This window comes from Engraulis encrasicolus, chromosome 16, assembly GCF_034702125.1.
Source record: "Engraulis encrasicolus isolate BLACKSEA-1 chromosome 16, IST_EnEncr_1.0, whole genome shotgun sequence".
In the NCBI taxonomy this organism is placed as follows: Eukaryota; Metazoa; Chordata; class Actinopteri; order Clupeiformes; family Engraulidae; genus Engraulis; species Engraulis encrasicolus.
The window spans coordinates 40,935,276-41,000,423 of record NC_085872.1 but is presented as its reverse complement, the minus strand read 5'-3'; the positions used below and the strand labels follow the sequence as shown (position 1 = coordinate 41,000,423).

The following is a 65,148-nucleotide window of genomic DNA, read 5'->3' as shown; positions in this document are numbered from 1 at the left end:
TGAAGGCTATGCACAGCACAAATTGCCTGTAGTGTGATGACGATGTTTAAATGAAATAAAGGATTGTGATGTTGATCAAATCCATATCATGATAGGGTAATCCGATGGTCAATTGTTAATTCTAGGCCTTTACTGTATGTAGTATGTATCCATGCACTTCTGCAGTTTTGCAATTTCCCCAACAGAATGCATGCTAGAAAAGTGCTTCCCATTCAGAAATGTGGCGCCGTAATGATGTGTTTACCAGCCTTCATTGCTTCATGATGCTCACTACTGTGCATCAATGGGTTTTAAGTGGTTCATTTATGGAGCATTACAAAGTGCAGATCAACCCAATGACTAGCCAGAAAACCCTTTCTAATGAACACCCCACAGCTTGTTTTCATGTGGCGCTTCTGTCAACCTGCCTATACCTTAGTCAGTCATAGCTGAAGTCCAAGAAGAAATGAACACCACTGCTCCAGTGAGCAGTGTGGAAATTATATGACCGCACTGAGTAGGCCTATTCACTTAATTAAAATATTGCATGTTGCCCTCAACGCTATGGAGCCCTATACCACATTCACAGTCATGTTTGCCTTCTTTATTATCATGATCCATTAAATCAGATTATTAAGAAGGGAAGTCCGTCAGAATACTATCCCCGAGTGGGTCCCTGGGCTCTGCCGAGTGCAGAGATGTGGGCAGAAATGGGAGGCATAATTAGCTGCTCGATGATCTGTTGCAGGGTCGGCACTCCGCCTCAGAGACCACATGTGATGGCCATCAGGGCTAGCACAAAGCTGGAAGGATAGTCCTCTCTATTATGAGAAATGGGTTGGCTTGCATATAGAAATTCAGATTCTTTTAAGCATGGTCAAAGCAAAAGCAAAATGTATTTCAATCTCTAAGGATTTACCAGAAATCTACTGAATTCCTTTCTGAAATATTACATAAGGGGTCCTTAGTTGTTTGTGCCGGACAGCTGCTTGTGGAATGTGTCTCATTTAAGTGTTAACAGGTGGGCCATGCAAATGGCAGCCTGTGAAAATGAAATGAAGTTTCTCCGTGAGTTTTAGGAGTTTTATAACTATGCTGTAGTGGTACAGAGCGTGGTCTGGCTTGGCAGTAGCTTTCAGAGGGCCTGCGAGTGCTCTTTTCTGAAATGGCACCACATCAAAACAGGCTCATTTCATGTCAACACGCGGGTGGAGAGAGAGCCATAACAAGCAAGGTGCCCCCGGATGGCCTCGTGCTACGGCCAGTAAACACACAAAATGACGCCACCAAACACTGCCCTCTGTATACACTTAGTTCAGGTAATGCTGATGTGGAGCAGTCCATTGCACTGTTCTGCTACAATTACCTCGCAATTTTGTTGCTCTTAGCTTTGCGAAAGCTATGATTAAGACCATTACGTGGGAGTCACTAAAACCGAGGTTTTGTTTTGCTTTGTTTTTTGGTCTAAAAGATGCCGCAGTCCACTCTCCGATAACAGATGTTTGTTGCATTTCCACGCCCCCACCATCCTGTTGAATAGAAGCCTACATCTGTTCCCAAAGATGGAACTGTACCGCCATCTTAGAATGCTCCTCACATTTTTGCCCTTTGTGAAGGCAAAGTTTTTCATCCCTCCTCTCCCGGCACCGTTCTTTTTTGTTCATCTCTGCTGTCTTTAAACAGTAAAATTAGCAGTGTTAATTCAAAGGGACAGTTTGGTCAATTTCAACATGCAGTTGTAATGCTCACACTACCCTGGACTTGTCAGTGCCTGAGATTTTTTTTTCTTCTTCTTCAGCCGTTTCCGAGATCCTGGTCATTGTAATGGGGGCAGCTCTTTGTTTACATTTCAAAAAAACATTTTTATTTATTCCCAAAAACATCCAAAAGGTTATAAAACATCAGCAGACAACTAGCAAACAGCAGTACCTTTTGGGAAAATATTTGGAGTTGGCCTATGTTTCATTTTTTAAAAATGTAAACAAACGCTGCCCCCATTAGAATTGCTCATATCTCGGAAAGGGCTGAGCCGAAAAATGTGGCATCACCAGATACTGACAAGTCAAGGGTAGCGTGAGCAATACAACTGCATGTTGAAATTGACCAAACTGTCCCTTTAATTCAACACTTAGAGAGTCGATTTAACATCTTCTAGAGTGTATTTGGTCCCAGAGTACTCTCTAAGTGTTGAATTAACACTGCATTTTTTACTGTGTACGAAATCCTTTTTTTGGTGTATGTATTTCTGTGCACCTACAGTAGGCCTACACTCCCAGATATGTTGCATGAATGAAATATGAATGATCCACCTTTAAGATTCATGGACATTTTTCACAGTAGGGAAAAGACCCTACCCTACCCCAGTCCCCCTCGGCCACCTGGGGCCAAGCCTGCAGTTCGGTGGCTGACCTGAGAGACTGTACTCACATCAGTGTCTCCAGATGGATGTGTGTAGCTTTGCCTTGGCTCCTTGGTTAACGATGGCAAGTCATTCATCATCTTCTGATGATCTTTTTGATTAAGAAATTCACCCCCCAGTGCTTCATGGCAGGGGCGGAGCACTAGAATTGTGACAGGGGGGACAAGGGGCCCTCTGACACATGTCGTGCTGGAGTCTGCCACCGTCATGGGCTATAAATAACATCTGGTCATGAAGTATATTAGTTGATAAATACTGAGTTTGCTGTTCAGCATAGAAATGTGCACGTTAATGGCGTTGGGCCAATAAAATATCGTAGAAGATGTTTGGCAATCGAAAGCCATTGGCAGGGAGCCCTTCCAAGTGGTGAGACCTGAGGTTCCTGGCCCCCACCAACCCCCCCACACCTGCTCCTTCACTGGTTCATTGGAATGTCCTTCCAATGCAGAGATGAACTATGCAGTAGATGCTATGCAGACAAGCAGTTCGCTTACAGATTACTCTGAGATTTAGAGTAAAAGGCTGCACAACTGAGCTCATAAAGTTCAAAAAGGTACCTTGTAGTGTGTCAAGGGATGTGTTCATATGTATGAATCAGGGCATGGCACTGGCACCTGCCAACCGGCCAAATGCTGGTTAAACTTGGCTGTGGCTAATAATACTTTCAGTGTCACTAGCCAGTTTGGCTGGCAGCTTATTCCTTGGTATGACATACGCATCATAGTAGCCTATATTCTATTGTTTGCCCCTTGTGTATCAACTGTTTGTATTTAAGTTCAAGAAAAAGCTCAGTAACTCAGTTTCTATTTGCTTGATATACGTCCATGTAGAAAGCTATACTCTAATCTTGCTTTATCACCTCATCTTCTGAGGTTAGGCGTACACCATCATGATAAAGAAAGAAAAAACAATATAAAATCTGTGGCTAGTGGAATACCTGAATGGCTAGTGACTCGGGGAAACTACTAGCCACAGTGGCCAGTGGGTGAAAAAGTTAATGTCAAGCCCTGAGATGAATGTGTTTATATGACGTGGTAGCTACAGCATCCCGTATCCCACTCCCACCTCCTTCACCCAATCAGAGGTTGAGGTTAGAGTTTAGGCCAATGCAGGGCTGATCTGCGCCACAAACACCACACAGTCTGTTACTGTCTGTGCATGGAAAAGGGGCAATCTGCATTGCTTTGGCAAAGAGAACTTTTTACTGTCTGACCTTCGTTTTTGCACTAGAAAGTGAGGACTCGGTTGGAGGAGAGAGGGTGTGTGGAGTTCCCATCTGTGGTTCACCCCCTAAGCATTCATGCTGACATCCCATATGGCTCTTTAGAATAACAGAGTTGCACTGAGGAGTTGGTGAATATGCCTCCGCAAGCAACAGGTTGGCCGCTTGGTAAAAGATGTGTTTAATATTCATAGAAAATCTTCCACGTCCTCCAAGTGTCAGTGTGAGCATCACACTGTGGAGTAAAAACTGTTTACTGTTTTTTGTCCAGCACTTCAGTCTCCTCTCGTAGTAGGCTATGCCAAATGGGAAACGGGTCAGTTTTTGACTCTACAAAGCCCCTTCCATCGTTCTCCTCACAACTATGAAAGCCACTATGCCGGATACACATTTGTGCTCCGCATTCACAACTTCCACAATTCATTTGCTGGGTGAGAGATTAGTATACTAGAAACAGCCATTAAACACACACGATTATGCCCCATTAAGATGCCCCTATATGAAATCTCCAATATAATTTTATTCATATATTCAGAAAAGAGGACCTAGTTCCAGTCAAAGTGACTATTGCATTTTCGGGGTCACACTACACTTAAAACTCCTCAAGCAGAAATGCGAGGTAGCTTTTTAGGTGGCATCTTTTTTTTTCTTCTTGTGCAGTATTAGCATTTTCTATCTACTCCATTTAGATCAGTAACTGCCAGCTCAGCATCGTAAGTGTCACAATTTCTCACAAGTAACAGCACTGGATATCAAAAAAACAGGCTGCAAATGATGAGAAAAGAGACCACGATCCAATGTAGTAGTGCATTATAATATCATATGGGCTAATCATTAAAGATTTTTTTTCTTATTTACCATGAAACACTGTATGATTTTTTCCATTTACTGAATTGTCAGAGAAAGGAATAAGGGCCATAACGGTATGCAGACCCCATGAAAACCAATTGTGAGAATTTTATATTTTCTCCAAGCCGAGAGGAAAGGCAATTTATTCAAGACACACTATTCCGCACAGGCATGTGTGTGCATGTGCACGCACATACGAAACAGGCCAACATATGCGTGCACAGTGCACAGTGCACAGTGCACACAGATACACTTTCTCATATTCTCTCTCTCTCTCTCTCTCTCTCTCTCTCTCTCTCTCTCTCTCTCTCTCTCTCTCTCTCTCTCTCAAACACAAACACACACACACACACACACACACACACACACACACACACACACACACACACACACACACACACACACACACACACACACACACACACACACACACACACACACACACACACACACGCAGACAGAGAGAGCTGAACCTCCTCCAGAATAGTGACTGGCAAAGATAGTTCCCACTGGGAGACAGGTCCATATATTACACTTTGCATACGCGGAAAGAGAGTCCATTATGGCAATGCAGAAAAATAAAGATATTGCCTGCTGTGAAGAAATGAGCTATCAAATTGAAATTCAACCCACTGTAGTGAACGTTATACAGTGCAAAAACCCCAAGTGTCTAGACAGAGGTATTCCTTTTATTTATCGCAGTTGACGAGTGCCACGATGAGCTATGGCCACATTCACCTCCTCAATAAATAGAACTGTAGACACAATTGAGCTTGGCAAAGTTATCAATGTAATACCGAGAAAAACAAACAAAAAAATCAACCAACCAACCAACCAACCAAACCAAAAATGCCATTCATTTCTGGCTCAGGAGGTCTATCACACTGCTCAACACTGACAGGGTGACCACAATTCATCAATTATATCACTAATGTCACAGTCATACACAGGAGCCTGGCTATAGGCAGAGAGTGGTGTAATGTTGAAATAGGTTCTGGTGGAGAGCTGTCGCTCTTTTTTTGGTTCGTATGATGTAATTTGTGGTGAGTAAATGGCAAAGGAATAAACAGGTTCACAATTTTATGAAGTTGTTCATCTTTACTAGCTATGCCTCGCCCTTCTAGTGATGCAACACGTTGCTTCTAGTCAGGCCAAGAGCAAACAGCGTTTCTGATCTCCAGAAGAACTCCACCCACTTTGTTGGAAACCAGTCAACCAGTAGCAAACATAGGGAGGCTGGTCAACCATGGCGTTTGGGCAGTGGTGTAGTCTACTTTTTTAAGGTGGGTATACTGTATATTTGAGATTTTTTGAAGTGGGTATACTGTATATATTTGTGCTATTCAAAATAATGGATCAATCAATTTTAAGTGGGTATACTGAAATCCCTGAAATTTAGAAGTGGGTATACTCCGTATACCCGCGTTCTACGTAGACTACACCACTGCGTTTGGGAAACGTTGTTATGCTCTTGGTCAGACCAAGTCTCTAAGAGATTTGAAAGTCGATGATAATCAGGCTACATCTTCACATAATTTAAATCAAGGATGTTACTGTTGTATTGCTATTCCAGTAGCACAGCTGACCAATTAATTCTTATCATAATAATAAAACATGTACTAGTATAATATATTCATTCAATCCCCCTTGCTATAGCCTAATTACAGTTTTGTTCCCCCCCCCCCCCCCCTTCAAGACTGCGGTGTTTATTCATTTAGTATTTCGAGTTATGTGTCCCAAGCCCAAGCCTGTTGTATTTGAGCATTTTCACTTTCCCCACAACACTTTAAACCTTAAAAACATTATGTTATGGGCTATTCATTCAAATAGATGCCATGTTATTCCCACCATATTATTAGAGTGTTTGCCTGGAAAACCCAATAACACGTCAAGGATGGCAATTTTTAGCAGTTTTGCAATTACAGGATAGACTGCAGCAATAAAGACAAAACAAGATTGCGTCGCAACCGTTCCCCTTGTAAGTAACGCCTCGAGGGCCTCCGCAGCCAAGCACCCAGCCCTTCACCGAAAATTAGATGCTCTTATCAAATCACACGCAGAGCAAAGGGGCATCAGATCAAAAGAAGGCAGGTGGAGAGAGCCCACGATACAAAAGGTCGCTGAAGACTTCCGAGTGGAAATTGAATAAAACTTCCCCCTCTGTTGTCCTCCATGGCTTCTGTCAACCATATGAAACAGCAAATTAACATCAATGGGACATACATCTGCGGCGGAAAGCTGAAGCAGAGAAAGTAGAGAGAGAGAGGTTCCATTGGCCCATTGTTTCCTGGTTCTATTATGGCCCCCCTTAGGCAGACTTAGGCAGACCTAAGGACTGTTCTATTCATTGTAGGAGCATTATGACACGGCCCTTTAGGCAGACCGGAACCTGGTCGCGTTAGGTGCCCATAGAAACCTATTATGTTGGTATATCTCTAAACTTAAAGAATCTCTGCTGAAAGGGCACACTGTATCCGTGGGCTGGATATGTGTGCCTTCGAGTGTCAACTGGAGCCAGAAAGTGCAGTGTCATTGCAGCGCTTCTCTTCTCTCCGATTAATCAGTCACACGATGAAGAAACAAAACAGTCATGAAACAAACCAACTTGAATCAAATGCAAATCCTGAAACCATTTAGGACTTCTAGAAATGAGACAGATTTTGCACTTCGAAGCAATACATTATAAATTACATGCTGGGATGATCCACCCAGGTTGCCCATTGATTTGTAATGTGATAACAGACAGTATCTAACAGTGGCGCATGTACTGGGAAGGCATATGATGCCTGAAGATCAAAGGTACACAGCAGGGTGCACGGCTCTTAGTTCTCCATCTCCATCTCTCGTCACTCACCAAATGCTTATTGGACATCTCAGAGCTCAGTATTTTCTGAGGCAGCTGGAGACGTGCCTTGCTCGCTTTCCCTGGTGCAGGGCTCCCACTGCCAGTAAATCCTTACTATGTATGAGGTAAGTGTCTTGGAGCCAGTGGAGATGGCCATTAACCCTGGACCAAGGTTTTGAGGGGCAAGTGGAAAGTGTCCGCTCTCTCAGACAGACGGAATCGACTTTATTACTTAAATCGACTTTATTTATTACTTTATTACTAAGGTCAGTGACCTCTCACTGGCACCTCATTTGTCTATTGGCTGTCTGTTTTTATTCTTTGTCCTCTCACTCTTCGTACCTCACCCGCCACCACCCCCAGCCTCACCACCACCACTTCCCTCCCTCAGTATTCCCTCTCTCTCCCATCTCCTTTTCCATCTCTCCCTCAGGGCTCTCTAGTGGCCTCTACTGGTTAGCTGAGACATGGAGGTTGCAGATTAGCAATGGGAGACAGCAACACTCCACCCAAGTAACACCATGGTTTTCAAGTGAATGGCAATGTACAATAAGGTGAGTATTTTGTACAGACTTTTGTTGAGTTGAGTGTTGGGCTTATTCCTCACTCACTCTCATGGTCTTTAGTGCTATGCAATGGCAGTTGGTAGGCCTAAGATCAAATAAGCACACAATTTATAGTAGAAAATAATCATTTATGGTAAATGAGGTTTGAATTTCATTTCACTACTGGGGCCTCTTGGTATACATTTAACGGTAGAATTCAAAATCCAAAGCTGATGACTCGGACTCTGGCATCGGTTGCCAGGGACCGCGATACTCTGGTATCTCGGCAGCAGCGTTTTCCCAGTATTCCATGGGTTTGGTCTGGGAGGTGCTCTGGAAACGAGGCTTGTCAGACAGCATGTCTTCCAGGAACTCATCCTCAGGGGCTGGCCGCTTCCCGTCAGGCTGACCGAATCTCCCCTCTCCTGTCCACACGTTGCCTTTGGCACTTTGTCTTCTGTGGGTTCTGGTGGCAAGGATGTCAGATTTTTGTCTTCTTCTTCTTTTGGTTGGCCTCGGCCGCCTAGTCTGCTGAGAGAGAGAGAGAGAGAGAGAGAGAGAGAGAGAGAGAGGGAGAGAGAGAGAGAGAGAGAGAGAGAGAGAGAGAGAGAGAAATCCATCAATATTGTAAATATGGGTACTGCCACAAGAAACTGCACAGCACAGAGAATTATACTTTAAGTAGAATTACTTCCCAAATAAAATTCCATTTGAGCTGCCAAAAACATTTCCTCTGCGCTATCTTCGATGTAAATGGCCAAATGAGACCGTAAGCCACTGAAGAGCTCTTTAGTGTGATATTTGTGCCCTTAATGGCTCCTGAGTTTCCTGATTGAATGTATTCATTTAGCCCATGTTGCCTCAGGAAGAGGCCGGAGCCAGCTTGGCCACATACTGCTCTTAATGGCTCACAGTGATACAAGGTCAGCGCTTGCATCCATTCAATAAAATCAGTGCAAACGCAATGGCATAGAACTTGCACATAAATGTGCCTTTGCTTTATTGTATACATATATACAAAATATGCAGAAAAATATATGGGCCATATATTTGCAATAACCTATTGTGAGATTATAGGTGTATGAGAAGAATAAACCTATGAAACGTCAAGATATTCTGTGAATGTGAGAATTAGGCTACATGATGAGCTATTTTGTTTTGCCCTGTGTGCCACACTTCATCCACAAAAAAAGCTTGCTACCTTTTGTGCATGATGTGTTGTGTGGCATGCATTGACCATTACATTACATTGCACTTAGCTGACGCTTTCATTTTATTCAAAGCGACTTAGGCCTACAGTTATTATTTTTCAGGGTATTGGTTACAGTCCCTGGAGCAATGTGGGGTTAGGTCCCTTGCTCAAGGGCTTCAGCCATGGATGGAGATGTAGGGAGAGGTCAGTCAGTGGGGATTCAAACCTGCAACCCCTAGATTGTAAGACCAACTCTCTAACCACTAGGCCACAACCATGGGCTTAATTTGTGAACGCATAGATTGTCACCTACAAATTTGCTCCACATCACCTCAAACAAGTCACATGACCAATTAGTCATTCAATGAGGTAAGCATCTTTCCAGTTTGTGTCAGAAAGCAAAATGTGGTGAGCAACCATGTTCTTTCCACAGACAAGCTAGGTCTACCTCCTTTTTTAAGGCCTTCTTAAATTTTGGAGACTTGATAGGCCTGATTATTCATTACTCGGTTGTGGCCTAGCCTATTTTTTGTCACTCAGCTGATGAATTCCTCTGTAGGTCACACAATCTAGGCCTATAGGCTACAGCGTAGGCTATAAAAACATGCATTCATATTCATTCATACATAGTAGGGCCTCGGGGTGGGCCCAGGGGTGGGCAAATATTTTATATTCCTATGTCGGCCCTTGAGGCAATTATCCGGTCCCCAATATACAGTTGCCTGGTTACATCTGGAACTAATCACAAGTGAGAAACGATTGTGTAGAACTAAAGGCAGTATGGGTGTTCCCAGGCTAAATATAGGCCTACAGTAGGCCTAATTTCAATATTATGCATCTTCACATGAAATATGACCTAGGCCTATTTTGTAAAGGAATCTTAGAAATTACATTTACATTACCAAGAGAAGGCAGGGTCTGTTTTAAGGTGATTGCCTTTACTACCTCGGCATAGAGTGCAGGGATAAATCCTGGTTTGTGTTATTAGTATGGCCCTCGGAGGTCTTTTACGGCCCTTGGAGGAATTTGAAGTGGCCCCCCCGAATGAAAAAGCTTCCCCACCTGGTCTAGCTCACTGACTTCTATCCATCATTTGCATGTGACGTCAAACGTTCTAGTGGACGGCCACTGGACGGCAAGAGGACGGCAGAGTGCAGCATTAATGAATGGATTCCTATGGGACTCGCAACCAGGGTTGCCAACTTTTCCAAAAAACCTTGGAGTGAGATTTCAGCGGGTCGGCAAATATTTTTGGGCGGGGGGTCTGGGGGTCAAAAATTGTATTTCTTAGATGCAATTTCATGCATTTTAATCAATTAGGCGTCCGGCTTGATGCTGTGCCAGGCGCCGGACAAGGCATTGAAAAGACGGACGGACATAATTATGTTATAGTATAGAAGTCAGTGGTCTAGCTACAGAGCCATGTGTTTACGAGTGACTGACCCTCTTTGAAGAGTTGACCTTCTCTGCAGCGAGCTGGTCTCTCTGATTGGTTTTGCGGAGAGCGCGTCCTCCTACTTGACATAAAGGCTCGGGTTGCTGATCGTTCTCAATTGACAACTTTCCTATGTCGTTGCTGACACTTGAGGTACTATTCTTGCTTGATTCCGAGGTGTTTGTCAGAGGAATTAACTCGTCCATGGCTGTCTAACGGTGTGTTATCTTGTCTGGTGGCCAGTGCGCTTTTTATTTTGACAACTTGTTGTCAAAACCATTTTATCTTACAATTCTAGAACGGAAATATGAACTTCAAAGAAATACAACCTTCACAGAATTTTGAAATATAAATATTAAAAATGGAAAATAATAGAATAATACACATATTGTTAAGAGATTGTTATTTTTTTTTATTTTTTTTATTATTATCATTATTATTATTTTCATTATTATTATTTTACGGAGTCCCCCATGCAGTCCCGTTACATCGATGCGTGGATGATTTTTATTTGCTCGTACCGCACTGGATGTGCTACGTCGTGGGACAAGATGAACAGCAATATGGGACTTGAAGTATGTTTCAGATCCACGCCGCTTTCGTGTCATCAAACACTCGGCGCAAATGAACATCATGTCCCATAATGCACTTCCGGTGACAAAGTTAAAGTCCTGCAACACACGTGATGTTTCGCTCCAGCTCAGTTTCCTGGATGCTGATGCATAAACAGGAGTGAAAACATTTGAGGTTGTTTAAAAGATTTAGTCTACATTTCAGTGGCTATTAAAGATGACTAAGATACGCATCTTTGGGTTAATGGTGTGCCTGTGTGTCGGTGCATTTGGAGGAAAATATTCACGTGAAATGAATGAACACGAGACTGTTGAAGGAAAGAATACGGTGGAATTTAGAATAGCAAAACTGAATCAGGTCTGGGAGAAAGCGATAAGGGTGAGTATAATGATGAAAAACAATGTAGCCAGAAAATCTGCTGGTTTATTTTTTTCACTTTGGGTGGGATGGTAAAGATGAGCAGGATGCGAAGAAGGTGTTCTGTTCGGTAGCACTGCTTTCATAGGCCTACGCAGGGACGCACTGCACATTCAGACTCACCTGATAATTAAAAAAGTCTGTCTCTGCATCATGTTAATGCCGTTTGTGATGTTCGTTTGCCTGGTCACTTCAGATGCAGATGTCGCCCGTCCGTCAAGCGGAGCTGCACAGTGATCTGAAGATCCAAGAGAAGGACGAACTTCAGTGGAAGAAGCTGAAAGCTGAAGGAATGGATGAGAATGGAGAGAGGGAGGCAAAGATACGGCGAAATTTCAACGGTATGGTTTATTGTAAATCTCAATTGATGAACACACGCAGGAATGTTTCCGAAATATGATATAGGCTACTTGTGTCATGTGTTGATGCCAATGAAATGTCTTGATCAGAGCTAAATTCCTTAAAGTTCTTGAATCAGTTCACAACTTAACAAAACTAAAGTGAGTAGGCCTACAGAAGAAGTCTGTGAAATTTAACACAAATCATCATAATATTCATATATCAAATTCACAAAGCTAAATTGAGTACAGAAGATATCTGTGCAGTTAATCTCAAAATACACCCATCAAAGATTACTGTTTGGAATTGATTTTTTCTCTTGCAACAGTAATTCTTGCGAAATATGGCATGGATGGCAAAAAAGACACAAGGACGATGGACAACAACTTGAAGGACCATGATGTGAGAGAAGGGGATATATTTGATGACCCAAGGCTGGACAAACTGTGGAACAAAGTAATGGCATTTGATTTGTCTATGATTTTATTCTTTCGGTATTAAGCTTTGTACGTTTAAGTACGGAGGTTAGTTGTTCATCGTACTAATGGCAGACAATAGTCGTGCAGCATTTGGTTACTTCTATGGCAGCAGTCTGACATCTGCTATTGCTCATTCTTTAGGCAAAATCATCTGGAAAGTTCTCAGAAGATGAGCTGCAGAGTTTGCACAGAGAATTCCAGCATCACAAGGACAAGATTCATGAGTACAATATTCTAATGGATACTGTCACCAGGACTGAAGGTAATCGAGAGCTTTCTTCACACACCAGTCACTTGTCTATCAGTCACTTGTCTGTTCGGCACTAGTTGGCTGACAAAAAAAACAACAACCTGTAAACAGTTGAGAGCCATCAGACTTTTCTGTTTTTTTTCTTTTGGCAGATGTTTTGCCATCTAACCTCATGGACTACTCTGTGAAGTCTGCAGTTAATTATCAATTTAAATACCTGTTTTGTATTACTTGTGGGGGTTTACAGGTCATGGGAGTTTAAGGTGTTCCGTCTTTATTTGTTGTCTTGCCTGCGGATTGACATTTCCCTCCTGCTGAATGATGCGGTTAGACCAGTCTCATGTCCTGGATATGGATATGTGAAAGCCCATTGGGAAACTCCAACTCCCAACTCCCTTGTGACACAGCACTCCACAGCACACAAGTGTACACTGCACACAACGATATTGCATTTATGCCTCACCCGTACAAGGGGGCAGCCCTCAGTGGCGCCCCATGGGGAGCAGTGCGGTGGGACGGCACCATGCTCAGGGTACCTCAGTCATGGAGGAGGATGGGGGAGAGCACTGGTTCATTACTCCCCCCACCAACCTAGGGACGCCCTAACCGCTCACCCATGACTGCCCATCATTCATCAGTCACAGTGGTCCATCTGGTTCAGACACCACTTGTTCTCGAGGCACCAGGCATTTCTGTCAGTCAAATAAGACTCACTGTGACATTTCGTTCACATTCTGCCTCAGGAAAAAAAAATGTGGAAGTGAAAAAGAGGCCTGGAAACATTCTTGCTGGCAAAACTGTGATTCATTCTTATCTATCTACCTCAGCAGCTTGCATTGCTGCGCAGTAAGCAAGGCGTTGTCTGTTTTTTTTTCATCCTTTTTTTTCACTGGTACACAGTGCTGGTAATGGGTGTGAATACAGGAACCTTGTCCGCTAGTTTATTATTAGTCTTATGTTGTGTCCCCAGAAATCCATAAGAATGTGATCTCGCCCCTGGAGGGCGACGTGAAGGAGCACGTGGTCCATCAGAAGCACACCGAGCTGAAGCAGAAGATGAAGGACCTGAATCATGGCTTCGAGCGCCTGCGCAAGATCAGTCATGAAGGCTTCAGTGACGATAGCGGTGAGACAACTACGGTGTTATGTATTGGTGTTATTTATTCCCCGTAAACCAGTAAACCTTTTATTTATCATGTACATAAATGATGTGGGTCGGAATGTGTCTGATGCGAACATGCATTTTTATGCTGATGACACAATAATTTATTGCTTCGGGCCATCCGCCGTTAATGCTATTGAATCACTGCAGAAGGCTTTTGATGTAATCCAACAGACATTTTTACAGTTAAAATTGCTTCTTAATGCTGATAAGACTAAGCAAATGTTGTTCTCAAAGCCAAGGAAAGTACCATCAATCATCCCCTCAGTACTCACCCTTGAGGGAACTGAAATTGAGGTGGTACGTTTGTATAAATATCTTGGTATTTTGCTTGATGATACTTTGACGTTCAAAGCCCACATTGAAAATCTTGTGAGGAAACTTAAACTAAAGTTAGGTTTTTTATTTAGAAATAAAATTTGTTTTTCCTTTCATGTTAAGAAGCGCCTTGTCTCTGCAACATTTGTATCCATTTTAGACTATGCAGACCTGCTGTACATGAATGCTTCATCCCAATGTCTGAGTAAGATTGACTCTGTGTATCATGGTGCCCTGAGGTTTATCACTAACTGTAGGGCCCAAACTCATCACTGTGAACTCTATGCCAGAGTTAAATAGTCTTCACTGACTACCAGGAGACTTACTCACTGGTACACATTTGGGTCATTTCACGTGAAATCAGACACTTTGGGACCCGACCGACCCGGATTTCAATCATACTTGGTGTGCCTTTTCAGTAGCAAGGTAGCACCCCAGAACTGCATTGGTTTGAATCTGACACTAATATTAAGGGAGAAACAGACTGGGAAAGGTTCACATGTGAGGGTAGGACACTATACATTCAGCCTTGAATATATCAGTCAGTGTTAGTCACAAAAAGATGCCTGTGGTGTTGTTTGAAAGCTCTTTTCTGGCTCTACATATTACACAATCACCTTGGAATACAACTACTCTCAGAATATGAATTATGATAAATTGAAAAATAAAAAATTGAATATCTAAAAAACTCATATTTTAAAATGGCCAGTTCCTTGTCCAAACGTAGCCGGCAATGTCATGAGCAGCACCTAAAATGCTGGTGTTCGGTTTGTTATTCATTTCAGAGAGAATTTGACTCACAAATATGGCATCATACAGACCACTTACTAATAATATGGTAATACCATAGTAGCATCACATGACAAAACAAAAACAAAACAAAAATGGTCAGTGTCCATGGTCCCAGGTTTCAGAAACTAAGGCAGATGTCAATTTATACACACCAAATGATGATATGTGAATGTTTGAACATTCCTTCTCTGTGTACCTGTGCCATCTTCCCTTTACCATACTTTAAAGAGATAATCAATGGCTACACTCTCATTTTGTACTCTACCAGTGCATTTGAAGCAGCAGCTGTGTCTTTTATAGATAATGTATACGTACGTCCCGTTGCAGTTACAGGTTCCACTACCAGAAGCACATCCTGATGATCCATGACAAGTCTATCTGGTCTGAAGGGAAAAGTGAAGGATGGAGATGGATGCAGTTTCACCTCTCCAGTGCTCGGCATACATTCCTCAGCACATGCTAGCCACCAGTTGCCATCATGTACAGCTACAACATACCCTTTGATGCTTGAAAATGTAACACATTCCTTTACTGAGCTCACTCTTTCAACTCTGCCTTCTCTGAATGCTGAAAATGGCCTAACTTCCACTGTGTCCATTGACAATGGGCAGAAGCTGTGTAGTTTTTGAGTACCTGGAATAGTTCTTGCAGATTCAAACCTTTTCAACAGGTTCTCAGCTTCATGATGGTACATCTCTGTTGTGGCAAACTGGCAATGGATGTTCTTGACATTATCCTTGACTGACTCCCTTGAACCAGGAACGTTTTAAATCTATAGTTTTGTAATTCAAGATGCTATTCAATCATTTCACTGGAACAACCAGTGCAGGCCACAATCCATCCATTTGTATGCTACTACTACCAAGATCAGTTGAAACTGGGAAAAAAATCTGTTTTGTTGTTATTTCAGACTGCAACATTCATGATACAATTGCTGTACATCTGTTTCAGAAGCTCCTAATTCAGTTCCTCAGTGACACTTCATCAATGACAGAACGTCCAAAGAAGATCCTATATTTTTTTCTGATGGCTGTGCTGTACAATATAAGAACCTTAAAAACACAACAAATTTGTGCCACCACGAGGCAGATTTTCACATACCTGCAGAGTGGCACTTTTTTGCCACATCACATGGCAAAGGTCCATGTGATGGCGTTGGAGGGACAGTTAAACGGCTTGCTGCACGAGCAAGTCTGCAACGTCCTATTGACAATTAAATTGTAACGCCATACCAACTGTTTGAATTTGTCAAGGATAATGTCAAGAACATCCATTGCCAGTTTGCCACAACAGAGATGTACCATCATGAAGCTGAGAACCTGTTGAAAGGGTTTGAATCTGCAAGAACTATTCCAGGTACTCAAAAACTACACAGCTTCTGCCCATTGTCAATGGACACAGTGGAAGTTAGGCCATTTTCAGCATTCAGAGAAGGCAGAGTTGAAAGAGTGAGCCCAGTAAAGGAATGTGTTACATTTTCAAGCATCAAAGGGTATGTTGTAGCTGTACATGATGGCAACTGGTGGCTAGCATGTGCTGAGGAATGTATGCCGAGCACTGGAGAGGTGAAACTGAAACTTCCTGCATCCTCATGGGCCATCTCCATCCTTCACTTTTCCCTTCAGACCAGATAGACTTGTCCATGGATCATCAGGATGGTGNTTCTGGTAGTGGAACCTGTAACTGCAACGGGACGTACTTATACATTATCTATAAAAGACACAGCTGCTGCTTCAAATGCACTGGTAGAGTACAAAATGAGAGTGTAGCCATTGATTATCTCTTTAAAGTATGGTAAAGGGAAGATGGCACAGGTACACAGAGAAGGAATATTCAAACATTCACATATCATCATTTGGTGTGTATAAATTGACATCTGCCTTAGTTTCTGAAACCTGGGACCATGGACACTGACCATTTTTGTTTTGTTTTTGTTTTGTCATGTGATGCTACTATGGTATTACCATATTATTAGTAAGTGGTCTGTATGATGCCATATTTGTGAGTCAAATTCTCTCTGAAATGAATAACAAACCGAACACCAGCATTTTAGGTGCTGCTCATGACATTGCCGGCTACGTTTGGACAAGGAACTGGCCATTTTAAAATATGAGTTTTTTTGATATTCAATTTTTTATTTTTCAATTTATCATAATTCATATTCTGAGAGTAGTTGTATTCCAAGGTGATTGTGTAATATGTAGAGCCAGAAAAGAGCTTTCAAACAACACCACAGGCATCTTTTTGTGACTAACACTGACTGATATATTCAAGGCTGAATGTATAGTGTCCTACCCTCACATGTGAACCTTTCCTAGTCTGTTTCTCCCTTAATATTAGTGTCAGATTCAAACCAATGCAGTTCTGGGGTGCTACCTTGCTACTGAAAAGGCACACCAAGTATGATTGAAATCCGGGTCGGTCGGGTCCCAAAGTGTCTGATTTCACGTGAAATGACCCATTTATTTACAAGGCAATACTCGGACTACTGCCACCTTACATCTGCAGCCTTATCACAGTGAGGAATATTGAGTCTTATGGTCTGCGCTCTAAAGGCCATTTGTTACTCTCTGTCCCTTGCTTCCGCACAGAACTGGGGAAGAGGGCATTTGTGTTTTCAGCCCCTACCTCATGGAACAATCTGCAAAAGGACTTGAAACTAACAGATCTAATTCCATTGAACGATTTTAATTCCAAGATGAGATCACTTGAGACAGAGTCTATTGTCTGTAACTGTTTCAATTGACGTTTTATTTTACTTGATTTGTTATTTTAATGCAACTGTGTAATTTTAATTTTGTAACTTGAGCCGCCACTTGGCCAGGACACCCTTGTAAAAGAGGTTCTTAATCTCAACGGGTTTATTTTTCCTGGTTAAATAAAGGTTAAATAAAAAAAAAAAAAAAAAATGTGTATGTGTGACGTTTTAGCAAATCTATTCACAGGTTAAATTCATTTTGAAACACTAAAAATACTTAGTATGAGACCAATGGCAGATGTTGCTTGAATTTTAATAGTTTTCTACCCGACCGAAGAGAAGATGGTGTGTATATAGGTTTTGTGTCCCAGTTTAACCCCTTCAGTACTGAATAATGGTAATGTTCTTGTGTTCCCCAGAGTTCCGTGAACCCAGAGTGATAGAACTGTGGGACATGGCAAGAAGAGCCAATCTCAGCGAGGATGAGCTCGACTCATTGAAGGTGTGTTTATTATGTTGTAACTAACGGTTGTAACTAACGGTTGTAACCATTTTCGCCTGATGCTGCAGCTACGTTGTTTGACCTTTGGCGCCTGGAGCGACATACACGCTGCATTCAGGCTCTAGAGATTTTAGTGTTTTATTGTAACTTTTTTGCATGCATGACATTGCACGTTAACATTAACAGTGGCAACATTCTGACCAATTATTTTACACCTAACTGTGGGTGGGCAGTTGTGGTGAATGTTAGCCGCTGTTGCCAAGCAACAGGACTCGGGGAAAGTGTACCTCATACTGATTTTTCATCTGTGTGTGGGCAAGAACATGTGCCTTGCATGCATGTTCTGACCAGAGTGAGTAATGTTAACACGGATTGGAAAGGTTCATAACAATCACTGTGAGTCGGTTAATGATTTAGCATAATGAAAGTGTCAGCCATTTTTTTCCCTGTTCTGACTCACACACTCACTTTCTCGTTACCCATTTTAGCCTGATGCTGCATATACGTTGTTTGACCTCTGGCGCCTGGAGCGACATATTCGCTGCATTCAGGCTCTTAAGATTTTAGGGTTGTTTTTAAAAAATGTGGGTATGTTAGAGGTGATTGACATTCTAATGCAAAATGAGGGTCCTAGCTTTTAAATGCAACTTGTGTCACGTTTTTAATTTGTTTCGGCGTGTGTAGGTTTTAATAGGCAGAGTGCACCTTTTCCCAAAAAGGGCTCAGGCATTCTGCAGGCATTTTTTGCAGGTGCCTTGGGCTAAAGTGGGTTAATGTGGTGTTCCTCTCTACCCCGGTCTCTGATCTGTTCCCTATAACCTGTCTCTCAGGAGGAGCTGAGGCACTTTGAGACGAAGGTGGAGAAGCACCAGCACTACCAGGAGCAGCTGGAGCTCTCCCACCAGAAGCTCAAGCACGTGGAGACGCTGGGAGATAAGGAGCACATCATGCGCAACAAGGAGAAGTACAACTCCCTCTCCGAGAAGACACGCGAGATGGGCTACAAGGTGGGCACAGCCACACACTCTTACACACACTCTTACCCACTCACTCACTCACTCACTCACTCACTCACTCACTCACTCACTCACTCACTCACTCACTCACTCACTCACTCTCTCACACACTCTCTCACACACTCTCTCACACACACACATACACACAAACATTTATTATGGAAAGTAGTAGTTTCATTTGACAGCAAACAACCTTTTTTTCCTTGACCTGTGTGTCTGAGATTTGCTCAACTTTTGAGTATATAGTTTCAGTGGACTGCAGCTGCTAGTAGTCCGTGTTGCCCTTTGTCACCACATTGTGCATGCTTATGGTAGTATAATACCTTTGTTTTGTCTTTAAACAATTGATGTTCATGACACATTTTTGCTTAAACCATTGTGTCCTGGAGACACATATACAGGTTTTTCAGTATTTTGAGATTTTAGCTGTTTTATGAACTATGTGGGTATGTTAGAGTTGAATGAACACATGCAATGCACATTACAATACAAACTTATTTCCTGTTTGTATGTGCTTCGGAGGCTGAGATATTTAGGATTTAATAGGAAGAGGGCACCCTTTCCCCAAAAAGGGCTTAGGACAAAATGGGTTAATGTGCTGTTTTTCATTTGTAAAGTGCTGTGTCAGTGAAAACTGGTTTAGTTATTGCTTAACTGTCTTAACCAACCATTAAGCTTATGTCTAATGTCTGATCTGGTGTAAAACTGCTCTCAAGGAAAACCGATGGATGTCAGTGAATAAAAAAAAAAAAAAAAAAAAAAAAAACCAAATAAATATGTTAATGTGCAACAATTCATACACGCTGTGGCCAAAAGATTTAGTGTTGCCAAAGGCATGACACTGTAATTTGCCTCATTTAAAAAAAAATATATATATATAAAAATTTCCTCTCCGGAGCAAATGAGAGACTTTGATTATTTCCGTTTTTCAACAGATTAGTGAGATATTCTTCATTTTTGTATCGCTTCAGTTCTCAGTGTTTCGTTGAAGAGGGTTATGGGACCTGGGTTATATGGATGGGGGTCCTTGGGCTGCAAATATGAATTATGTTAACTGACAAACATGCATCTAGATTATTGAATAATACACAAATAAAGATTGAATGTACTTGAAAATAATTCCAGAATGCTCACGGCAAGGTCAGAGACAAGAGATGGAAATCACTGCATGCTGCTGAGTGATAATGGTTTCTTTCCTTTTCACAGATGAAGAAGCACATGCAGGATTTAACCAATAAGATCTCCCGTGATGGTCTCCCCCACAATGAACTCTGAGCTCCAGCTTGTGTTCCATTTCCATGTGAACTGACTTTCATTGGTACTCTTACATGAAATTGTTTGTTTTTTTTGTTGCCTTTGTGTAAATATGTCATTTGAAATGTAAAGATTTTCCACTTTTATAGAGAAATGATTCCGTGCAAATGTTTTAGTTACCATTCCATAATTTCCATTGCTATGCTACTGTTTCTGGTCAGATCATGAAGGTCTGAGTGATATGCTTCACCTAAAAGGTCTCTTCATCTCGTAACTGTTCATGGATAGAAGCACATTTTATGTTTCATGAACATGTAAGTGGTAGTGAAGGCTTGTACAAATTCTGTAAAAATGTCATTGTTATTGTACAGTACATTGCACTGTGGGTCTAATGTTCATCCCTGCCTAAAATTTTCACTGTTTTTAAGACTCATTCCTTCTGGCACTTTTAAGTCTAGAGTATGATAGATTTTTGTCTTCACTGTCCAAGTCCTTCCATGAAATGTGCACTACAGTCCGTTCAATAAACCCAACCCAATCACAGTTGGTGGTCCAGGTTGAGATTGCTCTTTGAACAAAAGTATCTGCTACCTACCGTTTTCCTTCTCTTCTCTAGAAGCCAGAGTCCAACTCCTTCAGGATTCTCTTTGGTCCTCAAATGGAATATAAGGTTAGATTGCAGTACTTTGCCAGTCATTTCCTCAGGCCATGAAAAAGAAAGAAAATGTTCTGCCAAAGATGTTTATTGTTTACTTTGAACAAGTGTATAATATACTGTAAATAGGGCACGATATGTTTTAAGGGGAAAATGCTTCTGATCAGTCCCCGACTTGTTTTTATCCAGCAGGTTGGTTAAATTATTTAAGCCTGGAGCTTTAAAGGCATGCCATCAATACCTTCACCGTATGTGACCGTTTGTTAGCACAATCCCTTAGAGCGGTCTTTGATGTGTTATGGCATAGGGTCAGTATGGGACCATCCCTCAGAAACACATAAACCAGAATATGTGAAGTAAATCATTGCTTGTTTCAAGGAGAAAAACAAAAGATAAAAACTATAAAGGGTACTTTGAATTCTCCAGACCTTCTCACCACAGATGGGTTAGAAACTTTACCGTTTTCTTTTTGCACAGTACGCCAGCCCACTTAACAGCAGTGGCCCACTTAAATCCATGAGAATCCAAGTTGCAGTTCATCCATAATCTTTTATAGTCATATACATTGCACAGCACACACAAGTGATATTTTGTGACTTAAACATTTTCCCATGACATCTGGAATCTCCCAGGGACATCTTTCAAAGCGGTTTGAAGAGCATGAAAAACCTTTAGTTGTAGAATAATATTGATCCTTCTCGCTGTGCAGTGGCAGCTATCCGCTCTTCTTCCCCAATCCTCTTTGGCAGTCAGTCTCTCTTTGGATCGTCATTAGTAGACTTGGGAGGGGGCTACACGTCTTGATGAAAGAAACATCTCAGTCCTACTGACTGACTCGATTGCCTTGGACTGTAGACTCATTTGCAGTCTCGGGGACAGAGATGGATATCATATCACACCCTGCACAGTGCAAGCATGTTGTAATACACCTACAGCAATGGTAACACATATTAAGCATTTTTTGGGATGATGTGTTATTTACATCTTCATGGTTATGAACGATTTGCTGTTTAAGCCCTGTGTTGTACTGGCTTCAGTTACTAAGACCACTGTGTGATATTACAAAGAATGCTCAGTTTGATTCCTGGAGAGATTGTGGGATTAATACTGTAAATGAGTAGAAAACAGACACCATGTCTCAACAGTTTAACTGCAGTGAATATATACCTGTTGGATATGAAATCTGTGTATAATTTTAAATTGTCATTAATGTGGTAAATGTAAAGGTTAAAACATGCCTTGAAATCATTGATGGACTTCAAATAGATAAATAATCTTTTAATACAATACAAATAATGTGACAATATAGTCAGGTAAATATACAGCTTCCAAGTTTCCTCTGTACAACTTTGAACCAATAAATCGTCGAAGTCAGCATTGGTCATATAAGAAGCAGTCCGCATACGCTGTATAGGCCCCATCCTCACATAAACAACCTAGTCAGTCATTCATCCTTGTCAGGTAATTAATTATTAATAACAATAAACATTGGAATCCATGTCATAAAATATAAATCCTGCTCAAAGCACACACTTTGAAATATAAATGGAAAATATGATATAAAGGAGTATTGCTTCAGTCCATGCAACTGCATATATGACAATGCTTTATGTTTTAACTGTATAAAAAGTATGAATGCAGCATAATCCTTCACCCTTCACACATACTCGCGAGAACATACACAGATTTCAACACTACTGCTCAGCTGTGATTATTGCAAAGTACAAGCATGTGATCATGCATATCCTTGAAGTACAAACACAGTTCTGTTCAAGGCTAAAGCGGGTCTTGTAAAGCTTGGGTAACGCAAGAGCTCACATATGAGGGCAGTTCAGTGACATCTGCAATCTGAAGGCTGAGCTTGCCTGCAGGCCAGGTGGTAATTTGAAAACCAGCATCTCGGTGCCAATACTGTCTCAACGAAGCCTACTGATGAGAATCTCTCATTACCACGCCATTACCACCTGCCTGAGCGCATGTCCACAGGCAGGCAAGGGTCTTAAACACGTTTTTTTTACAAGCTTAGCTTATGAATGTTTTACACATACTTCTCAAATGTGTAACGCATATCAAAATCAGGGTTAAAATGTAACTGACCGAGGACTGAACTTGTGAACTGTCATTCATGCAACAACTTCATCCAGTGTTGTTTACTGTGCTATGGATTACTTGAAGCATGCTGTGAATGCGTCTCAAACTACACAATTGTACCTGTGCAGTGTCCAAGAACCTACAATCTGAACCTTGTCCGAAAATGAAAGCGGAACATTTCTTAGTGTATGAGTGTGTGCGTGCGTCTGTGTGTGTGCGTGACTGTCTCTCTGAGGGCAAGTGTCTTAGTTGTTCGTCCCTCTCTTCCTCTGCTCCAGTTCCTGCAGGCGTTCCTCTCGGCCCTGCGCGTGCTGTGCGCCCACTCTCTGGGCCGCCTCCGTGGCAGCGATATCAATCTGGGCGTATTTAGTGGAGCCCCCTCCTGTCAGCAAGAACAAACAACATCTGTGTTAGGATGCTAAACAAGGACTAATAAACACACCCGCAGCGTAAACAGGAAGTCATGCCGTTGTGACACTCATCATGTGACTTAATGATTGCTACTGTTAAACGTTGCTGGGAGCAAAATAACAACAGGAGTTGATAGGCTGGGGGAAAGGGCAATTAATGAAACGCAGTAAGCAGGAAATAGTAAACAGGAAATAATTGCGGCGGCGTCGTGTGGCCGTTGTTACCTCTGACAGCAGCGGCTGTGTCCGGCAGATCTGGCAGGTCGAGCTCCATGTAGTGGATCTGTCTCCTCGCCGCTGGGCTGATTGGGATGTTCACGTAGTTGACATTGTCCCCAAGAAACCTGTCAAATGGTGACATTCTGGAGTCCATCGGGGCTGGCAATGCTGCACCTGCAAGAACCCCATTACAGTCACCTTCAACAATGTATGTCTGGAGTGATTATAATGTCACACACACCACTTCACACCGCATCACACACCGAAGATGTTTGCAACATAATATCTGTGTGCTAGTACTGATGTTGGATTCTGAAGCAAATAACTAATGATAATCATTAGAGAAACCAGAGAGTGTTAAATAGGAATCTAAAATATTTGATAGCTACTGTAATACAGGCAATGGTCCAGAAATACTGTAGAACAGTCAGACCACACTCCTATCATGATAACCCTCTTATATTGATTCTTCAATTAGAAGGGACTTGGGTTTCACACCCTAGTTCTCCCCCTACGTGTGGAATTATCCATCCTATTATTAACTTGTAGAGGTGGTCTATCTCCCCATGAGGGCACATCTACAGAGTAATGCACATCAATGAACAGCACACAGCACCAATACATATGGATTCCTGGAGGCATCACATTGGTCGTTTTCTGTTCTCAACAGCTATATTAAATGGAGTTCATTTGCCTGGGAATCGTTTTTGAAGACAAGTCATTCATCAAAAGCAGGACAAGTGTCCTTAAATAAGTTCAGTTATAAGTTAAGTTACTTGTGAAAAAATGAAATGTGTCTCTGAGGGCTAGTGCTTCACAGTGTATGTGTAGAAAGTGTCTCCAATGATTGCTATTAACTGGAAAATAGATATCACTTCTTGAAATTGACGGTGTACATATAGCAGCCTTTAGATGAAGTGCTCAAGAACAGGCACGCATCAGTGCTGTGATCGATTCACCGGCTTAAAGAAGCGACCTCGGGCAGGCTTGACACCATCTGAAGTGCGCTCCACTTGCTAATGAGTCAATGTCACACCATGCCGCACTGAACCACTGCAATATGGGCTCTCATTTGAGATTCCCAGGAACATTTTACATAAATGTGCACAGTTTTAAATGATCTAAATTATTAAAATTCACAACGCACCACATTCTCCAGATGGGGGGTCAGTCTTCGGCTGCACCTCTGAGGTTAAGGCCATCCGCTCGTAGTTTCCCTTTGCCTCCGCTGAGGGAAACCGTACGACACAAAAACATTAACATTTCATATTTGAAGGTGACAAGTGCTCTTACTGATCCTTTTTTTCGGCACAAGCCTCAATAAAAAGTAATGAAAGGTATGAATCTTTCCGACTTCCTCCAACACCACGCTAATTATGCATCCAATTTCCTGGCCGTTCTGGTCTGTCCTTACCGCTCACGGAGGCCTGCCGATGGAGCCTCGGGGGGCTGATGAAAAACGGAGACCTCACTAGAAAACTTGCTGTAGAGTGGAGAGTGGAGAAGAGGGACGGGGTGGGGGGAGGGGGAAGAGCAGAGGGCGGAGAGGAGGTGTGAGAGGTGGGAAGTTATGAGAGGAGCGGTGTGCAACTCTTCGGATATCTCTCCAGCAGTGAAAAGGTGACATGAGTTGAAAGCATATGAGAATGTGATGATGAGGACGGAGAGAGACAGGGAGAGGGAGACATGCATAGGAGGTGGGAAAAAAAGACAGGAGCAGGGGGAAGAGAGAGAGAGAGAGAGAGAGAGAGAGAGAGAGAGAGAGCGAGAGATGCAATCTTTTGTGCCACTTTCATGTTAGCCTGGCGATAAAAACTGGATAATGATGCAATGTGGCCACAGACCTTCAGAGTCCCTGGAGGTTCTCTGGAGCTGAGCGTAGCTGCCCATCAGCTCGTAGCGACCCCGATCATCCAGCTGTACAAAACACAGCACCTATTACGACTTGAGAAACCTCCAGTCCCCTGTACAGTTCACTACTTCACTTTCGCTCTTGGAGAAGTGCTATTGAGCCAGTGATAATCCAAGAATATGGTGGCTGAGGGATGTGAGATATTGTGGCTGAAGGATCTAATTAAGCATTTGAAAATCAGTGCAATAAAGAAACAGTAGGTAACACTGCCACACAGGTGTTTTGACTCAAGTGTATCTCCTATCAGTGTATTTAATATGCCAGCGTGACCCTGTGCAATGCAAGTTGCCCTATTCATGTACAGTACATAGGTTTTTTTTGTTATAAAGTCCTTTCTGTTTTACTGAGTCCAACATTACCTCTGGAGTTCCTTGAGCCAGTTGGAGGTTAGCCAGATACTCAGCAGCAGATGAAGAGAGTGCCGGCATTTGTCCTGGGATCCTTTCCACTGTCAGGAAAATAGGAAACATCAATTAACTCAATTTGCACTGTTTAAAGCATCGCCAAACCATTATTGTACTGTAGATGTCTTGAATGGCTATAAACGGTCATTTATGAGCCTTCATAGCGACAAAACACTATATCAAATAGCTTTTTTTTAAAAACCCAGACAAACACAGCTCTTATATAAAGCAGGAAAAACTCACCGTGTGAAGATGATGGAGGTAAACTGCTGTGTTGTGATGAAGGTGTGGTCTGTAAGACAGACACATAAACACATGAGGTGGTATCATGACTGTTCTGCTCACTTCAAATTACAGAATATTAAGGAGGAACTGAATTATTCATCTGTCTGTTCTCTGCTGGGCTACAACCACTGTAATTTGCCACATTAACTGCGGTGTTCGCAGAGATTACCAGTTTCCTTTGGTAATGTTCTTCTGCATGAGGAGCCAAAGATTCACCCTTTTGTTATCGCAAGAATTTCATTTAATGCCATTTAATAGTTGTGCCTGCATGCAAACTAGGTGGCCTGTCAGTCACATTCTCATTTAAAAATAAAAGTAGGATGGAAAATACTATTACAAATTTACATCTGAAAGGCTAGTTTTAAACCATAACTGGAAAAGGGCTGCTCTATAATAGCTACATTGTTGTCTAAATTGGCTCCAAATAGGACAATAACCAGGACTGCATTTCTTGATCACATCATCTCAACCCATTATTCAGTGCATAGCATGACTCCCTGTGGGTGATTACATTTATATGTGTGTTCCCACCACAATAGACGTGTAGAAGTACAAGGTCTTACTGCCAGTATTATTACCAAAGGCACAATACACCGTGAAGCTAAACCTCAGGAAATGCAACCCAGCTCATTGCCAGTTTACTTCATGCTCAGTTAGAGAGCATTTCCATCCATTCAAACCACATGCACACGTAGATAATGCTGTGAAGCAGAAAACAGAGGCAAGCAGCACATTTCAAAATAATTAAAATAAAACAATCATTTCTGAATACAAAATTTGAACATCATGCAGGAACATTAACCTATTTAACCCTCGGCCTATAAGAACCTAAATATCTCAGCCTCTGAGGCACATAAAAACACTGAGACACTGACGAAGGCAACAGCCGAAACGTTTGTCTACACTTCGGCTGCTATGTAAATACAAAATAAAAAAGAAGAAAAGAAGAACCCGAGTGCGATCCACTTTTTCACCTTTCAAGCACATAAAAACATGAAATGTGAGTTGTATTTAAAAGCTAGGACCCTGATCTTGCATTAAAATGTGTTCATTCAGCTCTAACATACCCACATTTTAAATTAAAAAAACCCCTCAAATCTCAAGAGCCTGAAAACAGCGTCTATGTCGCTCCAGGCGCCTAGCAGGTCAATGCAGCGGATACGCAGCATCAAGCTTAAAAGGGTTCATATATATGCATATTGTTCTTTTGTACATCTATCACTCGTTCAGTATACTGAGGCCTGTTGTCTACTGTAATTACGTGTAATCTGTATTCAAAGTAGAACTTATCCTGTGTAATGCTGTATTTCGAAAAAAGAAAAAAAGATGTGTATCTAGAAGTGTATCTAGAAATTGTAGCGTCTTATTGTAGTGTCTTCTTATTTATCTTATCTTATCTTTGTTACATGTTCAATGTTAAATGTTCAATGTTAAATGTTCATTTATACTGTTTATTATTGTCCATTGTTACCAGTCCATCACTGTTACCAGTCCTGTCTGCACTTTATGTCAGTTTGTATATGTCTTGTCCTGGCATGGTATAGAGAGAAAACGTAATTTCATTTTTCCTTGTATGTCTTGTGCATATGATGAAAGTGACAATAAAAGCTGAATTGACTTGACTTGAAATGCACTCAGAGTGCAGACCTCTGCCAAGAAAGCTGTTTGATAGAACATTTGACTATGTTACACCCTAATTAGTTCAGGTCTTTCTGCCTTGCTTTTGTGAATTTAGAAACTGTAGCCTAAGGTCAAAATTCACCCTATCCCGCAATGGTGAAGAATGTTTTTAAAAGATCCAGAGAGCCGGATCACCACCAAAATTGAATCACTTCTTCCTTTTGTCATTTCCAACTCCACAAAATCTCATCAAAATTCGTTCAAAACTTTTTGAGTTATCCTGCTGACAGACAAAGACAAACAGCCAGACAAACGGACAAACCAATGCGATCAATCTCCTTGGCAGAGGAAGTAATAAGCAAGACGTGCATTAGCAGCTATGCTAGAACACAAACGTGTGTTGTTCCTGCATGAGGACCACTGACGAACAATTTCACACATCAGGCAACTGCATAGTACATCTAGCCAACACAGCTCTTACCTGTGTGAAACACTTTTTCCTAGCTGACAACCACTGCTCCGGTGTGATGTAGGTAGTATCAAATAGATGGTTGCACTGTGAGAAGGAAATCAAATTGTCTGTTGGGTCAATGACTTGGGAGAAATTGGGCCACCATCTCACAACAACATCAATAGCATCCCAGTTAAGAACAAAATGCAATAAACTCTTCACAGATCGCCAGACTCATCAAGAAGATGAAGAGGATAGGTTGCTGGGGGAACACTGTTTAAAATAAACAATTTCCTCGTTTAATAATTTCTAACTAGCATCATTGTCATTTCCGGCTGAATGCTCTGGCAAATCTTTGCGATTGCTGAAAACTTTATATCTTAAGATGAAAGCAGTTTAAAGGAATATTTTTCAATGATATTTTTTGTATTAATTAATTCATGATTCCATTAAACCCATAGTCTTTTAAGTTGTTTTGTTTCAAAGACCTCACGAAAAACGAGCATGAATAACAGCATGAATGACTGCACATCCTAGAAAAGGCTTTCAGAAAGACAGATGGTTCACACATCACAGAAGACATTAACATAGAAAGTGTTCACGAATGGTCTATTTAATGTGCTGCATGCTCAGAATGCATATCTATAACTACTGTACCATTAAATGTATAATTATTAATTAGCATGGAAGGAGGGCGAAATGTTAAAGCTGTAAAACAACTAGCTGAAGCAAATATTCTGGGAGATGAGTCATTAAGGTGCGGTGCTGATGAGGTGCTCACCTTTGCTGTTCTGCACACTGGGCACGTGTTTGGGACAGTAGGTGGGGGCGTTTGTGGAGGGGACAAGAGGCTCTTCAACGAGCCAGCCAAGGACAGCATGGAAGACTTACTGCTTGCCTCAGGGGCCGGTGGACTGGATAGGGACTGTCTGGGTTCACTCAGGGTCTCCTGTAGCCCTGGCATTCTGTCCTGAGAACCAGATGACGTGCTGAGTGCTGCTCCCGAGTCTGTTGTGGGTGCGCCCTGGGCCACCAGGAGGCGCCTCGGGGTGTCGTAGCAGGGCAGGTCCCGCAGCTGTGGTGGCTGCTGATGGGGCTGCTCTAGCTCCCCAGGTGAGGGGGGCACCTGGTACTCCGAGCCACTTAGGGAGCAGGGTACGGGGGTGGGCGCGGGCCTGATAGGGGTGGGGACGGGGCAGGAGTAGGAGCAGGGGCTTGAGATGGGCTCCAGGGCAGTGTGGCTCAGGCTGGTAATGGTGGGGGCAAGACTGGGGGTGGACGGCAGGCTGAGCAACGAGCCAAAGTCCTCGGCCTCGCCTGTGGCCATATCCAGGCTGCCCGTATACGAGGAGAAGCTTCCGGAGTAGGAAGAGTGGCTGCCGGTGGTGGCGATGCCGCTGTCCGTGGAGCTCTGGCGCCCGGCGTCCTGCAGCCCACGCGCGCGCTCCAGCCGGAACGAGGAGGTGGAGGAGGAGGGGCGCAGAGGAGGGGCAGGGCCCACCGTCCCGCTCATGACGGCGGCGTAAAGATGGTCGTCCGCGCTCAGCGACGGCGTGAGCGTGCGTCTCGGGATGGGCGTGGACATGCGCGAGACAGCGCCGGACGAGGAGAGGCCCGACGGCGTGGGGCATTTGGAAGGCTCGGCCCAGAGCGTCAGGCGGCTCCCCAGGCTGGCGTCCGAGTGGCTGGCCTCCGAGGAGGAGCTGGACATGCTGCAGTCATCGCCCGCCGTGGACGTGCTGTAGCTGCAGGTGGAGGCTGCCAGACAAGCACAAGCACAAGCACAAGAATTAGGGCAACGACCACGCGGCAGGGCCAGGCGACAACGCACAGGGCATAGCCAGCAAGGGCACCCTGTTTGGCGGCCCCACAGGGACCAGAATGACCTTTTGACAGCCAGTGCCACTTTACATATTTCAGGCTTTACTTCCCTTCCTAATTAAAAAAAAAATCATTCAGCTGCCCTGGCACTGAGGACAGACTTTGCATATTTGATTTGCAAGTCAAAATGCGGGATTGAAAATGTAATAGGTTTGGACGTTTATGATAGACAGAGTTATAGCAATGACCTCATTTTGCAAAAGAGCATTCACAAGTGAAGGTCATATGCAATTTCCCAAAATAATGTGTTTCCATTTTGCAGCAAATAGCATCGTAATACACTCCAATGGCATTCAACTTTTTTTTAAACAAATTGCAACACTGTCATATAGTATCAATGTGGGGTATCGTCAAGCCAGTATGATGTCCCTCATTACTCTATGGCCATAATTACTGTAATAACTAAGACCGAAATCTACACATCCTTTTTAAAAACATTTTTTAAGCCCATTGACAACTCTCATTGTCATTGTGACAAAGTACTCCACAGCACACAAGTGAACACTGCACACTGCAAACAACGAAAATTGCATTTATGCCTCACCCGTGCAACATGCATGCGTATTCAAAAGTGCTGCTATTTTTTACCAGTGAAATCCTGATCGTTTTCAATTGTTTCACTACATAGTCATGGCAGTCATGGGGTAAACGGTTAGGGCGTCAGACTTGTATCCCAAAGGTTGCCGGTCTGACTCCCGACCCGCCAGATTGGTGGGGGGGGGGAGTAATTAACCAGTCCTCATCCTCCTCCATGACTGAGGTACCCTGAGCATGGTACCGTCCTGCCGCACTGCTCCATTGGGGGCGCCATTCGGGGCTGCCCCCTTGCACGGGCGAGGCATGAATGCAATTTCGTTGTGTGCAGTGTGCTGTGGAGTGCTGTGTCACAATTACAATGGGCGCTGAGGTTTCCCAGGTGAGCTTTCAAGCTTTTGGCTTTCATAGGAACTACTCTATGATAACTAGCATGTGAGGTTACTGACAGCCACTGTGTTGCACAGGTTGCAAAGTGTATTCCACCTGGACAACAATTACTAATGCCCGAGTACAGGGCCCCATTAAAGCACTGCTGGAGGGAGGTATGATGGGTTGTGTGGCCGTCTGGTGTTCCCATATCCTTGCAACATGTAGCACCAAACAATTGAGCTGACGCTAAAAGTTGATCACAAAAGCATAATAATTGAGTTCAAGCTTACAGATGGTCACGCTTGTGGTGTGTGGTCTCTTACCTATGCTGCTATGTGCATGTGGCAAAATTCAACACACCTGGAAGAACAGTGCTTGCTTGTGTACAAGGCTCCATCAGAGCTCTGCAGGAGGAGGTGGGGTGTGTGTGTGGCGTTACCTGTGCTACTTTGGCGACTGCAGGTGGACAGTCTGCTGAGGCGTTTCTCCAGCTCGATGGCCTCCTGCTGGATGCGCTCCTCAGAGGAACACTGTTTGCTGCTGCTGCTGCTGCTGGCATCTGCGGGGAGCAACGACAATTAGATCCGCGATTACTAGCAGCTGTAAAAACTAACACTTTATGATTGAAAACCAAACCTGCCAGCTGTTTGGATCCGCAATAAGCACTGTGGATGTAAACGGGCGTGCAAACAAACACAGACACAGGAAGGGGTATATGCACACACCTGCAGACACACACACACACACTCACATGGACACACAACTTGGCACACAGATACACACGCACTGACAAACACATGAAGTCATGCACACACAGCCCACCCAAACACATACACATCACACACTCATAAACACACAGACAGACAGGCAGACGGGCGCGCACGCACGCACTCACACACACACACACACACACACACACACACACACACACACACACACACACACACACACACACACACACACACACACACACACACACACACACACAAACTATTTAAAAGGTTTACAAACACAATTAGGGAGCCTTTCCCCGGGGCAGCACATTAATGCCAACAGTTATTAAACTACCCATTCAGCTGTTTGCCGTGATAAACAATCAAATGTTTAGGGAGGTTGGGTTTCCAGCAGGCAAGGCAGGGCTATGTTCTGTTCTCCCATAGCACCTGGGAAAGGAAATGAGTGCAGTGGTTGTGTGGACACCGGACTCAGGGGACTCACTGGGGCACATTCATAAGTCTGTGTCATCGCCACTGATGCCCTCGAGAACACGGAACATGGCCTACACTTACTCACTGGCTTTTACCATCGTAGTCACTGGGCATCTCTCTCTCTGTCCCTCTTTCTCACATACACACCGTCTTTCTTTCTTTCTCTCTCTCTCTCTCTCTCTCTCTCTCCCTCTCTCGCTCTCTCCCTCTCTCTCTCTCTCTCTCTCTCTCTCTCTCTCTCTCTCTCTCTCTCTCTCTCTTTCTCTCTCTCACACACACTCAATCTTTCTCTATCTCTCTGTCTCTCTCTCTCTGTCTCTCTCTCTCTCTCACTCTCACTCTCACTCTCACTCTCTCTCTCTCTCCATCTCTATTGTTCTCCATAATACCTAGTTCCATTGTGAAGTCATTTTTCCGCTACAGGTGTGAGGCTGAACAAAGGCACTAAATCAATGTCATGGTGAAAATGTATGTGATTATGGCCATAGTAGGGCATAAACAATAATAACAATACAAGTGGAGGTTCCTGTGTGTGTGTGTGTGTGTGTGTGTGTGTGTGTGTGTGTGTGTGTGTGTGTGCGTGTGCGTGCACTCTCCACGTGTGTGTAAAAGAAAGAGAAAGAAATACATTCGGGAGGTTCGGCAGTTGGAAATAATGAGAAAAAGGCAGAGCGACCAGATAGAGATGGAGGGTGGGAGGCACACCGTTAAGTACAACTAGAAAGAGAGGAAGAGATGGCTATGCATTGACCACTAACACACATTGATTTATCACTTTCGCGCTCAAACTCTGAAAAGCGCTGAGGTCAGTAAAAAAGAAACTAAGGTATAAAGAGAGAGAGAGAGAGAGAGAGAGAGAGAGAGAGAGAGAGAGAGAGAGAGAGGGAGGGAAAGAGACATAGAGAAAGAGAGAGGTGAAATTGAAAAAAGATCTCATCTGAAGCGTCTTAGTTTATGGCTGGGGCCAGATATTTATATCCCCCGCCCCCCAGGCCTGTCAGGCTGGCATGCCAAACTACAGCTCAAGAGGGACCATTGCTCCTGGAGTACAGACAGAGAGCCGGGTACAGAGTGTTACTCGACCACCACTATTTCTGCACCTCACACAGCACAACACGGCACCATGACAAATTAGTTGCATGCACAACAACTGACCCCGCATCGCACCGATGCCCCCAAACCAAGACCTCCCATTCCCTCCCCTGTGTAATCTTACGATGCATTTCTACAGCAAAGTGAATAATGTTGAGTCGCAATAAATATGTAGGAGGTCATTTTAAAACACACCCCAAGGTGCACAAACCGTCGGAATAATTTCATCAAAAAACAGAGATAGGAATGTTCTATTCTCTGCACTCATATACATCAGCTGCACTGAGCAAATTTGTTTTGCTATGATTACAAAGGAGAAAAATATATTCCTGTGTTTTGAACTGAAAATAACAAAGAGCATTGTGTTAAGTTGATATGAAAATGGTGACGCGGAAAATCCTGCTTGTCAACAGCTTGGAATCCAACATTATTGTGTTTGATTATGTAAGGCAACCTTCATGTGGCACCACCACCACTTACTGTCACTATTTTGCTCAGAGCAATTTCAGTCAAAATCACTTCCAACTACTGGAGCCAAGCATGCATGTACTGTATGTAACAGCGAAGTTGGAATTAATGACTTATTCATTGGCAAGGTTGAATCACTTACAGTTTTTCTCGATTGCTTACACACAATTTCTGGTACTTCACACACAATTCTCGGAACATCTCACCTATTTCCCAACTCTCCTAACCAATGTCACTGAACACTAAACACAATTCCTTCTTTACACTCACATTTCAGTTTTAAAACACACTCTTTTCAAACCACTACACACAATTCTCTGGATTACACACAATTTTCATGAAGAAAAACCCTGGTTGTCGCATTGAACACACTGTCATTCAAAATACTAAAATCAACTGCCATACTAAGTTCACTTCCTCATCACATGGGCAAACTCTCTTCATACCGGTTTACAATCTGAAATCATAACCCCATAAGAACACATATTGCATGTCATATTGATGAAAAATGAGTGGATGCAAGGAGAAAACACATTTGTTTAGTTTTTGAACTCAAAAATATGTTATACAAGACATCACTTTCATGTGGTTACCCAATATTTTACAATAAATTAGTGCAATTTTTTAAATGTCAGAAAAATATGTAAAATATATACACATCTGTGTACTTCGAGTCTAAAAACAATATTTCAGTATTTTACTACAGCAAAATACCCTCTTTAGTAAGTAGAACACTGAAGAAAATAAGTTTCTACTGTGTTTCAAGTTGAGTATAGAGTTTTACCTTGCGCATATTAGTGTTCAATGGTTCACATAAGAGTGTATTAAAATGACTGCTTATGTGTGTCATTTGAGAACAAAATGACCTTTTTAGAAGAGAGTACATTGTTTTGAGACAAGACGTGCATTTTTCAGAGGTAGTGAGGAGTTTTGCCCGTTGTGTGTGAGGTTTGGAGATTTGTGTGTAGAGTTTTGAGAATTCGAGAACTGATTCCGAAAAATGTGTGTAAGCAATTGAGAAAAACTGTAAAGCAGGTGACTGATGTGTAAATAAATCTAACCAATATTTTCACCCAGTACAACTCTGGCGAGTGATACCCTCTCATGTGATTAGGATTGGATCCATCTTTTCTACAAGAGCTGTGACTTCCCATGCTCAACTGGAGGCAGGCTGGAGTTACATAAATGACTAGCTGGTACATTTTTGTTTAAGAATTTGTTTATGTGTTAACGTATCAAATGTGTTAGTAAACACACGCACCCACGCACGCACAAACAGACACACACACACACACACACACACACACACACACACACACACACACACACACACACACTCTCTCTCACACACACACACACACACCCTCTCCCTCTCTCATTTCCTATCTCCCCTTGTAACTTATGCCAGGACCTCTTGCTATGTCAGGGCCTCAAGCGTTGCAGTGCCCCTCTCCTCTCCATGCCTAATTATAGCACTTTTACAGCCATGAATGTCTCAGTTGAAAAAGACTAACCGCTACCTTGCTGTGTGGCCAAAGAACACTTCACAAAAGCCTCCATTCTTCTGGTGACACAAAAAATGATGGGAAAAATGTACAGTAGAACAGGCTGGTGAAAGAGACCCCTTTAATTCTGTACGAGTGGTGAACTGAAACCAAGTGACTAAGAGATGTCTGGGTAGAGATTTCATATCGCTCGCAAGCACATTACAGGTACACCTAAGTTGTGAAATACTTCAGCAAAAAACGATAAGGTCTAGTAGGGCCCACTTCAGCCCCCAGTAGTACATCTGGAGGTAGGCTTATTAATATTCAGCGGAATATGGTCTTTTCTCCGGACTCATTACCATTTTAATGGCTATAGCTCCTTTTATTAATGGTGGCATATGTACAATTGCACTGCTCCTCTACATTTAGCCGCTGTGCATCAGACCTGCTGGGGTCTGGAGACTGATTTTCGGAACAATCTGTGGGAGTGCGAGCCCCTGCTGTCACGGAACATGGTCTTGCGAACAGGGCCTGGCAGGCCTTGATAAATGAACACTTTTTACGTTAATTTAGTCACAGCAAGTAAAGGGAATCAAACGAGGTGGCGAGAGCGCGTCTGAGAGAGAAGGGGAGGTGAGGTATGAAAATTATTCTCTTGCTCTGTTCTGTACGAATTCAGAACTGTTTATGTAAATATTCAATGCCGAACACCCCTCTCCCCCCATACACACACACAAAGAGTATGCTGAGACATATTGATGTTGGCACTGACAGCTAAAGAATGTCTAGCAGCCAGTATGGACAAACACACTTTGTCCACGTAGATACAAACCGATACAGACACACAAACACAAACACAAATACAAACACAAACGCACACGCACACGCACACACACACACGAAGCAAGCAAAAACCCAGAGATATATTCACCTGGCAGCACAGGCCGCAATCCAAATGGACTCCTGCTAGGAGAGATGCCTCGAACGATGCAGTCAAACAGAAAACTAATTTGCTCTCCTTCTGCACAGGCAAGAAAGAAAACTCCAGCCCCTAAATGAGGGAGAGAGAGTGAGAGGGAGAAAAAGAAAAAGAGACAAAATGAGATCGAGATAGAGAGAGAAATAGAGTGTCAGCTTTCGCATGTTTCTGTTTCTCCCAGAGATAAATTCAGATTGAAATTAATTAGACTCTACTGCATGCTATATCCCAATATCAGACACAGCCAAAGAGATTTAAATGTTACTATTGCACACAAAAGAAGCTATCTTATATTTAAAAAGACATGAACAGCCATGCACCAACAGAGCAGCAGACCTTTGTAGATTACTTCACACCCAGCCTAAAATGGAACACACAAAACAATAACACATTCATTGATTTATTGTCTCCCTCAAAAAAACAAAACAAAACACACGCACACATTTTATTTTAACATTCAGCATGTGCCCACCCCACGCCAGCAGTGTCATTTCACTATTACACAAATAGGCATTGGCTTGGCTCCCTCCTCATGCAGACAGAATATATGCAGCTCAAGATGGAAGACAAAAAAACAAGTGAAGTCCAAGTGTGCTCTAAAGCCACTCATTTCAGTGGGTTCGTTAGTTGCTTTGATTTTCTGTTGTGTGTGGTTAGGCCATGGAAGGTCAGTGGAAACCTTTGATGGGGGTAAATATAGGGCCCTTTAAGCCTCTCTAGACACTGAGAGGTATAGAGAGCAACAGAGGCGCACCGAAATAGCCCAAACATCTCATGCACTGGGGTTTCATAATTCATAAACATAATCTATAAATACAAGGTGGCAGCGTTGTGTCTCTACTGACAGATGCTGTGTTCGCCCGCTCCATGTCTGTGTTAATCACATGAATTTGTGCGGGGCTGTTTGCTTTACCGGAGCCCCAGCCACGCACATGAGGAGCTCAGGGTGACAGGTCAGACGCTGGGGCAGTCACTGTGGCACCTCCGCAAAGCTGCACTTCGGGGGAATGTTATACGTTAGCATGACTCGCTCTTATGGCTTTCCCTTTTTCAACTCTCTCTCTCTCTCTCTCTCTCTCTCTCTCTCTCTCTCTCTCTCTCTCTCTCTCTCTCTCTCTCTCTCTCTCTCTCTCTCTCTCCTCTCTCTGTCTCTGTATATACACACACTTAAGTGTAAACACATGCACACACACGCACGCACGCACACACGCACGCACGCACGCACACACACTGTACACACACACTGTAACAGCTGAGGAGATAAACTGCTGGACAGAGGTAACGATAGAGGGATAATCTGATATCTGATGAGGGGTGTGTGGAGGGCCTGACGTTGGATCTGTCTGGAGCTGGTCGACCATCCTCTGTGACTTATCGCCGTGGCACCCCGCCTCCTCAGCTCCCGGAGACAGCCGGGGCATTAAGTAGCTTGTGGAAGCGTGTCTGGACCAACGTCAAAACTCACCACTGATCACATTCCATCTCTTGGCAAAACCACAGAGGTCCTTCTGGCTTCAAAACCTGTGATACATAGTGACTACGACGACACACACTTTTGCCCAGTAAGAGCGAACTGGACACTAGGAGACACTCAGGCCACCCCCCTTTCCTGCACCCCTCGCAGTAATGTCATGACTCAGAATGGTGGTGGCTTGAGGTATGGCGGAGGGGCAGAAGTCTACCGTACACACACACACACACACACACTGTGCTTGGAGTGCCTGGATGAACTTTTCTCTCTTGATACACACACACACACACACACACCCCTAACCATACAGTACACACACTGTCCGGAACTGTGGAGTTTTGCATCACTGCCAGGAGCAGAGGCTGCAGTACAGTAGAGGCGTTATATGGTAGATTGTGCGGTGCGTGACTTTAAATGGTTTGGGCCGGATGACTCACTGTAACGGAAATCCTTCCCACCTCTGACCCCTGCCACAAAATGATGGCACGTCTGACCCGGGATTATGCCTACTTCAGGAGAAAGGCATTCTCCAGCACAGGTGCAAATTACTCTCCCACCGCGCTGTGGAAAGTCCGGAGAGACTCTGATTTCAAAGAAGGAGTTAGCTCTGGATGTTTTGCCAGGAGCTGGATTTCGCACTTTTTTTCAATTTGCTTTTGCCTTCCAACCATTGGCATAAATGAACTGCTGTACTTCTAGATAAAAAATAGTTTGGTGAGAAAAGGGCACACAAAGCATTCTTCGTAAAAGTCCAGCTGACTTATTGCCAAATGTAGTGAAACGTAAAACCATTCAGATTCAACTTGCTGACACTTTCAATTTCAATCGAAGCACAATAAAACTTGCAGGCTGCCTGCAGAGGCAGAGGCAGAGGCAGGTGGAGTTACTTTTCAAAGTGTACCTTAGCGGCCGGCCACACACCTGCATTACTTTAAACTGTTGAACTTATTGAAATTCTACCTTCCAGGCACCGCACTGCATTATTGCATCCTGGAGGACCTTGGTTAGGTGTGCAGTTGTTGTGTGCTAGGGTTTTCCCTGACTCAGTAATTGACTAGAAGTTTGTTTCTTCCTGAACCACATCCATTTAAAATCCAGTAATGACCTAATCATTATAATGTAGTGATCACTGTAATTAAACTTGGTGCCGGCGTGCTATTCTTCCCCAATCAAAGGTCATTAGTGTACTATCTTCAGTATTAGCTTTAACTACTGTTATTAATGAAGTGCCTCAAGGCTATCTCTTCAGTTACACGGCCCTAGAGCAAAACTGAGAGAGTAATGGCGGAAACAAATGAAGTAGAATTCCAATTTCCCTTTGCGTATATTATTAGCCCAATACAATTCTCCCACAGCTGAAGCTTCATTAAAGCTATCTCTGTTGCTGACATTTTCACTGCAACAAGCGGCAAACAACTAAGATCACTCTCTCAGTCACCGGCTTTAAGGGCATGGTTGTTGGCAGATTTAAGAGGACTTGTTTCAGCAAGAGGAAGAGGTGTAAGCAAAAAACAAAATGCAGTTACTCTGCAACTCAATGGCCCGTGACCACGTAGTCTGGCTGCTGGCGCAGGCATCCGGCAGGGCATATTTATGGGCAGCCTAGTTGGCATGGGGCCTGAACACCCCGACGCCACTCCGTAAATGCATTAAAAAACTGCCTCGAGTTCCTGAAATACCAAACAGGGTCCGGCAGACACTTGGCAGATATTTTGAATGTCACAGATTAGGCAGGCGACAAATTAATTTAGGCAGCTTCTGATCGAAAAACACACTCTCTCTCTCTCTCTCTCTCTCTCTCTCTATCTATCTCTCTGTATTGGCGACAGTCTTGGATGGGCTGAAGTGGTGCTGGTGCCAGGTGGGGAGGAGAGCTACTGTAGCAAATGGTGAACAGCTGTTTGCGGAGTGAGTCAGGTAGTCTGGAATGGCACAGTGGGGGCCTGATTCATGTGTCGCACGCAAAATGTGAGGGAAACTGATTTCACCGCGACCTGCTTTCACATGAAAGGCAGAAACCTGTGCAGAAACACTTGGGCCCCTTGAGGGATAGAAACAAAGGACTGATATGAATAATACATTAAAGAAGAGACATAAAGGAAGGAAAGGGAAGCTAATCAGCTACTTAACTAAACCCCAGAACACACGTGGTATCCATAAATAACTTGACCTTGTGGTGCTATTAGCCATCGTCATGTTATATTCAGTGTTCAGTATTCTCCACTGTTTCCTTTTTTGCGAAACATAAGCAGTCAAATGAGTGAGACTTACAGGAGCCACAACGTGTCCCGCCCTCAAACACGAAGCCATTGGGCACTGCTCCGTAGCGTCGCAGATCAGACAGTTTCCATTGGCCAGCAACAACAGGTGGGAGGTCCCTGGTGATGACGAGCAGGTTGTTGCACAAATGTAGTGTGGCTGGTCCACTGTCTAGCTTTGTCCCTGGGAGGACATGCACATTGAACCTGTGGGCTGAGAGACAAAGAGTTTGGGTTATCATCTACAGGGAAATCTCAGAAATTTTAATCGTTTTACAATCTGTAAAGAATGATACTCAAAATGAAATGAATCATTGTAAAAAAAAAATCTAATTACTTCTATACATTCTCACATAAACTTCATTATGTAGCCCCATGCCCATGTTTTAATGAAAATTACTCCATGAATGTTGTGTATCTTCTACATTAATACACATGCAATACAATAAGTAACTCTGTTACGTATTTAGAGACCAAAGAATTGACTATGTGCTTCGGCATCAATGATGAGCCATCCAAAAATCGATGCGTTTGTGTAGATTGTCTCCTTTCCTCCTACTACCGGAAAGGGTGGAAGGTAAATATTGGAAGTCAATTGTTTCCCTCGAGTCCAACAATATAAATGATTGTAATGTCTGGGAAATGTGTGAGGCAAAAATAACACTAAATCAATAGCCTGAACATTCCATATAATTTGTCTGCATCCCTGTCAGTTTTTAATCATTTGGGTGGTGACATTTTGTTAAAATATTACTTGATTACTGGACAAATGAATGATGCCATTAGGAAGCATTTCCAACATAAATATACATTAGCATGCCCACTTTGCCTCAGCTAACATACATTGATTCATCTGTCATTATTTTCCTTTTCTCAAGTCAATATTGGTCTATTATTCATATGCAGTGTGCCTTACATGTTAATGTCATATTGCATACACATACACAAAAACACCATAGAAAACCTACAAAAATAACACAACAAAGATTCTGTGAAGATAGACTGAAAGATGCTTGCTGTAGTGTCATGAAACCAAGCCTCTAAGACAAGCCTGTAGCCTTGCCTTTGCTACAATCTAAGGACTGAATTCACTTCATGGTGTCAAAACCGGATTTTTGAGGCCTGCCTTTCTGCACCACCAATCCATTCAATTTGTTTACCCATCTGCCTACACCGCATCATCTAACAAATTAACCTGGAGAATCCTTGTGTGACTGTTTAAAAAATGACCTGTAAGACTTTACAACAGGTGCAGTGGATGATGCAGCTGATTGATCTCCATAACAGTCTACAGTGTAACATGGCATCCACGCCATGAGAAACCACAAGGACCATTCATCATTCTTAACGTATAAAGCACACTTGCACAAAACCCTCACACTTATGCATGCAAGCACACACACACACACGAGCGCTCGCATGCACACAAGCACACGTACGCACACACACAAGAATGGCATAAACTAGTGGTGTCAACAATAATCGATTCGGCAATGCAATGCAATGCGGGGCATGGACGATTCAATTCAATGCGGCAAGTTCCAGAATCGATGCGGCACATTTTTTAAGTTTCAATTACTTCCGTGGATATTTCAGGAGCAAATGAATGTTAAATTAAATAAAAACACTTCAAAGCATTGAAAACTGCAAGACTGAAACAGAAAACAGCCAATAAAATGTTGCTCAGTATCTGACTACTTGTATTGCCTCATCATGACTGATGAAACATTTGCTTTGCTTTCAGTAGAAATGTAATGCATTGCAATGCATCTTAGAATTGAATCGAATTGAATCGCTTCCTCCCGAATCGCTTCCTCCCGAATCATAATCGAATCGAATCGTGAGGGCAGTGCCAATGCACACCACTTGCATAAACACAAACAAACAAACACACAATCTCAATTCAAGTAGTTCTATTTGGTATTGAGTGCACAGCAAGTTCAGCAGAAAGGTGAAAGATTGTTGATGACATCCTTGATCAAGCGTCAGAAGTGACAGCTGTGTGTGCAGCATCTAGTGTAAGACTGATGGAACCAATACAAGCCATGAGCTATCGCACACCGTCGCACTGGAGTCAATCTGTCATCTGTCTTTTTCTGCTACAAGTCAGTAAACAATCATCTTTAAAAAAAACAAAAGAAGGTAAACAGATGTTGACGAACAACTCCATCATCACGGGTATGAAAAAGGGGAAGGCTGGTCTCTGCATCTATGTATCATAGCTCATTGACACCCTGGACCCTGAACTGCATGTTTACAGTTGTGGCAGAAGATTTACCACTATTCTTGAAAATGTGTCATTTCCCTTTCCTAAGACTAGTAGAAGAAAGTGTCAAATTATGCCTTCCATTATGTGAAAAAAAGCCTGAAACAAAGATGGCAAAAACCCATGCAACCACTGTTGTTTTTGATACAGTCACTGCATTCACAAGACACAGGTGCAAAATGGCCCTAACAGCTAAATTGGTAGGCCCATTTTTCACCTGTGTCGGATAAATACATAAATAAGAAATTATTCCCAAACTACGTTCAAACGCTTAAACTTGGAGTCATACCGGGGCCAGAATTTTTTTCGGAAGCTAAACATTTAGGACAAAGACTCTATAAAGCAGTGAAGGAAGGCTTCAGATGCATTGCATTGTACAAGGGAAAGGAATATGACATTTGCTGAAGCATCAGCAACCATCACCAGACACGATAAGTATAACCTATATTATGGCTGCTCGATTATGAGAAAAATCAATATCACGATTATTTCAGTAAATATTGATATCACAATCATTTTAGACAATGTTTCTTTTAAAAACAAATCAATTGTGCTAAACAATTCACAATCTTCCCTCCCTTCAGCAGTTGGAGTGGAGGGCCATAGAGAAACACACAGTGGTGTTCTGCATGAGTGTTGGGTAGTAGCAAGTCTGCTTTGTGCTCACAATGGCTCAAGTGGAGGGGAATGCATTGCGCTTAGCGTAACCTACCTTTTGACAGTATAGAAAAATGACTGACGTTTGAAATCGATAATATGAACTTGATATTGTTTGACAGCAATATTGATATCACAATATTAATACGAGATATTGCACAGTACTAACCTACGTATATTGTTTTTGCTATCTCCTATTCCAGCTTTGATAATAATCAGTTTATTGTGAACACATTTGACAAGCATTATTTAAATCCCTTGGAGCCCGTTTTAAGAGCGTTCTCATGAGCTGGAGCACGATTGCATCTCATGTTGTTGCTCACAGGACCTGGGTGGTATGGGTTGACCTGAGCACGCTCGCATGCAAGTGCACGCTCGCACACACACACACACACACACACACACACACACACACACACACACACACACACACACACACACACACACACACACACACACACACAGTCACGTATACCAACACGCAAGCTCTACAACCCAGGAGGCCGATATGTGACATGTTCTAACATAACAGGGGTGTTGAAGAGGCACAACAAAGGTCTGCAACATGAGCATCAAAGTGCCACTTAAACACGTCTGCAAGGCTGGGTTGCTGAATGACCCATGTGCTCCGAAAACAGAACACAGCACCTGCTTCAAATCCGAACCTGTGAATGCTGAGAGGGGCCTACACTTTGTATTTTTGTGTGACTGTGACTGAGAGAGAGAGAGAGAGAGAGAGAGAGAGAGACAGAGAGACAGAGAGAGAGAGAGAGAGAGAGAGAGAGAGAGAGAGAGAGAGAGAGAGACAGACAGAGAGAGTCAGAGGTCGTGGTCAGGTTCCCCTGTCATGTCCATGGCCTGGACACACCAACGACACTGGTCAATCGGACCAAGGCCTACAGTACTTTCTCCTCACAAGCAAACATCCCCACAAATATAATACATTACACCACACAATATCACCCTGTCCCCAACACAGCATATCTCACCTTCTCCCAGGCTGTAGCGGATCCGCAAGTCCCAGGCGAGGAGGTTTTCCCGCCTGTCGAAGCCCAACAGCACTGACTGTGTGAGGCTGACGATGGCTAGCGTGTAGCCCACCCCTTCGTAGCTCAGGCCGGGTTCCAGGCCGCAGATGTCCCCCAGTGTGAGGCAGCTGCGCTCACGGTGACCCTTGTGCCTCTCAGCCTTGTCCTTGTACACCAGAAGAGACAGACAGTCTGAAACAAGACAGGAGAAGAAGTGCAGTCACAACAAATACATGGAAATTGTTTGACTATTAGGGTTTTTAAAGCTCTATACAGCTTACTGAGGGCAAACAGCAAAAGGAAAACGTTTTGTTAAATTGATACATACTGTATAGGGGTTGTATTTAATTTGAAACCAGGCACTCATAGATCAACTTGAATCATATTGCATGACATGGAATGTGGTTTAACCTAACAGCTCTCTTTTCCTCCCAGTGTTCTAGTGCGAAATTTCCACTCAAATCTCTCTAATCTATAGAGCAGGGGTTCCCAACCTTTTCCAACTTGGGGCCCACTCGAAATTGTCACAAATGTTCGGGGCCCACCTCTGACCCGATTACGAATAAAACTCACATAAATCAGCAGCAACACACACCAAAATGTGATTATCATTTTTAGAATATTATTTCCAGGCCCACTTGGTATACCTTCAGGGCCCACCAGTGGGCCCCGGCCCATAGGTTGGGAATCACTGCTATAGAGGTCTTTGTTCAGAGGAGTAGGATATTTAAGAGAACATGTAACAGATTGACCATGTAACCCACAAGCAATTTTAAGAAAACAATGAAACACGCAATAACATACAGTATTTTCAAGGAAGAGCAAGTGCTTTAAAACGATACTGTAATTCTGTCCAAAGGCTTGATAAAACACGCAAGTGCATTAGTCACACCGTCGTCATGATACTGGAGATTTTACTACGTCATCTTGGCAAATACCGCTAATAAACTCCGAGCGAAGAGGAACAGCTGCCATAACAGGCAAGGGCCCTGATCCGACTAAACAGCTGTGGTTTAAATTATTAAATTGCAACAAGGTATTTGTGTGTGTGTGTGTGTGTGTGTGTGTGTGTGTGTGTGTGTGTGTGTGTGTGTGTGTGTGTGTGTGTGTGTGTGTGTGTGTGTGTGTGTTTTGACTATCAACACTAATTATGTAAGACCAGACAGGATTTGACAGCTCATAGACAGGTATGCGTAAAACCATGCGTAAAAGAAGACCACCCAGGTTGGGCAGTTTTGTATATATAAAGATTGATTATACACACAGTTTACACAAAATGTTTTGTAGTTCCATGGTGGTCCATGGTGGTTGGCAACACGTTGGTACTAGTCTGTAAGTCTCGTGCGCTTTACTGCTGTTGTTAATTATATGAGTGGGCCCAGATATCACCAAGATATCGCCACGAATATTGAAATGCAATGTTATTACACTCTTCAGGATATCATAAATTCGTGAATCCCAAGTGCACTTGACCCACGTGCAAAGAATGAAATTCGAGCTTCAGCATTTGGATGCCAAAGATCTATTTCATTCACAAAATAGCGACAGCGCCACTTAGCCTGGTTAGCTTCAGTACCACGCAGCATATAGCCTACCAAAAACTCTAAACGTATGTTAAATACGTTTAATCTCGGTTACCTGTTAATCAAACTAAAACTAAAAGTTGGCGCCATACCTGCGACTGGAGACGGTTTCCTCAAAACGACCCATCTGTTCCTCCACTGGATTTAAGAACATTAAAAAATACAAAAAAGAAAGACACAACAAGTTATTTCGACACTATTCCCACGTTTCCAATCGACAAAGGGCACAATAAATCGTCTTCATAGTGCACTGAGACCTTCTTTCCATCTCGAAGTTTAACTTGGCCCTCCACGACAACGGTATCCGTCATCTTCTGTCATGATTCCGAGCAGCTGTGTGCGGTCAGCGGCGCTACTCTGCTAGAGACTGAGGGGGTCACATTCAAAATAACTTTAATAGCTGTCTTCACTGGTGGTAGACAGGCCCCCAACTCCAATCTCTCTCTCTCTCTCTCTCTCTCTCTCTCTCTCTCTCTCTCTCTCTCTCTCTCTCTCTCTCTCTCTCTCTCTCTCGCTCTCTCTCTCTCTCTCTCACACACACACACACACACACACACACACACACACACACACACACACACACACACACACACACACACACACACACACACACACACACACACACACAGGGCGCCCTCAACCCTCCACAGCTAGACCAGTTGTCAGCACGTGTCCCTGTGTTTGTTTTAAAGGCCCTAAATTGAATTAAACTTTAATGACTCAAAATTTGCCAGCTATTTCAAGAATCTATCTCCTCTTTACAGTCTCACTTAAACATGTGGCCTGCACTGAGGCACTAGTAATAGAAACTCTCATTTGGGCTATGTGAATATTTGTGACACGCCGACACATAAACCCACTGTGAATTACTGTATACCATATTGTGTATCGTGTGTCTTGGCTGTTAATTAAATCCAAAAGCAGAAATGACACAAAATGAATAACTGCGTTCATCAACATCTTCTTTAATCACATTGTTGACATTACTCAACATGATGGAATCACAATATTTAATTTATTTCATAAAAAATGGTGAGATGTACTGTTTGTGTTACTGTGTTACCAAATGCTGGTGAATCTAAGAAGGTGAACCAGAGCAACTTAGGTATCTTATCAAAATACAAGATTCCACATTCTACCATCATCTATAGTGGTAACACTTTATTTTGAGTTCACGTTAGCCACCAATACATGCCCAATTACTGTTTGTATAAGTGACTTATAAGACGTGTAAAGCAAAATCAAGGGTGTACTAGGCCCATCGTCTGAATATATCAATAATAAAGGCCTTATTGGCGAAGTACAAGACATTTGTGAATACACGCCTAATACATTATGTATTGTGCTTAACCCATCTTATGTCATTTATACAGGCAGTAAGTGGGGAACATGTGGACCTTGAAATGTTAACTAGTTGCTACTTAGTTATGTTGCAAATGAAATGACTGAGCATCAAACTGTTGGTCTGGTTTGTATCCAAGTGATTGTTCACAGTATACAGTATACAGGAAGGACAATGAGCCAAAACCACACAAAAAAATGCAATTTGACAAATGTGCGAGGGAGTAAACAAAGACAACTGCAGGACTGTTAGACAGCCCCAGGACTCCGGGACTTTCCCCTCTTCTCCGCTTCTTCCTCCTATTACTTTATAGGCCAGAAAATGCGTGTGAGCTTAACTCTGTAACCGTATTCCTCATCTTCGCTTTTCTTTTCCTCCAACCTCTGAGGCATTCTGCTGAGTGCTACTTATTGAAGACAGCATCTGAGTTGTGTGTGACTCTGTGCCTTGATGGCCAGACTGTTACACACAATCAATGCTAAATAGCTACTAATGAACACAGGGCCACTGACAGCTTTGGCCAGGCCCAGGACAAAGCCATCTGAAAGGGCCCCCCTTTCAATACATACAATGTAATGAGGACCCAATTCTGGGCCCCTCTCTTCTTGGGCCCGGGACAATTGTCCTCTTTGTCCCCCATTTTCGGCACCCCTGAATGAAAACACAGGGAGATAAATTGGTATTATTCTAAAACTGTCAGCTCCTCAGTGATATGAGGCAACCAACTCCAATCTCTCAGCAATAAATGTGAGATTAATTTATCATTTCGAATGTTTCCTTCAATTCCTGACTCCATGTAATGACTCTGTTATAGCCTGCTTTCATTTATCACTCAGAAAGAGGTTACTACTTTAAAAAGTTTCAGTTCGCTTAGCACTCAGAAGTACTGGTGCTACTTAGTTAGGCCTATATCTTAGTTATTATCTTCTTTGTGCAAAATTATGCCAGCTGTATTCAAGAGCACTGTAAATGTCATGTAATAAAACTTAACAAAATGTTTTGATTGTACAATGTGCAAATGGACGTATACCAAACAGGTTGTTATGAAAGTATTTAGCTGCACCCATAACACCCTTTGCACTCACAAAGTGAACTTTGCACAAGTCTTTGCATTGACCACATGATTATAGTGAATAGGTACATCCACAAGGCACCTGGAAAGAAAAAAAATGCTGCGCATGGCTGCTGTGGGTTGCTATGTGTTTGTGATCCTCCTTCAACACTACACAAAGGTGGCCTTGGGCTTGCCCCTGTCGGCCTGGCTGTCTGGCTGGGCTGGAAGTGGTATGAGCGAGGGCAGGTCGGAGGTCTGGTACACCGCAGCCCTTGTGCGGCCCCTTCGGCCTCGCAGGTCCCCCATCACCCCCTCCATCCCAGGACCCAGCTCAGAGTCTCGCTGTCTCCTGCCCCGTGCCTCCGAGTAGACACGGTCCACGTCCAGGGCACAGCCTGCCGATGACGAGCTCTTCCTGGGTCGCTCACGGGACCGGGTCCTGCAGGGCGGGGGTGGGGGAGGCCCTGGTGGTGGAGGAGGTGGAGGAGGAGGTGGAGGAGGACGAGGTAAGGATGGTGCCCTCTTGTGTTGGGAGGGCTTATTGCCCCTGGAGCGCTCTTCCTGCTGCCTCCTGCCTTTGCCTGAAAAGAGTGAGTGTATGGGAGAATTACATCAAATAAGTATAGGTGTGCATGTGTGCGTGTGTGTGTGTGTGTGTGTGTGTGTGTGTGTGTGTGTGTGTGTGTGAGAGAGAGAGAGAGAGAGAGAGAGAGAGAGAGAGAGAGAAGAGAGAGAATGCATGAGTTCATGTGATAGAGCTGACTGAACTCTGGGTGGATATTAGCTCCAAATTACCTCGTCACTTTATAATCATACGTTAATGACAAGGTCTGATTGACAGCTGGGACTGTCCGTTGTACTTTTTTTTTTTTTTACAATGCTTCCCATTATTCTGTCGATAATGCTTTAAAAGTCTGATTTCAAGGCTATTAAACTGAACACTGCTGCCTCTAAAGAGCCCACCTCTAACCACAGTCATGTTTCGGCTGTTTTTGCAGACTTTCTTTAAAACAAGTAATTTTCTGTCTATTACTCTGATTTGATTTGCAGTCAGACTCATCTTTGTGTCTTTAATCATGCAGCTCTCAGCTTATTCCCAGCTGTGATGATTCTCGTAAAATGTTTTTTGGCAAAGGGGCCATTTCACTCATATAGATGTGTGTCACTGCGGTCACAGAAAAGAGGACATACATTTCAAAGTCGGTAGGTTGTTGTGGTATCGTAGCGTGATCTACCCCAGTGCTTCCAAACCTTTTTTGTCCTGCGTACCCCCTTAGCAACTTTTTCATATGATGAGTACCCCCTCACCCTCATTCAGGCTCTGTTCCTCTATCCCAATGTGACTACACTCAATATATTTGTTATTATTACATTTTTCTGCGCACCCCTTGAGATGTGCTCGCGTACCACTAGTGGTACACGTACCCCTGGTTGGGAAACACTGATCTACCCAATGCTGGATCTAACGTATCTACTGTATGAGACACTAATGAAACATAACATAATAACAGACATAGCTTAATGCAATCCTACTATTTCAAGTAAGTGTAAAAATAGAAACACGGGGGAAATCTTGTTTGTGTCCAGCAGTCCTCATGCACGGCCCATTATGATGCGTTTCTGGGCACAGTTGAGGGCCTTATCAGTGCAGCTCTGGCTGCTGGCTGCCTGGGCGGCTTTAGTATGACATCATGCGACTCTGCTGGAAATAAGCCTCTGGGGAAAGTGGCGGGGGCCGGCCGAGGGTCAGGGGGTCCCATACCCCCCCAGAGTCCTCCTCATTAACATGCACTGCCACCTGCTGGGGCAGGAGAGGAGGGGGCACAGTGGGAGTAGGAGGGGGAACGCTGGAAGGAAGTGTGTGTACGTAGGCGTGTGTGTGTATGTGCACGTGAGAGAAAGAAAGAGATAGATAGAGACAGAGAGAGAGAGAGAGAGAGAGAGAGAGAGAGAGAGAGAGAGAGAGAGAGAGAGAGAGAGAGAGAGAGAGAGAGAGAGAGAGACATTTCAATGTAAAGGAGCAGAAAAAGATAAGCGTAAAAGAATCCATTGAATTGTGCAAAGAATTGTTGCCAATCCATAGACTGGAATCTAAGGAATAGAGGAGTTCTGAATTGATTTTTCAATCATTAGATCGTAATTAAAATCCCCAGCTTCTGACCCAATTGTGCCAAGGATGATAAAACTAGTTATGCAAATGAGTTCTGCCCCGTCTATTCTTTATCTGAGTGGTTGGCTTTCAAACATGATATTCAATACTAATGAATTTATAGACCTCAGTGAAGTGACCATGCTGTTTTCTTACCTCTCTTTCATCGTTGGTGGTTGAACTACTCGACCCTCGACCCTTTTCACCGAAGAGAGCGAGGAAGCTTCCCAACCATAGAGACTGAATGTTTTGTTCTTCCATTCTGCATTATGTTCAGTCACGCCTGCATATACATGTACTTTCCGGTAGCATGATCATGATTCATTAACTACACTTGTGAGGCTAAAATTACCCCATGCGCAGTGTGTGTGCAATGACCAGAGAGGTATGTAAACACACACACACACACACACACACACACACACACACACACACACACACACACACACACACACACACACACACACACACACACACACACACACACACACACACACACACACATGCACGCGCGCGCACACACGCGCACACCTTCCAGGAGGTCTGCTGACATTTGTCTCAAATGAGCTAAATGTCACAGCCTTTAGCAGCGGTGTTATGGGCTGTGTACCATGTACAAACACTCTCCAACCCCACGCTGTCCCCTCCCTACAAACGCACGGTCATTTATTCATTTATTTTAAGTGGTTGGCATCCTTCCCTGGTTGTGTTGAAAACTGCACATCCTTTCCAAATATACAAACAACAAAACATGTGGGTGAAAAGCATGTGGGTGACAGACAGGAGCAGTGACGAATAGGACTGCCACACTGCTGCAGTCCTGCTCTTAAAGGTAAGTACACTACAATCAGCCCTAACCGCCACCTCTTTTCCATGCACAGGGTGTTAATGCACTAATTTCTGACAAAGCTTGGGCCCTGCGCCCAGTTAATAATTCAGAGCTGCAGCCAGGCACAAATCTAACCGCTTTGACCAGGAGCGCCGACTTAAAGAGGGTAATGGGGGGAGTTCATGTCGAATGCCCTTTAATAATTTGACATAATTGCTTTTTGTGACTGCCATGTTATGCATAAGGCAGTCCAAAAATGGATGTGCTACGTAAATAGTGTTATTAACATGTGCTTGATAATAACCATACACCTACTTTCTAATCATCCTTCAATTTATCACAACAATTAATTTGTCAGTGTATATAAGTGTATAATGAGTTTAACTTGAGGTAAAAATTGACTATTTAAGTGAAATACTTGTCAGTCAGTATTCTGCAGTGAATTTAGATGAGTTTGCCATGGCCACTAGGTGGAGCTCAAACAAGTGATATATGCTTCACGGATTATGACACACCAACTAGACGTGCAAATATGCCGACCCAACTGGATACACTGTCGATTTTGTCAGCAGGGTTTACACGAAAGTGAATTGTAAGTATATTTGATTTTTTCTTTTTCTTTTTAAAGAGGGAAGATTCGTACATGATTTCCCACACCAAGGGAACAGGAAAGATTGGAGAGTGCATCTGCCATATCTAATGGTGAGGAGGAGTGCAAAAGAGTCACCCTAATGTTATTTTTCATGCATCCATGTGCAAACGCACCTAACAGCCCATGATCAAGAAAATCATTCAAAGCAGGTTTAGTGGTGTTGCTGCTAGAGCTATGCCCACCATGCCATAGGAATGGCAGATTAGCCCATCTCCACCTCCTGAACTTGTGAACGAACAAGAGAAGGTGACAATGTGAGAGAGCAAAGTATACAGCATGTGTAAAATTAGACTGCATGAACTGACACATATAGTTATTATAAGAGTAAGTCCTACAGTATAGAAAAGTATACGAGTATGTCTACTCGTATAAACATACTATTTTAATCAACTCTGCAATAGTCTCGCAAAACCAAACCACTAATGCTTGACCCTGTAAGTCACAGTGCCTGTAATAAATTAGCTGTTATAAATCATAAATTAGCTGCCACAGTGGTGTAGTACTATGGTAGTTAAGTTTTTTAAATGGCTATTACAGCACTGCACTGGTGGAACAGCACACATTAAGGAGCAAGCCCTGCAGTGTGGTCACATGAAAAACCAACCTCAAGTGATTCGCAACTTAAATATTCAACAACATATATAGTTCTTACATGTTGGTAAGTTACAAAAACATTCTGCCCGTCTGTTATTATTCACTCTATTTCTGACATTTTAAGGATAGAAGAAAGTATTGCACTGGAATTGTTATTTCCCCAGTTCTTCTAAAACTTAATTAAGACATTCTGATATTTTTTAATGATTAAAAAATGCCTCAGAAAGCTCATTACGCGATAAAAATCACTAAAGTGGCTTTCCCTTTGAGAGCTTAATCCTTTTAGTGTATTCATTCTGAAAGGGGGCTTCGACTGTACTTCATAACGTCTCTCAGACAAGAGACAGGACTAACAATGACAAATTGTCCAAATCCCACATGGGGATGGGTCGCTGGTGCTGGAGGAAGACAAGACACCACCCAGTGAGATGTCTACAGCCACGCAGGAGTGTTTTTACACAGGCTTTACAGCCGTACAGTGGTGTTATGGGTACCATAAAACACCAATCCTGCTGTTCAAACAACATTGACTGTGCTGTCGGCACTGGTCAGATAAAAGAGACTGCTGAAAAAGCCATTACCTTGCCTGCAAACAGTTTGACAGACAGAACAAGCAGTCCTTGTAACTAGTAATGGACTAATGCAATGAGAGACCGGGACATAGGGGGAGGAGGAAAAGAAGGCGAAAAAGGATAGAGAGGAAAAGACACAAGAGGGAAGGACAAAAAGAAAAGGAGAAAGAGACAGAGAAGGAGAGAGAGTGAGAGAGAGAGAGAGAGAGAGAGAGAGAGAGAGAGAGAGAGAGAGAGAGAGAGAGAGAGAGAGAGAGAGAGAGAGAGAGAAAGAGCAAGCGAGAGGCGGAAATGAGTTCATCAGCCTCCAGTCTTTTTCTCACCAAGCCCGAGTTCTGAATGGGAAAAAAGATAAGACAATAGCCAAATTAGGACACCACACACACACACAGGTCCTGGATGAGGCTTTTGGATGCTGGTGGGTTAGGAACAGAGGCCGTTTTTGTTTTGCGCCCAAAGCCGGGCCTCAGGGCCACACAAAGGCAAGCCTAACCAAGCATTCAGCCGAGAGTGGCAGCCGGGGAAGGCAGGCAGGACTGGCTCCTCATGCATCACAAATGCATCAGAGGACGGATGCCTCACTCCCAACACCGGGCGGGGTGAACCTGCCAGCAGAATATGGGTCATAACGAGGGGATGCTGCAGGAGGCTGATATCAAAGGTCCGCTAAATGGGTTCTTTAAACGGTATGAGCACTTCGGGATCAGGAAGAATTTGGCAACCATGAAATAGAAGGAAGGCAGATAGATAGATAGATAGATAGATAGATAGATAGATAGATAGATAGATGTAGATAGATAGACGGATGAATAGATAGATAGATAGATAGATAGATAGATAGATAGATAGATAGATAGATAGATAGATAGATAGATAGATAGATGGATAGATGGATAGATAGATAGATTGAACACATCAATCTAAATGTATAATTCTGTATATCATCTACTACATTCTGACAACACTGATTGACCTTAAGACAACAAATGATCACATGGATGTGTGACGTTTTTGTAAGCGCATGTGTGTGTGTGCATGTGAGGATGAGTGTTAGGGTGAGGCATAGTATGTAAGGATGACGTCACGGCAAAAAGGTCAGGTCACACAGCACAAGCACACACGCAGAAACACACAGAGAAAAGAGGTAGAGAGAGGGTGTTTCCACCCAAGAACATTTATTAGAGGTCTATTTACAGAGGCTACAAAAACACAACAAGGTCAATCCGAGCAGATCTGTCGTCTACGGAAACAGAAGAAAGCACCTACTGGGGACTGAGAGAGGAGCAGTGGCGTGCAATTCAACAATGACAGTCATTGGCTTACAAAAATAATACAAATGACAGGAGAAAAAGTAATAATAAAACTATGTACACAATTAGTACTCGTTCACTTTGCAGAATAATACAATGACATTAAAAACAACATGAGATAAATTATTTCTCTGTGTTATATTACATGATGACATAATGTTTATATATATATATATTTAAAAACACAACAGCAAGAGGCTCTATTCTCAAGGCCATGGTCTGGTTTTGTTTTTTTTTTAAAGGCAATGACAGCATTATCATTCATTTACGTAGCATTGCTGAATTGCAGTTCTATCAGGAAAATAACGATGGAACAACAGCAGAAATGGACTGCAGAGTGGAGTGGTGGAGTGATCGGAGAGAGAGAGAGAGAGAGATAGAGAGAGAGAGATAGACAGCGAGAGAGAGAGAGAGAGGGAGAGAGAGAGAGAGAGAGAGAGAGAGAGAGAGAGGCAGAGAGCGAGAGAGAGAGAGAGAGCGAGAGAGAGCGAGAGAGAGAGAGAGAGAGAGAGAGAGAGAGAGAGAGAGGCACAGGAAGGGTCATGGTCATGTGGTGTTTGGTGATTAGGGGGCTTGGCAGCGATGGGGCTTCATTTAACTGGACTGGCTACTGGCACCAATTAGCTATGAGGCGTGGGAAGGTTCAGAGCCACCATGGATGGAGAAGTGTGTGTGTGTGTGTGTGTGTGTGTGTGTGTGTGTGTGTGTGTGTGTGTGTGTGTGTGTGTGTGTGTGTGTGTGTGTGTGTGTGAGTATCAGAGGAAAAGGGGATGTATTTTAAGCATTTGTGCCATGTAAGGCCGTGACACAGCATGCAGTACCTGATTTGAAGATGAATACAAGGTTTCCATTAAACACGAGTTAGTCATTAGGCATGGGAAATGTCCTTGGTGTACGATCCAACGGTCGGATCAATACCAGCCTGTGCGTACGTCCAGGCTCAGGCTTGTGGATCTGGGGTGCATTTCTCAAAAGCGTAGTTGTTTGCAGTTAGCAACTTGGGTAGTTGCCAATGGGAAATTGCAATGCAACTAACAAAGTAGCTGACGTAGTTAGCAACTATGGTTTAGAGAAATTCACCCCTGTTCTGTAGCAACTATCTACAGGGATGTTTTCAAAAGTGGACTGCATCTCACGTGTAGTTTGAGGCTATTCATAAAAGTGTGAGAGTGAGTGCGTGAATGTGTGTGTGTGTGTGTGTGTGTGTGTGTGTGTGTGTGTATGCGTGTGTGTGTGTGTGTGTGTGTGTGTGTGCGCGTGTGTGTGTGTAACATCCTTGCCTCCTAAACATTAGTGAGGCAAGCGACACCTTTTTATTTACAGGCTGTGAGGTGTGCGAGAGTCGAGAGGCGCGAGAGTCTTCTATGTACAGAGCCGAGTCTGTGGCAGAAAAGAAACACCACATCACATGATTGCTGCTCTTTCACTCCCCAGAACCTGCAGTGCTGTGTGCTGCGTGCTGTCATGAGAACAGCCCCCGGACGGGAGAGGGGGGGGGGGGGGGGGGTGGATGTAGAGGCAGTAATAAATGGCTGGAGCCTGCAGCAGCGCCGGGTACAACGGTGGCGGCTACACTGGACGTACAGAGGTGCTATTGTGTGGTCTGGGACGGAGGCGAACATGAAAGAGTTGCAGCGACTAAAGTGTCCTGTTGTGTTTGTGTGATGTCTTGGGGTTAAAGTGGGGCAGGGGGTGGTTTGAGGAGGAACATCATCAATAGTTTCTTTAAGTGGAAATGATACTGAAATAAAAATCTCTTTCTCAGAATGATTGTTAAAGTGCATTGACGAGTATATTTACACAGGGCAGGCATGTGCTCTGAGTGGAATTGAGTGACATTGAAGACAGGGATGTGGGTGTGGGTGTGGGTGAGGGTGAGGGTGGGAGTTGTTTTAGCACTGGATGAAAGATGATGGCATATTCTCAGTGGTCAGGGAGAGAGAGAGAGAGAGGCAAACCATACGTGCATGCATCCACACTACTGCACACACACAAACACACCCACCCACACACACACACTAACACACACACACACACACACGGTCCTATACGCATACCCACACACAGGTGAGCATGTGTAAGGAGGTGGGGGTGTGTACTGTAGGCGCATGCTCGAGGGGGGGGTCACACCGAGGAGATACCTGATCCGGCCCATCCCTGGCTGGCGGATGCGGATGCGGATGCGGATGCGGATGCGGAGGGGCTGTAGCCGTGGCTGCGACAGGGCTCTTCATCAGACATGGCGGCGTGGGGGGGCAGTAGCAGGCTGCTGTTGGGGCTGCTGATGTCCCCCTCCCCCACCAGCGTCAGGTCCGCCATGCTGTCCTCGTCCTCCAGGGCGCGCCCCACTCCCCCCTCCCCGCCCCCGGACCAGTCTGATGAGGGGGGGCCGCCCCGTGCCTCGGCGGAGTGCCCCATCACGGGGCAGAAGGCGGAGGAGGAGGGGAGGAAGGGGGCCTGCTGCTGGGAATGATGCAGGCGGTGTCCAGCAGGGGGCATGAGAGCGCGCCTCGGCCCGGCCCGGCCCCCCCGAGCCTCTCTGTTCGTCACTCCCGAGTCCAGGCTCTGCGATTGGTGGCTGGCGCTGAGGGCCGAGCCGTTCTCCCGCCCCCCTCCTCCCCGGGCCCGGTCGGCGGCAGGGGTGGAGGAGAGAAGGGGCGTGGGGTGGAGGTGGTGGAGGTGGTTGCCGCGGCGACGCTGCCGGCCGCCGTCGGTCGGGTCGCTTTCGCCGTCGGACAGGCGCAAGAAGTCGGGCAGCGCCAGGTCGCTCTTGTCTAGCAGACCTCGCTGGTCGTCCGCTCGCTTCCCCTGAGCTTTGGATATGAGCTCGAAGAATTCTGCACCACGCCAGACAGAAAAGGGGACAAAATAACGATGTACGCAGGGGACGAAAGGACGATTAAGCAAGTACAGCACAACATCACAACAGAACCTAAAGCAACATGGTCAGTATGTTTTATTATCATTATTAAGGAGGCATGCAAGACGGTGAGTGGGACAAATCTAGACACGGGTGGAGGAGGAGATGGACAGGAACAGGGTTTTAAACATTAAAGCGTGACTGCCCAAATCCTGAGCTGTGCAGCTGCTAGCGTTAGTTCACACACAGCTGGCATGTCCATGGAGAGACACAGAGGGAGCGGGAGCCAACACATTACGGCACCAGAGTGGGAGCAGGATGGCAGGATGAGTACAGAGACAGATGGAGAGATGGAGACGAGAGAGGAACAGCGGAGGGGTAGAGAGAGAGAGAGAGCTTTACCTTCAGCTTCGTCTATATTAATCTTTTTCTGCCGCCTTTTTTCCACGTGCAGCTGGGTTTTGACAGACGAGGAGTTCCCTGATGCCTTCTCGTCCCCCTGAGTGGCAACAACGAGAAGGGGGCATATTAGGGGTGGCACCGGGGGGGTGTGGGGGAGATTAGTGGGCTCCGTGGTCGGGCCAATCTAATGAGTCTATTCTTTTCATCCTTAGTTCAAGCAGAGAGACTGGATAAGAGAGAGGTTCCGTTGGCCCATTGTTTCCGGGTTCTACTGTCGGATTCTACTGTCAGAGAATCTAGGAATATTATGACACGCCCCTTTAGTCAGACCGGAACCTGGTCACATAGGTGCCCATAGCAACCTATTACGTTGGCATATCTCCATAATACTCCTAGAATCTCTGGTTCAAGTGCAAGGCTGGAAATCTACAGAGAGCTTTACAGCAGGGCTGGGAAGGGGTGGGGGGCTGTGTTGACTACAGGGGTTTGGAAGTGGCTCTGCTACAGGGGAACGCAGCATGGCACTCAGCGCATCATCACTCCCACCACCACCACCACTGGGGCCACATAAACCAAACCAACACGTCACAACAACTAGCATCACTACACACACGGTGACCGCACCACCACACACACACACACACGTCCAGACGGCAGGCCTCAACCACATCCATCAACATCATCATCATCTCTGCTGTCTCTTTCTCTCAATTTTGTTGGGTTTTTTTGCAGCACTATTTCCAATGGACCTAATTAGGGTGGGGGCCTGATACATTTGTACGTCTACCAGTGAGGGAGTAACACGTAACAGTGGGAGGAAAATAAGAGTCTCAATCATCCAGGCAGGGGGTGGGGGGTGGGGGGGTGAGGGTCCCCAGTCCAGATCCCACTTCACACCCAGAGAAAAGCTCAGTCCAGGTCAGGACGACACAAGGTCTTTCGTATCTGTCAGCCTCCTCTCATAGAGAGAAAGGCAGCTGTCCGGAGAGCAAATAACAGACAGTGGTGGAGGTGTAAAAGAGAGAGAGAGAGAGAGAGACAAGAAGAAAGAGAGATAAAGAGATCGAGAAAGAGGAACAAACCATTTTGATTAAATCAGCCACAGACAAATCAGAACCAGGAGGGCAGCGCAGGGCAGGCAGACTCCACCGGCGCGCAGTAGGAGTAGGAAGGTGCCGAGGAGCCGGAGAGGGACGGGGAGGAGGGGAGGAGAGGAGAGGGGCCCAGCCATGCACACAGGCCCCACGAGCAGGCCAGAGCGAGCAGGGACAGACACGGGGGGAGGTGTGAGCAGCAGACACTCCCCCCCCCCTAGCCCCGGGGGAGACAATCCCCGGGACTACCGGCAGGAGAAGAGGAGGTCGGTGGCAAGGGGTAAGGGAGGAGGAGGAGGAGATGGGAGAAGAGGGAGAGAAGGAGGTCTTACTGTTGCTGATTGACTTCGGGTGCTGAGGGGCGGGCCGTGGCTCTTGGAGGAGGTCAGCTTCTGCTTGTCCATCACTGCTGAGGAGGGGCACCAAAACCAGCAGATAAACAACAACAAACACAGACGAGACTGGCAAACGCTGCGAGGTGAGGGTTGGATGGGAGTCGAAGCACCAGGGGAAAACACAGACGGCAGCTAGTCTGCCACTAAACTGAAAACAAACAAAGTCATGTATTAACACTGAACAGGGTAGTGGTGGTAAGTTTTAATGTGGGAATAATCTGGCAATTTCTCAAGGCGAAACATACAAAATAGACGGAAATCAACTGCAAAGACATGAAAAGCACTCTTTCAAATCTGTATTCTTAGAGGATGCTTTGAGGTGTAATTTCCAGTGGGAGAACTGGTCTGCTAAATTCTCCCTTGGCTGACTGAAAAACACAATATTGCACTGTAGCGTGAATATGGCATAACGCTTTTCAATCAGAATGTGTGAGTGTACGTCTAAGAGTGATGATGTGAAACACAAGAGAGGACAGGAGAGAAATTATTATTCAACATTATGCATTACCTTTTCCTGCAGCATGATCAGCTACATCTAACACCACTCTTAACCCATCCAGATTAGATATGGGCAGACCCAAGTCTAGGGGCTCCTTTTCTCCACTCTGCAAACAAGCAAAAACACAAACACAAAGTCTTACACAGCTGCACAATCATGCACATCTCCAAAGTCTTACACAGCTGCACAATCATGCACATCTCCTGAGCAAGCTCACGGAATGTGAAATGACATCCAAAACATTTACCATTCATACAGTGCAATAGAGGAGTGCACACACACACACACACACGCACACCGCACACACACACACATTATTAGTTTCCCCTGGATAAGCTTATAAAGCAGACAAAACATCTATGGTAATGAGATTATGCGAGAACAGCATCTCCCCCTGCAATCTGTTGAATTTTGAACAAACTGACCCCAGGAGAACACTGGATAAATCCTGTACATAACATCCTATGGAGAGGGCTCTTCATATCATACACAATGCATCATTTCAGCTGAAAACTCTGTTGCACCTTTCTCTCTTTCACTCAAGAGGTATTGTTCCGATGAAAACCGACGCCTTCATTTGCATTTTATGGAAGTGAGTGTCATCTTGAGACCGTCTCTCAGCAGAGGTGAGAGAAGCAAGCCAGTGAGTCAGCAGAGCGCAACACTGGAGGGTGCCAGTTAACACCCCCCCCCCTCCCCCCACACACACACACACACACAACCCCTCAGACACACACACACACATCCAACAACGCACACACATCACAGCCCCTCTTAGTATGTAAATAAGCGCCATTTCACTCTGTATAGCCCACCTGATAATGCCAAGAAGCAGCTGTGTACTTTCATCTATCTGATCGCTTACAGTAACAACTTGGCAGTCACACAACAGGCGTGGTAACCACAGAAATCATGCTATTCTATTTCGAGGAATAGAATAGATATTCTATTACGGTAATTAATGGTCACCTCATTTTGCAGTTATTCTAATCTAAAACTAGAAATCACCCCAAGTCTTTCTAGAAAGGGTAATGTCAGAATTTGCCCTGTCCCGCAATTCAATTTGCAGACACTAGGGGCGTCTAGATTTCTAGGCTAGCAATGGTTAAGAATCTTTTTTAAAAATCCTGGTTCCGGATTGTGATCCAGATCACCACCAATATCGCTTGTTCCTTTTGTCATTTCCAACAATTCCACATAGTTTCATCCGAATTCGTTCATAACTTATTGAGCTGACAAACAAACAAACTGACACACAGACAGACAGACAGACCGACAACCCAACGTGACCGAAAACATAACCTCCTTGGCGGAGGTAATAATAGTTCAGATAACTTGAGTTGATCCAATTTAATAATAATGTGGAAATTAAAACACATCACCAAAAACCCACAGCAAAGTAACAACACTTACTATTCTGGCCACCAGGTCGCCTAAATGAAGCCCATATTTGGCCACGACGGGACGTAGGACCTCGGTCACTGGTTTGGTGGGCTTGGCCTTCAGGCCCACTGATCGATTGATTGGCACCAGGTCCAGTCTGAGGAGGACAGAAGACGTATAGTGTTTTCTAAATTGGCTTCCATTGGCCTTTATTGTTTCCTGGTTCTATTATTGTGGAAATCCCCCTTTTAGTCTGGCCTAGGCGACCTAATACTGTTCCGAAGATTGTTGATGAGAACAACGTTCCCTCAAAACACTGCCCACTTTAGGCAAAACAACATCTGCGTCATGTAATAGGTGCCCATAGATTCATGGCATTCTGGCTTCATTGAATCATTATGCGAGCATATCTCGTATACTTAAAAACATTTCTGCCGTATAGCGGGTGGCTAAATTGGCTTTTTGCCTTTATTTGTGACAGGACAGTGAAGGAGAGACAGGAAACAAGTTGGGAGAGAGAGTTGGGAAGGATCGGCAAATGACCCAGGCTGGAATCGAACCTGGGTTGCCGCCTTAGTAACCCAGTGCCCCACCGTCAGGCCATGGCAGGGCCAGAGATGTATATAGTATTACAGCTATTTGGAATATGCCAAATGGTTTAACAGAAGTTTGTCTGTACATTACTTTACACATTCTGAGAGTAAGCAGGGAAATTATGTATAATGGAAATCTATTTATTCATATTGGGAGTAGTAGGCAGAAAATACATTGAGGATGTAAAGGTATGGCTCACCTGAACAAAGTGCGTTTCTCTAGTCGCAGGTCTCGTGAACACAGCGTCATGCAGTCCTGGTCAAGCACAAGAGGCTTTGAAAAGAAAAACAAAAGCAAACGCTTAGTCAATTATGAAGCCCGCAAACACAGGAGTATGACCTATCATATAACACACACACACACACACACACACACACACACACACACACACACACACACACACACACACACACACACACACACACACACACACACACACACACACACACACACACAGAACCCCTTTCTATACCCAGTCGCTACGCTACGGCAACAGGGTAATACATAGAGTGTATTCAGCAGCACATGATGAACGCAAGTCAATGGCACATGCGTACCTTCTCTCCTCCCACCAGGAAGAGGTCGACGGCGGCCAGGTTGATGGAGAGCTTCTCGCAGAGCCCCTGCAGCACCTCCCGTATGGAGAGCCCCGGCCGGATGGGCACCGAGCAGCAGGAGCCGTCCGGGAGGTTGATGCTGCAGTGCCTCACCGCGCGCTCCAGGAGGGACATGGAGTTACGAGACGAGTCACCCTGGAACAGCAGGACGATGGTTGAGGCCGGAGGGTGGGGGTAACTATGTGTTATTATCGGTCATAAACAGGGCTGTAAATTAACACCCGCGAAACCGGTCAAATGCTAGTGAAAATTCAATTTGGTAAGCTGGTAGTCTGGTTTGGCTGGTTGGCCAATAGCCACTCTCACCCGTTTGTGAGTGTGTGTTTGGCTAGCAAAAATTAAAATCTAACAAGCCATTTTGGTTGGTTATTTTAGAAGTTAATTAAGAGCCCATGACATAAAGGAAATGTAAAACAGGTTGTTCGGGATGGCTTATTTCTGCTCTGGCGGTTTGGTTGGGAGCAATACCTGGACATCCCTGTAACAAAAGTGGAACAAATCTGACCCAGATGGGAAAGCCTGACAGTGACGCAGGTGCTCTTTGAAGGATTCTGTAGTACTAACTATAGCAGGGTCAATCGTACGTACACAGCACTCTGTACCTCAACAACTTTAGCCACAAGGCTGTTCCTTTTTTGTGGATTTCAGGAGATAAACAAACAGCCACATCAAACCAGTAAATGGGTGAAAGACGTGTTTTTGGGCTCAGACGTCAGGTGGAGTAATGGTATTTAATGCCCATAAATTAATTAGTTAATTGTTGGTTGATATGCGGCAATGAATATGCTTCTTAAATAGTCCACTAAAAACAAACAAGCAAAAAAATCCATAAAATTGTGGCACTGGCTGTCGTTGAGCCGCCCTGACGTGTGCTACTGCTGAAACGTCACCATCACCCCATATGCTACGGGGTGATCGTGAAAAAAATCATGAGCCTGAACTTTTCCCCCTGCTCTAACGACGACGACAAGATACTGCATAGTGACGTAAGGTAGGCCTATTTTGACACATTATTCAAACATTTAATAGCCTGTGTATGACCATTATTCAAGCCTGATAGTAGAAGAAAACCCTGAACATGTAACACTTTCTGAGATAAGAATATCCTAATGGCTAATTATTATCAATAGTTTTTTTGTGTGCAAATTCTGACAAGCCTGAAATCAGGCATGGAGCCTGAATACTATCAGCCCTGCATGCTACGGGGTAGCTGGAGGTAAGTCCATGGCGATACTAACCTCATTCTTGCCCGAGCCTGAAGTGCCCAGCTCCAAGCTGGTTCCTGAGGACAGAGAGCCCTGGGATTCCCGTCGGCCATTACTGCCCGTGAAACCTGTGGGGAATGACACCACAGCATGGGATCAATCAATTAAGAAAGGTTTACTCCAGATAGTACAGCTACCATTACATACAGTAGAATAACCCATAAAGGAGCAGCTATTTCACTTAAACTACTATGGTATGCACATAAATGTACAGTAAGCATCCAAAATAAACACAACCAACTCCAAAAATAGACATCACCACCAGTAGGCATGCACCCACCCCTCTCTCCCCTGGGGGAGCTCTTATCAGGGGGCATTTGCTGCCAAGTGCTTCCTCTAATTTGAAGCCTGGGGACACACGGAAATGCCTCTCTGAGCACTCCAGTCCGCACATACTCACTGTAGTCACACAAGTCTCTCTTCTTGGGGCCCTTTCCGAAGCTTCTGTTCCGCGACCAGGAGAAGAAGATGCCTTTCTTCTTATCACACTGCTCATCCTTGCTGTCGTCGTTCAGGGATCGCCCAGATTTGGTCTTCTTGTCCTCCTGCAATACCAGGGAAGATCAGAGCGCCTCGTAAATTTGAACGTCGTAAATGTCTCAGAGAGAGGGAGAGGGAGAGAGAGAGAGAGAGAGAGAGAGAGAGAGAGAGAGAGAGAGAGAGAGAGAGAGAGAGAGAGAGAGAGAGAGAGAGAGAGGTAAAGAGAGAGGTAAAGAGAGAGGATAAAAGAGAGAACTCCAATTACGTAGGCTATAACTCCACAAGGACAGCAGAGGGCTTCAGTAATCAGCACTGAGGGGCCAAATATTAAGGCCCTGTCCAAAAGCTTTCATCATCCTAACAAATCCACACTCTCATCTCGACTAGCAGGAGCAATGGTTTGCTATAATATGAAGGCAATGCATTTTTTGTAATCACTTAAATAAAGACACATTTTTGCTTTGAAATTGGCCCATTTCCACAAACCACAGCAACCTAGAAAGTCACCTAAAGTCACTTCACACATACTGTAAGTCTAGAGTAGAGTAGAGTAGAGTAGCGTAGAGTAGAGTAGAGTAGAGTAACTTTATTGATCCCCAGGGGGAAATTCAGGTATCCAGTAGCTTACATAAATACACAAATGCCCACAAATGCTATGTCTATGTCTTTGCTATAATTACATCTGACATGAATAAAACAATAACAAAACAGTGTTTTAAGTTGAACTGACAGACCAACTGATCAGTGGTGTAAGCAAGTGTGTGTGTTTGTGTCAGTTAATAAGTGTGTTCACGTGAGGGAAAATACACCTATTTATGTATTTACCACAACCACACAAACATGTTTGAGTGTGAGGGGAGGGATGTGTGTGTGTGTGTGTGTTTGTTTGTTAAGTGTGTGTGCTCAGTGTGTATGTGTGTGTGTGTGTGTGTGTGTGCGTGCACGCTTACCTTCTTGGGTGTGGAGAAGTTGGAGCGGTCTGAGCTGGTGCTGTGTTTGGAGGTGGGGCTGCTTGGAATCTGGTTGGGGTCTGGCAGCGGCCGGCCCTCCACCTCCGCCAGCATGCATTCCTGGTACAGGAACGACTTCAGGAAACGTGTGTAGCTGTCAAACTTCATCAGGTTGAAAATCTGACAAAAACAAATACAGGTATTTACACACATATTAGTATCACATATTAGTGTCACACTATTAGTGGCCGCTTTCAGCAACATTAAGTCTCTGTTTGATCAACAACTCAGGATACACAAATGCGAGGGAGAAAGAATCGCATGCAAGTTTTACCACTATGAAACCTAAGTATTGTTTGTATACTGTATATGCACAGCTATTATTTTCTAATTATTTGATTACATTTGTTATGACCATTACTGTTATTTCCGTTACCTTTGTTTTTTGTTTGGACTGTTTATAGAAAGGGTTAATGTCATATTTACATGG

At 44.0% G+C, this 65,148-nt stretch overlaps 4 protein-coding genes across 8 annotated transcripts in view; 1 reads left to right on the top strand and 3 right to left on the bottom strand.

The window, feature by feature from the left end:
- The first annotated feature begins 10,927 nt into the window (after positions 1-10,927).
- Positions 10,928-20,829, top strand: lrpap1 (low density lipoprotein receptor-related protein associated protein 1). 2 transcript variants are annotated; one of them, XM_063219627.1, is made up of 8 exons: positions 10,928-11,061; positions 11,673-11,817; positions 12,144-12,271; positions 12,436-12,556; positions 13,515-13,670; positions 17,934-18,016; positions 18,847-19,023; positions 20,239-20,829. In XM_063219627.1, exons 1-8 carry the CDS (start codon positions 10,960-10,962, stop codon positions 20,305-20,307), a joined length of 981 nt encoding a protein of 326 aa, XP_063075697.1. In that variant the 5' UTR covers positions 10,928-10,959; the 3' UTR covers positions 20,308-20,829. The 2 variants fall into 2 exon arrangements, with proteins under 2 accessions (XP_063075697.1, XP_063075696.1); XM_063219626.1 differs by lacking the exon at positions 10,928-11,061 and adding an exon at positions 11,091-11,437.
- Positions 20,830-22,200: 1,371 nt separating this feature from the next.
- On the bottom strand, positions 22,201-45,973 carry dok7b (docking protein 7b). Its single transcript, XM_063219625.1, has 15 exons — positions 45,875-45,973; positions 45,710-45,755; positions 43,996-44,226; positions 40,097-40,297; positions 36,307-36,426; positions 31,560-31,679; positions 29,115-30,091; positions 28,364-28,438; positions 26,221-26,269; positions 25,933-26,021; positions 25,506-25,578; positions 25,076-25,144; positions 24,809-24,889; positions 23,668-23,835; positions 22,201-23,414 (listed from the first exon to the last, which is right to left on the bottom strand). Exons 1-15 carry the CDS (start codon positions 45,926-45,928, stop codon positions 23,278-23,280), a joined length of 2,490 nt encoding a protein of 829 aa, XP_063075695.1. The 5' UTR covers positions 45,929-45,973; the 3' UTR covers positions 22,201-23,277.
- Positions 45,974-48,162: 2,189 nt separating this feature from the next.
- Positions 48,163-48,992, bottom strand: LOC134466096 (actin nucleation-promoting factor WASL-like). The gene is made up of 2 exons (XM_063219993.1): positions 48,977-48,992; positions 48,163-48,594 (listed from the first exon to the last, which is right to left on the bottom strand). The coding sequence occupies exons 1-2, from the start codon at positions 48,990-48,992 to the stop codon at positions 48,182-48,184; spliced, it is 429 nt and encodes a 142-aa protein (XP_063076063.1). The 3' UTR covers positions 48,163-48,181.
- Positions 48,993-53,954: 4,962 nt separating this feature from the next.
- The window catches only part of rgs12b (regulator of G protein signaling 12b), a 63,698-nt gene continuing 52,504 nt past the window's right edge, over positions 53,955-65,148 (bottom strand). The window contains exons 8-17 of one of the 4 annotated variants that reach the window (XM_063219621.1): positions 64,659-64,838; positions 63,629-63,773; positions 63,202-63,296; positions 61,904-62,098; positions 61,546-61,619; positions 60,783-60,909; positions 59,379-59,475; positions 58,808-58,884; positions 57,382-57,478; positions 53,955-56,956 (exon numbers count right to left, since the gene is read on the bottom strand). In XM_063219621.1, coding sequence (XP_063075691.1) covers positions 56,244-56,956; positions 57,382-57,478; positions 58,808-58,884; positions 59,379-59,475; positions 60,783-60,909; positions 61,546-61,619; positions 61,904-62,098; positions 63,202-63,296; positions 63,629-63,773; positions 64,659-64,838 — 1,800 coding nt within the window. In that variant the 3' untranslated portion in view covers positions 53,955-56,243. The remainder of the gene's footprint in view (positions 56,957-57,381; positions 57,479-58,807; positions 58,885-59,378; positions 59,476-60,782; positions 60,910-61,545; positions 61,620-61,903; positions 62,099-63,201; positions 63,297-63,628; positions 63,774-64,658; positions 64,839-65,148) is intronic. The other 3 variants (XM_063219622.1, XM_063219623.1, XM_063219624.1) reach the window with 3 other exon arrangements.

Coding starts and splice junctions, on each gene's coding strand:
- lrpap1 (XM_063219626.1), top strand. CDS start 11,276: ATGACTAAGATACGCATCTTTGGGTTAATGGTGTGCCTGTGTGTCGGT. Junction 11,818..12,143: donor GATACGGCGAAATTTCAACG/GTATGGTTTATT, acceptor CTCTTGCAACAG/TAATTCTTGCGAAATATGGC. Junction 12,272..12,435: donor TGGACAAACTGTGGAACAAA/GTAATGGCATTT, acceptor CTCATTCTTTAG/GCAAAATCATCTGGAAAGTT.
- dok7b (XM_063219625.1), bottom strand. CDS start 45,928: ATGACGGATACCGTTGTCGTGGAGGGCCAAGTTAAACTTCGAGATGGA. Junction 26,270..28,363: donor GGAAAAAGTGTTTCACACAG/GTAAGAGCTGTG, acceptor TCTGTCTTACAG/ACCACACCTTCATCACAACA. Junction 26,022..26,220: donor ACCTCCATCATCTTCACACG/GTGAGTTTTTCC, acceptor TTTTCCTGACAG/TGGAAAGGATCCCAGGACAA.